General features: G+C 48.6%; 1 protein-coding gene across 3 annotated transcripts; it reads left to right on the top strand.

The window, feature by feature from the left end:
• The first annotated feature begins 40,897 nt into the window (after positions 1-40,897).
• Positions 40,898-65,670, top strand: LOC103630794 (TATA-binding protein-associated factor BTAF1). Of its 3 annotated transcripts, none has more exons than XM_035960257.1 (30): positions 40,905-41,177; positions 41,318-41,525; positions 41,609-41,792; positions 42,083-42,177; positions 48,277-48,497; positions 48,591-48,648; positions 49,651-49,729; positions 50,505-50,851; positions 51,253-51,361; positions 51,447-52,023; positions 52,113-52,245; positions 52,342-52,410; positions 52,848-53,059; positions 53,374-53,614; positions 53,784-53,957; positions 54,065-54,490; positions 54,571-55,008; positions 55,161-55,280; positions 55,361-55,849; positions 56,027-56,565; positions 56,795-57,284; positions 57,508-57,576; positions 63,482-63,586; positions 63,657-63,875; positions 64,100-64,354; positions 64,472-64,521; positions 64,664-64,773; positions 64,846-64,928; positions 65,002-65,214; positions 65,296-65,670. In XM_035960257.1, exons 3-30 carry the CDS (start codon positions 41,744-41,746, stop codon positions 65,434-65,436), a joined length of 6,111 nt encoding a protein of 2,036 aa, XP_035816150.1. In that variant the 5' UTR covers positions 40,905-41,177; positions 41,318-41,525; positions 41,609-41,743; the 3' UTR covers positions 65,437-65,670. The 3 variants fall into 3 exon arrangements, with proteins under 3 accessions (XP_008650082.1, XP_035816150.1, XP_020395263.1); XM_020539674.1 differs by having other exon boundaries at positions 41,014-41,177; positions 41,318-41,376; XM_008651860.3 differs by lacking the exon at positions 41,318-41,525 and having other exon boundaries at positions 40,898-41,177.
• The last annotated feature ends 5,626 nt before the right edge of the window (positions 65,671-71,296 follow it).

The raw sequence follows: 71,296 nt of genomic DNA, 5'->3' as shown, positions 1-71,296 counted from the left end.
CTTTGCTTTTACCTTTCTTGCTTTAGGTGAAGAGCAACCTTGAGGTTTGTGTCTTTTAATAAATTGAACATGCTCTCACTCTCTTGTAAATTTTCATAAATATGCTCAAGAGAGATGTCATTAGTAACACAAGCACTAGTTTCCTTTTTAGTAATCATTTTGAGTAGGAATGACAGGTAGATTAATAAAACATGGAAACTTTATAACATGAACTAGATTATCCCATAAATGATATTATGCACAGTTTTAACTCATAAAATAAGCATAGTTAATCTCTCAAATTCATGGGGACAAATCTAATTCATAATATGGATAGCGATTAATGTAGAAGAATCATATCCAATTGAAGCAAGAAGAAATACATCATATACTATTGGATTGATCTTCCTTTTATGTTTAGAGTACGCATTACATAGAGAAACCCATTCTCTTGATGTAAGACTACTTAAGTCACTTAGACAAAAGCATTAGTCTCACGATTCTAGTCATAAAGAGAACTTTCCTTTTATAAGTGTCCTAAGGATTTGAATTCCTTATATGACACTTTATTCTTTTAAGAACTTGGAATATCTCTCTCTATGTCTAGAACATGGCAACAATAGGATAATTAATGTAGATCATGCCATAAGGTAGTTATACCAATTTAAAGCATGTAGATTGCCATAATATAGAAGTGATGAAAATACAATCAACCATATGAGAGGAATTTTCTCCAAAGAATGGTGACATAATTTAAAAACATTTTTAAGTGCTTCAATTTTCAATGTGACTACACAAGGCACAAGAGAAATGATAATTGAAGAAACTTGCACTTAAAGACATAAGTGTTACCATCCTTCGACTTTCCTCCATGTTGTAGGTTTTCTTGATTTTACACATAGGATAATCCTACAACATCAATATCTTGCTCAAGATGATATGAGTTTTAGATATAATAACTCAAAATAACTTTGGGTCAATCTTAGATATATATAACATTGTAAGATTGATAGCTTGAGTTAATAAGAATTGAATTAAACCGCTCAAGCACGTCTAAAGCTTCATATCATCTCCTTTCCCCTGCAAAGCTTGTCAAGCATATTTTGGTCCCCATCTCTTGATGGGTCCATCAAGGTTAGTCAATAAAGATCTAGGAACCCACATGTCCTTTGTGCTAGCGCTTGGTAAACTCATTACTTTTCTAGCACAAGTTGCAATTATGGGTTGTATAGTTACATATGAATCAATTGACAAGCTAGGTGCAGGATAGTTACCAATGGGACAATCCTCGCATAGATGTCCCTTCTTTCGGCATATGTAGCAGAGGCGATCTTCATGTTTTGAAGATTTCTTCTTTCCTTGTTTCTTGCTTGCTACATGGTTAGTAAATATTTTCTTTTCTAAAACTATGCCTTTTTGTTTTACATAGGGACATGACTTAACTAAATGTCCCATCTCAGCGCATCTAAAACATTGTTTATCATCCTTGTTAATAATCAAGCCATTTTCTTTAATATAGGGACATGACCTAATCAAGTGTCCCTTTTCAAAGCATTCACTACACTTCTTACTTTTCTTAGTGTGAAGTGTGGCTTGATCATTACCTTGGATGTTACCTTGCATGGAGGCATGGTTGAAGCTTTTGGTAGAGGTATTGATTTTCTTCTTTTGTTCCTTCCTCTTGACATTCCTCAAGTCCTTGACTTTTTCCTCGAGGGATCTTGTGCATGCCACGGTTGTTCCCATCTCAAGCTTCTTCACCATGTCATCATGGTTATCTTGAGAAGGTTGAGCAATGCACTTCCCTTTTAGGTGTGTCAAGTTCGTTCTTAGCCTCTCATTTTCTTCCTTGAGATCTTGATATGTACTATCATTTATTCCTAGAAATTCTAGCTCAAAGGAGGATTTGCTTGCTGGCGAGCAACAATCATTAGCACATGGCAATATAGTTTCAATTTGAACACATGTGCATGAGTGAGGTTGTTGAGATTTTAAGTTTTCTATCACAACCTCATGAGCAATGTTTAACATGATATGATCATCCATAAGATTTTCATGAGAACACAGAAGCATATCATGTTTATCTTGAAAAGCTAGATTTTCAATTTTTAGCCTTTCTACTTGGTCCTTAAGTAAGGTATTCCTATTTACTAATTGAGCGACACATAATAAAGAGTTATCTTGCTCAATTGAAATAGTTTCATACCTATAGACCAAATTAACATGAGAGCACTTTAGCTCCTCATGTTCTTTAGTTAACTCTTCCAAGCTTTGGATTTTTGTGATGAGGACATCTTCTAGCTTGTGAAGAGCTTCACTTTTCTCTCTCTCGCTCTCTTTAGTAGTTTGAGCATGACCGCCTTATCTTCTAGGCTTAGATGAGCGTAGAGTTGCATGAAGCTTCTTTCATCCTCCTCATCCTCATTTGTGCTTTCACTATCATTTTCATTAGCCACACAACATATGTGGGAATTGAAATGGGAAGACAAACCTTTTGGAGAGGTGGATTCATCGTTTGGTCTCCAACGTTCATTTTCTTATTCTTCCTTTAAAGGGTTAGATTCACAAAGACTAAATGAAGTAGAAGCATCATATGAACTAACATGTTTGGACTCATCAAATCTATTTTTAATTCTAGTCCAAATATCATGCGCATCATGAATAGGTTCATCATATCTAATTATGAAGGCATGATAATCTTCTTTGCTAAGAAAATTACCTAAGATGTCAAAAGCAAGATAATTTAAGCGTAAACATCTTCGGTCTTCCTCAGAAGCATTTTTCTTATCATAATCAAAAGGTATAATACTCTTGTCTAAGATTTGTTCTAATTATAGGTCTATGGTCCTAAAAGCATCTATCACAGTAGTAGACCAAGAAGCATAATTAGAACAATCGGAAAGCAATATCTCAAGAGTTACCTCATTGTTCTCCTTCGGTGGTGTCTTCTTGTTCTTTTGGGATATTCGTCGAGCCATCACTTCGAGTTGTTAGACTCAATATGAAGTGCCTAGCTTTGATACCAATTGAAAGTCGCCTAGAGGGAGGGTGAATAGGCGAAACCTAAAAATTATAACTTTAAACTCGGACTTGATCCCTCGATTAGCGGTTAGAACAAGATGAACAATTATCGGAGTATAAAACTAAGTCCTTTGCTTGCAAAGAGTATTGCTTTTCAAAGAATGCGGAATTAATAGTAAGCAATACAATTGAAATGTTTATGGAGAATAATGCAAGAGGACTTAGATAAGAAGAGTAAGAACATAAGTTCTTTCTTGCAAGGCGTTGCTTCTATATATGAGAATTTGACTTAAAGCAACACAAAGTAATATTAACAAAGAATGGTGCAAGAGAACTTAGAGAGCGAGAAGACAAACAAAACACAAGCAATAAACACAAGTGACATGGGTGATTTGTTTTACTGAGGTTCGGTTCACCAAGAACCTAATCCCCGTTGAGGACTCCACTAAGGACGGGTCTTTTTCAGCCCTTTCCCTCTCTCCAACGGTCACCAAGACCGGCGAGTTTTCCTTCTTCTTTGTCAACAAAAGACCGAAGTCTCCGCAAGGCCAACCACAAAGATAAGTGGCTCTTGCTAGCTTTACAATGAATGGGAGTCAAAACTCCACACTCAAATGATCACAAGAGGTAGCACACACTCTCTCAATGATTCTCACAAGGCACTATCACTAAACGCGCACGAGTAGCTCTTTCTTGCTTGATCTCTCTTTTGTGGCACTTGTGAGGCTTTGATGTGTATAGAAGTGTTGCTCTAGTAGATAGGAGTGAATACCCAACTCTTGTGTATGAAATGGATCAATGAATGCTAGTGAATGGGCTGGTTGGGGTGGCTTTTATAGCCCTCAACCACCCATATAGCCGGACGGTCCGCACTATATAGCCGGACAGTTCGTGGTTTAGTCGGACTATCCACGATTTTTAGTTCCTTGCCGAAGTTGAAACGGTGTCGCGGACAGTCCGTCAGAAGGGGCTGGACGGTCCGCGCTAGGCAATTTCAGAGTTTGAGTTTCTGACTTCCCATTGATCTTTGAACAATCTTCTCCAAGTTGCTTTGGCTAAACTTGAGAGAGATCCTATGACTTAGAAAAAATATCTCAAGTGGTTTTCCATCTAGTCTAAGTCATGGATCATGAACATTTTGATTCTTTTAATCATATTTCTTCTTTTGCTCAAACTAGCTCCAAAATAGCGATATGTTGATTTTGACCTTTCCAACCTTTCTAGAAGTGTTGAATACGTTCCTCAGGGTATTTTGAACTTATCCATAGAGTAGAACTATTGGTAGTTCATCTATCTCATGTTTTACCTCTATTTGGTTGAATTTGAGCTGATTCTGACTTAGAAACTGAACTGTTGAATCTTATGAACCTGTGAATCAAAGACTAGGCAAACTAGTTACTCCGAATGGTTGTGATGGTCATCAAGTACCAAAAAAATAAGAAATGGTTTAAGGCCATTTCCCTTTCACTCTCGATACAGTGAAACGAAAGAGGCCAAAGGCGCAATCCTGTATCTTGTGTACCTCTATGTGTGCGTGGGATGCTGGGAAGGGAACGAACTTCTACGACTCCTCGCGGCTCTACTGCTGACTCCTCGACTCTACTGTTGACGGCTAGACCTGATGGCGCATCACCTGCGCGCATAGAAAAGGGGCACATGGCCCCTCTCATAGCAGAAGAAAGGCCAGAGGGTTGCTGAGTAGAGTTGGCTACGTGGCACCCTCGTCGTGTCCTCTATGGAGTGCCACGGACCGCCGCATGAGGGAGTGTGCATGCAATGCAGGAAAATCGGATAACCGGTTCTACCATTAACGTGGGGTCGCTCTCTAGGTTGCACGAGCCGCATGCCCGGTTTCCACGACAGCATCTCCAGTGGTTATGTAAACAAGTTCTTAAATCTTGAATACTTATTAAAACAGCAATGGTAACCCACACCATTCACATTCCCATTCTCCCGCACACAGGCCACACCTAGCTACCTTTCCCATTCCCTTCTCCCCCGCACAACACACACCCATTCTTATCCCCCCACACAGCCCACGTCTAGCTAAAATAAAAAACGTATGGTAGCAAGGGGATTCGACCCTGCACCCCAAGGCCAATGTGAGCAGTAGCTACCGCTACACCACATGTGTGTTTTTGCCTACATCTACTACATAAAAAATATCTACTACATCTCTCCCAATCCCACCTACTACCCTTGCACAATGCGCAGAGCGACGTCTTTCATAGGAAACCGCAAGCCTTCCTCTTCGCGGTGGCAACCTCCGTCTCCACAATTTCTCTTCCTGCAACCGCTCAACTTCACTCCACAAGCTCCCTCCCCACGACCACGACCTCCACTTCTCTCGATTCAGCATACAGGATGAAGATAAATTGATGTGTGTCTCGGTTCCTCTCCCGCACTTTGCCGACGCCAGAGTTGTCCACAAACTCCCCTCCCCTTCCTCCTTCCTTCATCGAGAGACAAAAGACCTCGTAGTCCACAACCTCCCCTCCACCCTTCCTCCATCGGCACGGCGTTGACAACTTTGCATATGGACTATCTCGGTCAAGCATCAACCGAGAAGGAGCAGTTGAGCGGGCAGTAGCCGAGCGGAGCGAGCAGGAGCCTAAGGACCTCGCCGTCCACAACTTCCCCTCCCCCTTCCTCCATCGGCGCGCCACCACAAGCAGCAACGGGGGGAGAATCGTCCCTCTTCGGTGGCTCTGCGACATCATATCCTTCTTCGACGGCCACCACAAGCATCATGTACGACACCTGCACGCGTAAGAGGAGCGGTCCCTACAGCCCTGCGACATCATCTTCGGCTTCGACATGCTCTATGGCACCGGAGGCGAGGAGCTTGCAATCCTTACGTCCTTGAGACATCAGCTCTGGCTCCGACGCGCTCTATGGCATTAGAGGCGAGGAACTCGTGGTCTGCCATGCCTGTGCAATGCCGTTGGACACTTCCAGGATCCTCATCACCAACATTAGGGAGCGATTGGTAGCTAGAGACGAGGACGGTGAGAAGAGGAAGGTCAAGATCCTGGTCGTCGCGGTCGGCGTGGGTGGCTGCAGTGGCGTTCTACGTCTCACACAATAAGACGACGGTGACGCTATGTCTCAGGGAGTTGTCGTGGTGGCTGTGTCACGATGTGGAGGCCATGTCCATCCCGACGCCGTAAACCTCATGTCTGAGTTCCTTGCTCGGATCTCCATGATCTGCCATTCGGAGTGAGTTCGCACTTACATCCCCAGTGAACACGAATCTATTGTCCTCCATTTCTCAAAACCACGACAAATATATAGGAGAAGTGAAAGTCGCCTAGAGGGGGTGGATAGGCGGAAACTGAAATTTACAACTTTAAACACACTACAAGCCGGGGTTAGCGTTAGAATAAAATTCGAGTCCGCAAGAGAGGGGAAAATAAATCAACCAAGAAAGTAAAGCGGATGACACGATGATTTGTTTTACCGAGGTTTGGTTCCAATGAACCTAGTCCCCATTGAGGTGGTCACAAAGACCGGGTCTCTTTCAACCCTGTCCCTCTTTCAAACGGTCACCTAGACTGAGTGAGGCTTCTTCTTAATCAAACGGGTCACTTAGACCCTACAAGGACCACCACACACTTGGTGTCTCTTGCTTTGATTACAAGGCTTTTGAGAGTAAGAATGAGAGAAAGAAGAAAGCCAACCAAGCAACAAGAGCAACAAAGGAACACAAGTCGATCTTCTCACAAGTCCTAAAATACTAGAGTTGAATTGTGGACTTTGATTAGATCGGAGGCTTTGATTTGTGTCTTGGAGTGTTGTGTATTGCTCCTGTATTAAATGAGGAGTAGCGAATGCTTGGATGGTTGGAGTGGAGGTGGTTGTGGGGTATTTATAGCCCACAACCACCAATTCAACCGTTGAGGCAGGTGGTTGTCGATGGGCGCACCGGACAGTCCGGTGCGCCACCGGACAGTGTCCGGTGCGCCAGCCATGTCACCCAACTGTTAGGGTTCTGGCGGTTTCGACCGTTGGAGCTTTGTCTTCTTGTGGCACCGGACAGTCCGGTGCGCCTTCTGGCGGCTGCTCTGACTCTGCGTTAACTGTTCGCGCACTATTCACGTTGCAGGCGACCGTTGGAGTCGACCGTTGCACTGGCTAGTCGTTGCTTCGCTGGTGCACCGGACAGTCCGGTTAATTATAGCGGAGCGACTCTTCTGAAACCCAAAGGTGGCAAGTTTAGACTTGTACGGCCCTGGGCACCGGACACTGTCCGGTGGCACACCAGACAGTCCGGTGCGCCAGACCAGGGTTCCCTTCGGTTTCTTTTGCTCCTTTCTTTTTGAACCCTAACTTGATCTTTTTATTGGTTTATGTTGAACCTTTAGCACCTTTAGAATATATAATCTAGAGCAAACTAGTTAGTCCAATTATCTTTGTTGGGCATTCAACCACCAAAATTATATTTAGGAAAATGTTAAACCCTATTTCCCTTTCAATCTCCCCCTTTTTGGTGATTGATGCCAACACAAACCAAAGTAAATATATGAGTGCAGAATTGAACTAGTTTGCATAAGGTAAGTGCAAAGGTTGCTTGGAATTAAACCAATTGTTACTTCTAATAGATATGCATGGTTGGTTTCTTTTACTTAATATTTTGGACCACGCTTGCACCACATGTTTTATTTTTGCTAGGGGTGGACACATTTTTACCATAAACCGAAAACCGAACCGAACCGAAATTTCGGTTTTTTTGGTAGTTCGGTTCGGTTTCGGTTTTTGTATATAAGAAGTTCGGTTTTCGGTATCGTAATCGGTTTTCACCGTATACCGAACCGAAAAAACCGAATACCAAACTTTATCAATTCTCAAATTTGACTATTCGATTATGTGAACTAATTGTGTGATACAATTAAATTGTTATTCACTTATTTTTATGTGATGTATGATGTATATCTAAATATTTGTACCTATATAATTTTTACTTTTTAAAATTATGTGTAATCTATCATGTAAACTTGTTGTATGTATTGTCTTGATTATAAGTTTGGTATTCGGTTTTTACCGAAAAACCGAAGTAAAAAACCGAAACCGAACTTCTCGGTTTTTCATTTTTTAGAAAACCGATCAGTTTCTAATGTTTGAAAAACTGAAGTTTTTTTAAACCGAAAAACCGAACCGAAGTTTAGAAAAAAACCGAATGCCCAGCCCTAATTTTTGCAAATTCTTTTGGAAAATCTTTTCAAAGTATTTTTGCAAATAGTCAAAGGTATATGACTAAGATTTCGAGAAGCATTTTCAAGATTTGAAATTTTCTCCCCCTGTTTCAAATGTTTTTTCTTTGACTTTAAACAAAACTCCCCCTGGATCAAATTTTCCTCTTAGTGTTAAGGAGGGTTTTACCAATTTTTGTGAATACCAATTGACAAAGATCAAATACATTTTGTTACCAATTTGAAAAAAATACTAATCAATTGAAATCATACCAAATTTTGAAATATGTCAATTAAAAATTTTCGAAGGGTGGTGGTGCGGTCCTTTTGCTTTGGGCTTATTATTTCTCCCCCTTTGGCATTAATTTCCAAAAATGGAGTCTTTTGAGAGCTCTTTTTACTTTCTCCCCCATTGGTACAAGTAAATATGAGTGAAAGATTATACCAAAGTGAGAATGATGTGGAGTGATGGCGAAGGGTAAATGATACCGATAGAGTGGAGTGGAAGCCTTGTCTTCGCCGAAGACTCCATTTCCCTTTCAATCTATGACTTAGTATAGAAATATACTTAAAAACATGTTAGTCATAGTCATGAAAGAGATATGATCAAAGGTGTATAAATGAGCTATGTGTGCAATGTTTCAATCAAAATTTTGAGAATCAAGAATACTGAGCTCATTCCTAAGTTTGGTAAAAGTTTTCTCATCTAGTGGTTTGGTAAAGATATAGGCTAATTGTTCTTTGGTGCTAACATAAGCTATCTCGATATCCCCCCTTTGTTGGTGATCCCTCAAAAAATGATACTGAATGTCTATGTGCTTAGTGCGGCTGTGTTCAATGGAACTATCCGCCATGCGGATTGCACTCTCATTGTCACATAGGAGAGGGACTTTGCTCAATTTGTAGCCATAGTCCCTGAGGGTTTGCCTCATCTAAAGCAATTGCACACAACAATGGCCTGCGACAATATACTCGTCTTCGGTGGTAGAAAGAGCTACTGAGTTTTGTTTCTTTGAAGCCCAAGACACCAGAGATCTTCCTAGAAACTGACAAGTCCCTACTGTGCTCTTTCTATCAATTTTACACCCTGCCCAATCGACATCTGAATAACCTATTAAATCAAAGGTGGATCCCTTGGGGTACCAAAGTCCAAACTTAGGAGTGTAAACTAAGTACCTTATGATTCTTTTCACGGCCCTAAGGTGAACTTCCTTAGGATCGGCTTGGAACCTTGCACACATACATACGGAAAGCATAATATCCGGTCGAGATACACATAAATAGAGTAAAGATCCTATCATCGACCGGTATACCTTTTGATCTACGGATTTACCTCCCGTGTCGAGGTCGAGATTCCCATTGGTTCCCATGGGTGTCTTGATGGGCTTAGCATTTTTCATTCCAAACTTGTTGAGTATGTCTTGAATATACTTTGTTTGGCTGATGAAGGTGCCCTCTTGGAGTTGCTTGACTTGAAATCATAGGAAATACTTCAACTCCCCCATCATAGACATCTCGAATTTTTGTATCATGGTCCTACTAAACTCTTCACAAGTAGATTTGTTAGTAGACCCAAATATGATATTGTAACACCCGGTTTTAAAGAACAAAGCCGGGTGCATCTCATACATGCGCCAAGAAGACAACATATATAATAACAGAGTGTATAGAGATAAATGTCATAAAACATCAGAGTATTTATTACATAGCGGAAGTCTTATTACAAAATAAAATAAATATAAAACGAACTAAGGATCGATGGCGCCAATGTCGACTGAGAAACGCCACCTAGATCAGATCGAACTCCTCGGTGTTAGGCAGCTCCTCTTCAACAACCTGTTCTTCTCCTGTGGGGGGGGGGTGTGAGACAGCAAGAGTGAGCTCACATACGATCATAGCTCAACAAGTCGTGGGGAATAATGTGGCATGAACTCACCAAAGGTGGGAGTTCATGAAGTGTAAGGCTGATCAATGAAATAGAGGCTAAGGCTGAGCATTGCTTTTATAAGTTGGTCAAAATTTTATTAGCAATTACTAAGTGTAAGTAAATACCAAACCTTAATAATAATAAAGAAAAGTAGTAGTAAAATAATCCCAAATGCGATGCAAATGTCAAATTTAATTTAAGTTCCATAATTAATCATGTGAGGGTCCGAGCCGCTCTTGACCGTGAGCACGGCTAGTATACTAGTTTTACACTCTGCAGAGTTTGCGCATCTTTACCCACAAGCCGTGTATCCCATGTCGCCTGGGTTTGCAAGGCCCTTAGACACTACCGAGGTGAATGGCTAGGGATCCACTACGAGGCCTTTACAAAGTTCCACTAGCTTCCGAAAACCCGCTACAGTTTATAGGAAGATCCAGTACAGGGTTCCTGGCTGACAGCCATCGCAGCAAAATCAACCAGGGACCTCCCCGCACTGACCTCTCCCCTACTGCCCTTGCCCCTTTCGGGTAAGGTAGTCTTCCACTAGCTTTCCTAATTAGTCAGCCAAGGGCGTCCCATTATACCCTTGTGGTAGCACTGTTTTCCCGGGTGGTCGCTCCATGTTCCCATTAATTTAATGATCTTAACATGAACAATAATAATAACAAGTTAATAACAGAATAATCATGAATAGTGTATCTCCATACCCAATCCACATAAAGCAATAGCAAGTACTACCCAAAAATATTTCAGGGGTGAACAAGGTATAGAGGTAATCAAAACTGGGGTAACATAAAGGCTCCCATCAAAATTATCCTATGCAGATCATTAAAATTAATAAGAACATGGCTGGGAAAGTAAGTGATCAAGGGCACAACTTGCCTGTAATGAGCTCCTGCTCAGCTATCTCTACTTGCTGAACCTCAGTTTCCACAGTAGCTTGCTCGTCTACTCGCATCAACACAATACATACATAGTATAGCCAAAATCAACATCACACCAAACAGATGAATGAAATATACAGTAAAAATCTACACATTAAAATGAAACCATAGAAACTGGAATCACTGAATTTGGAGTTTTAGAATTTAAGTTATGAATTTCCTAAGATTTAAGGTGATTATAATAGGATTAGATGATAAATAAATTTTCTGACAGAGTTCTTGTCAAAACAGAGACACTAAATGATGAAGAATATTATTACAAAATTTTAGAAATTGGAATGACTCAATTTGGAGCTAAAATGAATTTTCTATGAATTAACTAAGTTTCTAGATTTGTTTTTGTATTAAAAACAAATTTTTATAATAAATTCTCTGTTTTAATTGTCTCTGGACTGGGCCTCGATTTCTAGAAAAGTCAGGGGCTACGGGGTAAAACTCCTAAGACTCAGGAAACAGTGGGGAGGACGGCGGGTTGAATACTTAAAACTATAGGGTCTCTTTAGAAAACTTGCCACGGCGAAGGGTTACGGGCGATTCTCGGCCGATGGATCGCAAACGAACGGCCCCGATTAGATCCACACCCGGCCGAAACGGTACATAATCTACACCGTCAGATCTGAGTTCAACGGTCGCGATTTAATTATGCTAGATCTAACCCCATCCATTAGATCTGAGATCGACGGTACCCGAGCAACGAGACGAAGGGGTACACCTGCTTCTAATCTGAGCCGTTCACTGGGAGATCGACGGCCACCGCGTGTTCCCCCAACCCCCAGCTCGGGACGGCGGCGCCGCCCAAGCCACACGGCGGACCATCGCCGGAGGAAACCCAATCCGACGACCAGGCGCATTATTCTAGAAATTAAACGGTGCGCCACGCAGCCGAGGGTATGGCGAACAAGGTAGAAGGGTTATTACCGACAATCTCGGCGCGCAGAGGATCCGGCGACGACGAAGGCGGATCCGCGGCGGATGACGAAGTGCGACGAGCAATTCGACGCTCCCGGGACGAAGACGAGCCCAGGCAAACTCCGCACCGGCTTCAAGGGGTCCCGGAGATGGATCCCGCACACCAAATCGAGGATGAGTCGACGGCGAGCGAGTCTTGGCGCGCGGCGGATTTGAGCTCTAACCTGGCGGCGGCGCTCTCGGGTTCTAAGGGGTGGATAGGCGGTCGAGGTGGCACGGACGGGTCCCAGGGACGCTGATATGGGCACGAGTGCGGCCGAGGAGTCCGGGAGGTGGGCGTTAGCTGGTCAATCCCGGAGGATTCGCGGCGGCCGTTGCGGTCGGGTTGGTTGAAGACGACGCCTGACTTCCCGGGCCCACGCGTCAATGAGACACGCGAGAGCGAGCGCGATTGTGAGGCTGTGTCGTGGGGCCAGGGTGTCGGCACCCGATCACTGGGCTGTGTGCACGCGAGAGGGAAACAAGGGAGTGGGCCGAATTGGGTTCCTGCGGCCCAGCTAGGATTTTTATCTTTTTCTTTTTATTTTTCCTTCCTTTTTCTTCATTTTCAAACTCAATTTGAATTACTTCAAACTTTTGTGGATCTTTATTTATAAACTCTAGTTTTGCACTTAAACATACTAAGGCTGAAGATAATTATTTATACATTTTATTTATATTTTCCTATCTCTTCTCTTCTCCTTATTTTCAAAACCCTAATTTCAAATTTTGGGTTAAATCAAGTTTCAAATAATTAATACCTCATTATTTTATTTAATGCACAACACATAAAACTCCAACAAATGCACTTTTTCTTTATTTTAGAATAATTGTTTTATTTAGTCACTCTCCATTACATAGGTGCTCTTTTTATGATGCAAATAAGACACACAAAATGAGGAGCTCTCTTTATTATTCTTGGTATACAACTTGAGTATTACAAATCCTACCCCCCTTAAAAATAATCTCGTCCTCGAGATTTAAGAAGAACTAGAGAAAAGGTGGGGAAAATCTATACGAAGCTCTTCTTCTCTTTCCCAAGTTGCTTCATCTTCACCGTGGTGGCTCCATTGCACTTTGCACATCTTTATAACCTTATTCCTCGTAACTCGAGTCAAAGTATCCAAAATCTTGATGGGGTACTCAGCATAACTCAAATCCTCTTGAACACTAAGGTCTTCCATTGGTAACTGTTCTTCAGGCACCCTGAGACATTTCTTCAGCTGAGATACATGGAATACATCATGAACATCCGCGAGATGATCTGGTAACTCCAATTGATATGCAACCTCTCCCACTCGCTTTAAGATTAAGAAGGGTCCAATAAAGCGAGGGGACAACTTTCCTTTGACTCTGAACCTTCTCATGCCCCGGAGTGGTGACACCTTCAAATAGACATAATCTCCCTCCTTAAACTCAAGTATTCTTCTCCGGGTATCAGCATAACTTTTCTGCCTGGATTGTGCAGTTCTCAAATTCTCCCTTATTTGCTGAACTTGTTCCTCTGCTTCTTGTATAATTTCAGGTCCAAACAACTGCCTTTCACCAGTTTGATTCCAATACAAGGGAGTCCTGCACTCTCTGCCATACAAAGCCTCAAACGGTGACATCTTCAAGCTGGCCTGATAGCTATTATTGTATGAGAACTCCGCATACGGTAGACTCTTATCCCAACTTCCACCATGTTTAAGAGCACAAGCTCTTAACATATCTTCCAGTACTTGGTTAGTCCTCTCAGTCTGCCCATCAGTCTGTGGATGGTAAGCCGAACTAAAATTCAATCTCGTATCCAATGACTCGTGCAACTGCTTCCAATATCGAGAAGTAAACTGTGATCCTCGATCTGACACAATCTTTTTTTTGGCACACCATGTAAGCATACAATCCGTGCCATGTACAACTCTGCCAACTTGGCACCTGAATACGTGGTCTTCACTGGAATAAAGTGGGCTACCTTGGTTAGCCTGTCCACAATCACCCATATAGAATCATATCCAGCAGACGTGCGGGGTAATCCAACAATGAAGTCCATGCCAATCTCTTCCCACTTCCACTCAGGTATCTTCAGTGGGTGCAATAGTCCGGCTGGCCTCTGGTGTTCAGCTTTAACTCTTTGGCAAACATCGCACATAGCCACATGTGCAGCCACATCTCTCTTTAAACCGTACCACCAATACTTTTGCTTTAGATCCTGATACATCTTGGTGCTCCCAGGGTGGATAGAATAAACTGAGTCATGTGCTTCCTTCAATATGGTTTCCCGAAGACTATCAATATCGGGAACACAGATCCGATTCTTGAACCATATCGTGCCTTGCTCATCCTCTGTGAACTCTGGGCCTCTACCTTTAGTAATAAGATTCTTAATCGCTTATCTTTTAGCATCACTAATTTGTCCTTTGCGGATTTCTTGCTCCAAAGTAGGTTCCACATCAATAGTAACTCCTTCAGTGTGAGCAACTATCCCCAGGTTAAGTCTCATGAAATCCTCAACAATCTCATCGGGTAGCTGGCAACAACAACTGAATGAACATGCTCCTTTCGACTCAAGGCATCTGTAACCAAATTTGCCTTGCCCGGGTGATAGTGAATTTCCAAATCGTAATCCTTAATAAGCTCCAACCAATGGCGTTGCCTAAGGTTGAGATTCTTCTGAGTGAGTTTATACTTCAAACTCTTATGATCCGTATATACGTGGCACTTAGTTCCCATAATGTAGTGTCTCCAAATCTTAAGTGCATGCACAACTGCTGCCAATTCCAAGTCATGAGTGGGGTAGTTTAGTTCATGCTTCCGCAACTGACGAGATGCATAGGCAATCACATGACCTTCTTGCATAAGCACACATCCAAGTCCTTGGCCACATGTATCACAATAAATGTCAAATCCCTTCTGTAGATCTGGCATAATCAATACTGGTGGTGACATCAATCTCTCCTTCAATTGATCAAAGCTCTCTTGGCATTTCTCATCCCTCTTGAATTCTTTCCCTTTCTCCAAAAGCGAGGTCATAGGCTTGGCAATCTTAGAGAATCCTTCAATAAATCTCCGATAATATCCTGCGAGTCCCAAGAAACTCCGAATCTCAGTAACTGTATTGGGCACTCTCCACTCCATTATCTCCTTAACCTTAGCAGGATCCACTGATATTCCTCCATTAGAATTGATATGTCCAAGGAATGACATCTCGTCAATCCAAAACTCGCATTTGCTGTACTTGGCATAGAGTTGATTATCTTGTAACTTCTGTAGCTCCAATCTCAGATGTTCCTCATGATCGCTTCACTCTTAGAATAGATAAGAATATCGTCGATGAATACCACGACGAATCTGTCCAAATACTCCATAAACACCTTATTCATCAAATTCACGAAATAAGCCGGTGCATTGGTTAATCCAAATGACATAACAGTAAACTCATATAATCCATATCGGGTCGGGAAATCCGTCTTGAGAATATCCGATGGCCAAATCTTCATTTGATGGTAACCCGATCGGAGATCAGTCTTCGAGAATACCCTTGCACCTCTCATCTGATCAATTAAATCTTCAATACGGGGCAACGGATACTTGTTCTTCACCGTAACATCATTAAGAGATCTATAATCCACACACATCCGCTGCGATCCATCCTTCTTCTGTACAAACAGAACCGATGCTCCCCAAGGTGAGGAACTCGGACGAATGTACCTAGCCTCTTGTAACTCAGTTAACTGCTTCTTAAGTTCCTTCAGCACTTCTACGAACATCATGTATGGCCGTTTAGAAATAGGAGCAGTCCTAGATAATTCTTCTGGGAAGACATCCGGAAAATCTCTAACCACACGGATGTTGTCACCAACAAACTTCCCATCTACTAAGAATATCGCTAGTCTAGTAGCGGTAGTTACTGCAATTCCAACTTCAAATCTTTCTCCTTTGGAACTGGTGAGTTCTATGGTTCCTTTAGCACAGTGTATAAACTGCCTTTGCCTTTCTTAACCATACATACCAAGGATCACATCTATAGTGCTCTCTTCTAACACTATAGGGGTAGCCCATCTGGGTTAGAAACACAGGGTGAGAAAGAAAGGATTATAGACAAGGCAGTGATTACGAAGCATGTTACTTTGGGGGATTTATTAGCTAAGAGTGTCACCTACTAAAGCTAATTCATTATCTTATGGTGGTACATGCTAAGATGTCCGTCTATACTATTTCAATCAATCAAAGAAGCAAATCAGGCATTGATCATCAGAACAATCAACCAACATTTTTAATAGAGAAAATAATTTTATTTTTTTGTCTTAGGTCTCCTATCTCTTAAAAAGGTCATAAAGGTAGGATTCCAAAGTGTGAAATCCATCTTGTCTCAGAGTAGAAAAGGTAAGAATCATCAGAGTAGAACAGTAGAAGGTGAGACAGGATCAAGATAAGTATAGACAGAATAAGAGTAAGGTAAGCATAGAATGATTCAGAGTAGGATAAATAGGTAAGGGTTTGTCCATTTCTATCTTGGTTTCGTCCTACAGTCAACATTTCCTCTGATACCACTTCTGTAACACCCGGTTTTAAAGAACAAAGCCGGGTGCATCTCATACATGCGCCAAGAAGACAACATATATAATAACAGAGTGTATAGAGATAAATGTCATAAAACATCAGAGTATTTATTACATAGCGGAAGTCTTATTACAAAATAAAATAAATATAAAACGAACTAAGGATCGATGGCGCCAATGTCGACTGAGAAACGCCACCTAGATCAGATCGAACTCCTCGGTGTTAGGCAGCTCCTCTTCAACAACCTGTTCTTCTCCTGTGGGGGGGTGTGAGACAGCAAGAGTGAGCTCACATACGATCATAGCTCAACAAGTCGTGGGGAATAATGTGGCATGAACTCACCAAAGGTGGGAGTTCATGAAGTGTAAGGCTGATCAATGAAATAGAGGCTAAGGCTGAGCATTGCTTTTATAAGTTGGTCAAAATTTTATTAGCAATTACTAAGTGTAAGTAAATACCAAACCTTAATAATAATAAAGAAAAGTAGTAGTAAAATAATCCCAAATGCGATGCAAATGTCAAATTTAATTTAAGTTCCATAATTAATCATGTGAGGGTCCGAGCCGCTCTTGACCGTGAGCACGGCTAGTATACTAGTTTTACACTCTGCAGAGTTTGCGCATCTTTACCCACAAGCCGTGTATCCCATGTCGCCTGGGTTTGCAAGGCCCTTAGACACTACCGAGGTGAATGGCTAGGGATCCACTACGAGGCCTTTACAAAGTTCCACTAGCTTCCGAAAACCCGCTACAGTTTATAGGAAGATCCAGTACAGGGTTCCTGGCTGACAGCCATCGCAGCAAAATCAACCAGGGACCTCCCCGCACTGACCTCTCCCCTACTGCCCTTGCCCCTTTCGGGTAAGGTAGTCTTCCACTAGCTTTCCTAATTAGTCAGCCAAGGGCGTCCCATTATACCCTTGTGGTAGCACTGTTTTCCTGGGTGGTCGCTCCATGTTCCCATTAATTTAATGATCTTAACATGAACAATAATAATAACAAGTTAATAACAGAATAATCATGAATAGTGTATCTCCATACCCAATCCACATAAAGCAATAGCAAGTACTACCCAAAAATATTTCAGGGGTGAACAAGGTATAGAGGTAATCAAAACTGGGGTAACATAAAGGCTCCCATCAAAATTATCCTATGCAGATCATTAAAATTAATAAGAACATGGCTGGGAAAGTAAGTGATCAAGGGCACAACTTGCCTGTAATGAGCTCCTGCTCAGCTATCTCTACTTGCTGAACCTCAGTTTCCACAGTAGCTTGCTCGTCTACTCGCATCAACACAATACATACATAGTATAGCCAAAATCAACATCACACCAAACAGATGAATGAAATATACAGTAAAAATCTACACATTAAAATGAAACCATAGAAACTGGAATCACTGAATTTGGAGTTTTAGAATTTAAGTTATGAATTTCCTAAGATTTAAGGTGATTATAATAGGATTAGATGATAAATAAATTTTCTGACAGAGTTCTTGTCAAAACAGAGACACTAAATGATGAAGAATATTATTACAAAATTTTAGAAATTGGAATGACTCAATTTGGAGCTAAAATGAATTTTCTATGAATTAACTAAGTTTCTAGATTTGTTTTTGTATTAAAAACAAATTTTTATAATAAATTCTCTGTTTTAATTGTCTCTGGACTGGGCCTCGATTTCTAGAAAAGTCAGGGGCTACGGGGTAAAACTCCTAAGACTCAGGAAACAGTGGGGAGGACGGCGGGTTGAATACTTAAAACTATAGGGTCTCTTTAGAAAACTTGCCACGGCGAAGGGTTACGGGCGATTCTCGGCCGATGGATCGCAAACGAACGGCCCCGATTAGATCCACACCCGGCCGAAACGGTACATAATCTACACCGTCAGATCTGAGTTCAACGGTCGCGATTTAATTATGCTAGATCTAACCCCATCCATTAGATCTGAGATCGACGGTACCCGAGCAACGAGACGAAGGGGTACACCTGCTTCTAATCTGAGCCGTTCACTGGGAGATCGACGGCCACCGCGTGTTCCCCCAACCCCCAGCTCGGGACGGCGGCGCCGCCCAAGCCACACGGCGGACCATCGCCGGAGGAAACCCAATCCGACGACCAGGCGCGTTATTCTAGAAATTAAACGGTGCGCCACGCAGCCGAGGGTATGGCGAACAAGGTAGAAGGGTTATTACCGACAATCTCGGCGCGCAGAGGATCCGGCGACGACGAAGGCGGATCCGCGGCGGATGACGAAGTGCGACGAGCAATTCGACGCTCCCGGGACGAAGACGAGCCCAGGCAAACTCCGCACCGGCTTCAAGGGGTCCCGGAGATGGATCCCGCACACCAAATCGAGGATGAGTCGACGGCGAGCGAGTCTTGGCGCGCGGCGGATTTGAGCTCTAACCTGGCGGCGGCGCTCTCGGGTTCTAAGGGGTGGATAGGCGGTCGAGGTGGCACGGACGGGTCCCAGGGACGCTGATATGGGCACGAGTGCGGCCGAGGAGTCCGGGAGGTGGGCGTTAGCTGGTCAATCCCGGAGGATTCGCGGCGGCCGTTGCGGTCGGGTTGGTTGAAGACGACGCCTGACTTCCCGGGCCCACGCGTCAATGAGACACGCGAGAGCGAGCGCGATTGTGAGGCTGTGTCGTGGGGCCAGGGTGTCGGCACCCGATCGCTGGGCTGTGTGCACGCGAGAGGGAAACAAGGGAGTGGGCCGAATTGGGTTCCTGCGGCCCAGCTAGGATTTTTATCTTTTTCTTTTTATTTTTCCTTCCTTTTTCTTCATTTTCAAACTCAATTTGAATTACTTCAAACTTTTGTGGATCTTTATTTATAAACTCTAGTTTTGCACTTAAACATACTAAGGCTGAAGATAATTATTTATACATTTTATTTATATTTTCCTATCTCTTCTCTTCTCCTTATTTTCAAAACCCTAATTTCAAATTTTGGGTTAAATCAAGTTTCAAATAATTAATACCTCATTATTTTATTTAATGCACAACACATAAAACTCCAACAAATGCACTTTTTCTTTATTTTAGAATAATTGTTTTATTTAGTCACTCTCCATTACATAGGTGCTCTTTTTATGATGCAAATAAGACACACAAAATGAGGAGCTCTCTTTATTATTCTTGGTATACAACTTGAGTATTACAGATATCATCAACATAAATTTGACATACAAACAAATCCTTTGCAATTGTTTTTGTAGGATCGGCTTTACCGACTTTGAAACCATTTGTGATAAGAAAATCTCGAGGCATTCATACCATGCTCTTGGGGCTTGCTTGAGCCCATAAAACGCATTTGAGAGTTTATACACATGGTTAGGGTACTCACTATCTTCAAAGTCGGGAGGTTGCTCAACATAGACCTCTTCCTTGATTGGTCCATTGAGGAAGGCACTCTTCACGTCCATTTGGTAGAACTTAAAGCCATGGTAAGTAGCATAGGCAAGTAATATGTGAATTGACTCAAGCCTAGCTACGGGTGCATAGGTTTCACCGAAATCCAAACCTTCGACTTGTGAATAACCTTTGGCCACAAGTCGGGCTTTATTCCTTGTCACCACACCATGCTCATCTTGCTTGTTGCGAAAAACCCACTTGGTTCCTACAACATTTTGGTTAGGACGTGGAACTAAATGCCATACCTCATTCCTCGTGAAGTTGTTGAGTTCCTCTTGCATTGCCAACACCCAATCTGAATCTCTTAGTGCATCCTCCACCCTGTATGGCTCAATAGAGGACACAAAAGAGTAATGTTCACAAAAATGAGCGACTCGAGATCGAGTTGTTACCCCCTTATGAATATCGCCAAGAATGGAGTTCATAGGGTGATCTCTTTGAATTGCTTGGTGGACTCTTGGGTGTGGTGGTCTTTGACCCTGTATCTCTTAATCGTCTTCCTTGTCTTGATCAACTCCATCTCCCCCTTGATTATTGTCCCCCTCTTGAGGTGGCTCGTCCTCTTGATCTTCATCTTCATTGTCTTGAGCCTGATCCTCATCTTGAGTTGGTGGAAATGCTTGCATGGAAGATGACGGTTGATCTTGAACTTGTGTGGGCTCTTCGGATTCCATAGGACACACATCCCCAATGGACATGTTCCTTAGCTCGACGCACGAAGCCTCTTCATCATCTAGCTCGTCAAGATCAACTTGCTCCACTTTGGAGCCATTAGTTTCATCAAACACAATGTCATAAGAAACCTCAACTAATCTAGTGGATTTGTTGAAGACTCTATATGCCCTTATGTTTGAATCATATCCTAGTAAAAAGCCTTCTACAACCTTAGAAGCAAATTTAGATTTTCTACCTCTTTTAACAAGAATAAAACATTTGCTACCAAAGACTCTAAAATATGAAACATTGAGCTTTTTACCAGTGAGGAGTTCATACGATGTTTTCTTGAGGATTCGGTGAAGGTAGAGCTGGTTGATGGAGTAGCAGGCGATGTTAATCGCCTCAGCCCAAAACCGGTCCGGGGTCTTGTACTCATCAAGCATGGTTCTCGCCATGTCAAATAGAGTTCTATTCTTCCTCTCTACTATACCATTTTGTTGAGGTGTGTAGGGAGAAGAGAACTCATGCTTGATGCCCTCCTCCTCAAGAAAGCCTTCTATTTGTGAGTTCTTGAACTCCATCCTGTTGTCGCTTCTTATCTTTTTGATTCTCAATCCGAACTCATTTTGAGCCCGTCTCAAGAATCCCTTTAAAGTCTCTTGGGTTTGTGATTTTTCCTGCAAAAAGAACACCCAAGTGAAGCGAGAATAGTCATCCACAATTACAAGATAGTACTTACTCCCGCCGATGCTTATGTAAGCTATCGGGCCGAATAAATCTATGTGGAGTAACTCCAGTGGCCTATCTGTTGTCATTATGTTCTTGTGTGGATGGTGGGTACCAACTTGCTTCCCTGCTTGACATGCGCTACAAACCCTGTCTTTCTCAAAATGAACATTGGTTAGTCCCAAAATGTGCTCTCCCTTTAGAAGCTTGTGAAAAATCTTCATCCCAACCTGGGCTAGTCGGCGATGCCAGAGCCAACCCATATTAGTCTTAGCAATTAAGCAAGTGTCAAGTTTGGCTCTATTGAAATCAACTAAGTATAGCTGACCCTCTAATACTCCCTTAAATGCTACTTAATCATCACTTCTTCTAAAGACAATAACACCTAAATCCGTAAAAAGACAGTTGTAGCCCATTTTGCATAATTGAGATACAGAAAACAAATTGTAATCTAAAGAATCTACAAGAAAAACATTGGAAATGGAATGGTCAGGTGATATAGCATTTTTACCAAGTCCTTTGACCAAACCTTGATTTACATCCCCGAATGTGATAGCGTGTTGGGGATCTTCGTTTTTCTCATAGGAGGAGAACATTCTTTTCTCCCCTGTCATGTGGTTTGTGCATCCGCTATCAATAATCCAACTTGAGCCCCCGGATGCATAAACCTGTAAAACAGTTTTAGGCCTTGTTCTTAGGTACCCAAACAGTCTTGGGTCCTTTCACGTTAGAAACAAGCACCTTGGGTACCCAAACACAAGTCTTGGAGCCCTTGTGTTTGCCCCCAACATATTTGGCAACTACTTTGCCTGATTTGTTAGTTAGCACATAAGAAGCATCAAAAGTTTTAAATGAAACATTAGGTTCATTTGATGCAGTAGGAGTTTTCTTTTTAGGCATTTTAACATGGGTAGAATGCCTAGAGCTAGATGTCTCATTTTTATACATAAATGCATGGTGAGAAACAGAATGAGACTTCTTAGCATGAACTCTCCTAATTTTGTCATGTGAGCCTTTCCCTTTACAAAGTTAGACAATTTTTTAGGGGCATTAATCTCGACATTGCTTCCCTATTGGAAACCAATGTCATCCTTAATGTCAGGGCGTCTCCCACTATAGAGCATGCTTCTAGCAAATTTAAAATTTTCATTTTCTATCTCATGCTCATTAATTTTAGCAGTTAGTTGAGCTATGTGATTATTTTGTTGTTTAATTAAGGCAAGGTGATCATGGATAGCATCAACATTGATATCTCTACATCTAGTACAAATAGTAACATGATCAATACTAGATGTAGAAGGTTTGCAAACATTTAATTCATCTGTCTTAGATTTTAGCATGGCATTTTCATCTCTAAGATAGGAAATAGATTCATAGCAAACATTTAAGTCTCTAGCCTTTGAAATTAAACTAGTATTCTCAGTCTTAAGGCTAGAAATTGATGCATTCAATTTATCAATCTTCGCAATTAAACTAGCATTTTCATTTCTAAGATTGATAAGTGAATCATTACAAGCATTTAATTTCTCAACCTTAGCATTTAAACTAGCATTCTCAGTTCTAAGGTTGGAGATAGTGTCATGGCAAATGCTAAGTTCTTTAGTCAAGTTTTCACAATTTTCTATCACCTGAGCATAAGCATTTTTTACCTTAACATGCTTTTTATTTTCCTTAATAAGGAATTTCTCTTGGCTATCCAAGAGTTCATCCTTCTCATCAAATAGCTCCTATCAATTCATTTAATTTTTCTTTTTGTTGCATGTTAAGGTTGGCAAAAAGACTAAGCAAGTTATCTTCATCATCACTAGAACTACCCTCATCACTAGATGTAGTATACTTGGGGTGGTTCTAGCTTGTACCTTCTTTTTCTTGTCGTCCTTTGCCATGAGGCACTTGTGGCCGACGTTTGGGAAGAGGAGGCCTGTCGGCGTTTTGACCCCGGGGGGTCCCTGGACCGACGAGTAAATTGTCGCTGCGTGTCCTAGCCTAGATGGGTCGGCGCGAGATGGAACACAAGGGGGAAAACTGCGGCTTCGTGTTATCCTGCGCCCAGGGTGGATGCGCTTGCAGTAGGGGGTTACAAGCGTTCGCGAGAGAGGGAGAGAGCCTCGTTCGTCAGCCCGTCCTCCCGCGCGGCCACCTTCCCGTACGAGGGCCCTGGACCTTCCTTTTATAGACGTAAGGAGAAGGCCCAGGTGTACAATGGGGAGTGTAGCAATGTGCTGACGTGTCTAGCAGAGAGGAGCTAGAGCCCTATGTACATGCCGACGTGGCTGTTGGAGAGGTGTTGGTGCCCTGTTCATGTGATGTCGTGGCCGTCGGAGGAGCGCTTAAGCCCTGTAGAAGCACAACTGTCGGGGCTGTCGGGTCCTTGCTGACGTCTCCTTGCTTCCGTAAGGGGCTGAGAACCGCTGTCATCATGGAGCACGCGGGGTGCCATCATTACTTGTTTACCGGGGCGAGCCAGATGGGACGCCGGTCTTGTTCCCTGTAGCCTGAGCTAGCTAGGGGTAGGGTAATGATGTATCCCCTTGTAACGTGGTCGGTCCGAGCCCAAGGTCGGCCGAGGCGGTGACTCCTCCGAGGTCGAGGCTGAGTCCGAGCCCTGGGGTCGGGCGAGGCGGAGACTGTCTTCCGAGGTCGAGGTTGAGTCCGAGCCCTGGGGTCGGGCGAGGCGGAGACCGTCTTCCGGGGTTGAGGTTGAGTCCGAGCCCTGGGGTCAGGCGAGGCGGAGACCGTCTTCCGGGGTCAAGGTTGAGTCCGAGCCCTGGGGTCGGGCGAGGCGGATACCGTCTTCCGAGGCCGAGGCGGGGGCCGAGCCCTGGGGTCGGGCGAGGCGGAGCTTCCTATGGCGCCTGATGCTAGACTTGGCTGCTGTCAGCCTCACCCTGGCGGGTGGCACAACAGTCGGAGCAGGGCAGGCGGCGCTGTTTTCCTGTCAGGTCAGTCAGTGGAGGGGTGAAATGACTGTGGTCACTTCGGCCCTGTCGACTGAGGAACGTGCGTCAGGATAAGGTGTCAGACGATCCTTGCATTGAATGCTCCTTCGATACGGTCGGTTGGCGAGGCGATCTGGCCAAGGTTGCTTCTCCGCGAAGCCTGCCCGAGCTGGGCCTCGGGCGAGTCTAAGGTGCGCCCGTTGCTTGAGGAGACGCTCGGGCGAGACGTGAATCCACCTAGGTCTGCTGTTCTTGCCCGAGGCTGGGCTCGGGCGAGGCGAGATCGTGTCCCTTGAGTGGGCGGAGCTTTGACCTGTATTGCGCCCATCAGGCCTTTGCAGCTTTTGTGCTGATGGTGGTTACCGGCCGAGTTTAGGAGTCTTGGGGGTACCCCTAATTATGGTCCCCGACAGTAGCCCCCGAGCCTCAAAGGGAGTGTTGGTACTCGCTTGGAGGCTTTGTCGCACTTTTTTGCAAGGGGACCGACCTTTCTCGGTTGCATTTCATTCCGGTGGGTGCGCGCGAGCGCACCCGCCGGGTGTAGCCCCCGAGGCCTCGGAGGAGTGGTTTGACTCCCCCGAGATCTTAGTGTCTTTCGTGACGCCTAGGCTGGTCTGGTTGTTCCCTCATGCGATCTGATCGTAACCCGGGTGCATGGTCAGGTTCTGAGTTCTCGGACTGGTATGTTGACGTGTCAACGGTTTGGCCGGAGCCGGATTTGCGAGAGCAGTCCCCGAGCCTCTGCACAGAGCGAGAGGACGGTCTAGGACTGACTCGGCTTTTATCATACGCCCCTTCGTCGCCTTTCCACAAGGAGGGGGGAAGCGCCATTTTGCCCTCGGAGGGCGCCGAACATGGTGTCTCCAGTGAGTTGCTAACAGGTGATCCGAGTGGACGCCCATGCCCCGTTCGATAAGGGTCGGCTAGTGGTCCAGAGGCGCGCTCCAAAAGTACCTGCACGTGATTTGCCGGACCCGGTCCCGTTTGATAGGGTCCGAGGGTTCGATGCCTCCCTCTGATGGGATTTTGTTACAAAATCGCTCCTGGTGGTCTCGGAAATGTCCTAGGGTACCTCGGAAGCGTAGCCCGAGCCTCGGCCATGTATCGGACGTACCCAGAGTCATCCCTCGCTCTGCGTGTTCTGAGGCGGCTGTCGAACCCTTCGGGGGGCCAGCCTTCGAACCCCTGATCAGTAGTGGGCACGGAGCCCGAGTGGCCTAAGGCGGCTGTCGAACCCTTCCGAGGGGCCAGCCTTCGAACCTCTGACAAGTAGTGGGCGCGGAGCCCGAGTGCTCTGAGGCGGCTGTCGAACCCTTCCAAGGGGCCAGCCTTCGAACCTCTGATCAGTAGGAGGGCTCGAGGCCCGCTTCCTTCGCGGAGAAGGATCCCTTTCGGAGTATCCCCTTTCCCGGTCCCTGTAGCAAGAGAGAGAAAGGGGAAGAGGAAAATGATACGAAATTGAACGACGTGGCGCACCTTTTTTGACGCGCTCATCATGGCGGAGGTGAAGCGTCGCCCGCTTCGCGTGCCAAAGGTGTCGCCTGCCCTGCCGCGGAGTTAATGCAACAGGACGAGTGGTTCGTGGGGCAGCCGTTGTGCATGCGTGAGCCGTTCGAGGAACGGGCGTTTCGCCTTCGAGTTTTGAATTTCGCAGCGGGTTCGGGCGAAGTGTTGAACGGGTCTTGCCCGGGCCTTTATATATTCGGAAGAGGGACCGGTGGTGGTTCTTTACTCTGCTGCTCGCCTCCCGCTTTGGTTTCCGCAACCTGAGGGAATAGCCAGAGAAAGAAAACCGTACACCTTGTCCGCTCCGCCGCCACCCCTTTCGCTTGGTGATGGCCGACCGGGTGACCGTCGTTCCGCCGTGCGACCCGTGGCCTTTCTCCACCATCACGGCAGACGATCTAGAGGCCCTTGTTGCCGATGGCTTGCTTCGTCCCCTCTCCGGTGACCCACAGCCGGAGTGGATGGTCCCTCCGAGCGGAGCCGCCCCGTCCCCGCCGTTGGGGTATGTGCTGAGTTTCGTCTCTTTCCATGAGCGGGGGTTCGGAGTGCCAGCAAGTCGTTTTATGCGGGCGATTCTGCATTTCTACGGGGTGGAGCTGCACAATCTCAACCCCAACTCTATCACGCAAGCAGCCATCTTCGCGGCGGTTTGTGAAGGATTTTTGGGGATTGACCCCCACTGGGATCTGTGGACCCATCTCTTCTCCGCGGAGCCTTTTGCCTCGACGACGGGGGAAAAGAGAGTCCGCATGGCGGTGCGGGCCGGTGGCTGCATCCTCCAGTTGAGGCAGGCACGTGTGCAACAGTACATCCCCGCCGTCCTTGTGTCTTCGAACAAGGGGTGGCAGCGCCGGTGGTTTTACCTCCGGAACGACGATTGGAGGCTCCCGTCGTTTTCTCAACGAGTGGTGACTGCCGCCGGCAGCAACTGGCGCTATGGGGCCCCGCGCGAGAGACAGAAGAATCTCTAGCCCCTTCTAGAGGCCTTGCAGGAGCTGCGAGACGGAGGGCTTACCGCCGCGGGGGTGGTTGCCGCCATCCATCGCCGGAGGTTGCTTCCCTTGACGGAGCGGCGATTGCTGCTTTCAGAGATGACGCCGGGGGTCGACTTGGAGGGTTCACAGATGTCCTCTGTCCCCCTCCCCGCCGATGACCTCCACAGGCGGGTAGCTGGCACGGTAGGGAGGCTAGACGCTGGTGCCCTTACCCAGCTCCCGATGCATCTCGAGTGCGGGTGCATGTCCCTGGTCAGTGTTCGCTCCTTCTTCTTTCTTGTGTCAGATTGCCCTTGGTTCTCACAGTCGAGACTTTCCGTCCGTCTCCAGGAGTTTGGGTTTCACAAGCCTTCCCTGCCACCGGTCCCGGAGGACGCGGTGGACCGAGCCGCGTGGAGGGTCGCTGCGGAGAAGAAGAAGGAGAAGAAGGACACGAAAAAGGCTCGGGCCCGTGAGCGGATGCGGGCTCGGGACGCCTTGGAGAGGCGTCGTCGAAAGCAGGAGAGGGACGGGCTCCCGAGGGAGCCGTCGCCGGAGACGCCTAACGACGACGACGACGATGATGATGAAGACGACGACATGGCTGCCCGCCTTGGCCTCAGCCCGGATCTGAGGCTAGGCCAGGGGTCGTCGAGCCAGCCCCTGAGTGGGCTGGCGCCGTCGGTATCCGGGGCCGGGACATCAGGGTCCCGGTCCGAAGAATAGGGGTAGGCCGAGGGGGTACTTGACCCATTGGCCGAGGTAGTTGAGGTGACCCCGGGGAGTCAGGCCGACCCGCCTGTCCCCCAAGAGTCGTTGCCCATGCCGGCTGCACAGGAGGCTGATCCTCAAGTCGTCGTGTCTGCGCCTGGGCGGACTGTCCCTTCGACGCCCCGGGCGCCCGAGGCAGGGATGGTGCCGAAGCCGGCAGCGGGGCAAACCTTGGTAGTGCCCGTGGGGACCGAGGCTCGAGGGGCCTCCCCGCAGGCACGATTGGCCGTGGTCCGGAGTGGGTAAGTATCTGAGGATACCTCTATCCCGGCTCCTTCTTCGTGTGTCCTGATCCTGCTTTTCCTTTTCTTCCCAGCAAACGGAGGCACAATTCGACCGGCCTGGCTCTCCGGAAGTCCTTAAGACGGCGCTGGCTTCTGCAGTCGGTGCCGCACCGGGCCTCGCCGGCCGGCTGACCTCTACATAAGATGCCCCCAAGCAGGGGGCTCAGGCGGCACAAGTTGTCGTGGGGCGAGCTCCCGAGGCTGACCCCTCCGTCGAGGCGGCTGTCGTGCCGAGGGAGACTGCTGGCGCGGCCGCGGCTTTGAGCCCACCTGACGTGTTGCCGACGCCGGCACCGGCTTCTGCCGAGGCTGTTGTCGTTCTGGCTGTGGAGCCACCCGTCGCCACCGACGCTGAGATGGCCGAGGCGCCGCTACTCGAGGCCAGCAGTCGGAAACCTGCCCCCTTAGCCGAGGAGGTACCCGATGCGTCGACTGCAGGGGGTGCCGATGCCTCGGAGGAGGGGGGCGCAGAACCACGGCCCGTCCTGGGGAGCGGCGACCTTGTCCTCACACGGCGCGATCCCAATGAGCGGCATGGGCAGGCGCTCCGGTTCTGGACCCGTGGCGCTTCGAAACCCCTCTTCGTTCTTGACGATGAGCGGGAGGAGCAGTCTCGGGACGAGCTTCGTGGGTGTGCCGAGGCAACGATGGGGTCGCTTCGGTCGACCATGGAGGTCCTTTCCAGGGACATTCCCAGGATCCTCCAGGTAAGGATTTCAGGCATACCTTTCACGTGATCAAGGCATTCTTTTGTGACGCCCTGCTTCCCTTCCTCAGGATCTGACGGATCTGAGCACCGCCAAGTCATCGTTCATCCGCCGCGAGGCCGATGTCTGGGGTTCGCTGCGGTTTCTGAGGGCCGCGCTTGCCGAGGCTACCGAGCGCCTCTCCCAACGGAGCATCGAGGCGGCGGACCTTCGGATGCTTTGTGACGAGCTAGGGGCGGAGGCAGCGGCGACACGCGTAGAGGCGCAGCGGCGACAGTTAGAGCTTGGCCAGGTCATCGGTGAGCAGGACCAATCTCGGAGCCGGGCTGCCGAGGCTGAAAGCAGGGCTGAGGCCCTTGGAGGCCAGCTAGTCGAGGCGTCTGCTCGGGCCAGATCCCTTGCGGCGGACCTGGCTGTGGCCGTCGGGTCTGCTCAGTCCGCCCAAGCCGCAGCCTCGGAGCAGCGTGCCCGGGCTGAAGGTATGTCTTGGCTGTTTTGAGATTTTGATTCAGCTTCATTCTTCAACTCGTGTTTGAATAATTCTGTTTTGGCCGTTTGCAGAGTTCGAGTCTGCCCTCAACGAGTCCGCCAAGGCACTTGCCCAGGCGGCTGAGCAGAAGGAGGCCGACCATGTGGCCATGTCCGAAGCTATCTCGGCCTTCTGCCAGGTCTTTGGTCTTGACGACGTCCCCTCGGGAAGCTCCCCCCGGAGTCGCCTGCAGGCCTTGGGTGGCCACGTGCGCGGCAGACTCCGCGAGGCGCTGCATCACGGCGTTAGGCGGGCCTTCGCCGTGCTCACTTCCCACTACGATGTGGATCTGGAGCGGGTCAGCGAGGGGTACTGTCTTCCCGACAAAGATGAAGTTGCCCTGGCCAAAGTTCAGAGGCTTGACGCGGCCGCCGCGGGCCCAAGCGCAGTGCTGGCGTCCTCCTTCGAGGTGGAAATCCTTCTGCTTGCTCCGCCGTCCGAGGCCGGAGCGGATCTCGCCGAGGGTGGAAAAGGTGCTAGGGGTGGAGACGAAGCCGAGGGTGCAGATCCTCCCCCGGGCGATGCCTGATTCTGCCAGAGCAGTTTGTTCTGAACATGTATGTGTCTTTCGCGGCCACCGAGGCCTGAACACTTTGTCGTCGTGTTATAAAGTTGTGTTTCTTTTCCTCCCGTTTCGAGTATCCAGACTTGTTCGTCAGTAGCAGAATCGCTTATCCGAGTAAGAGTTATTTTTTCGCGAAAGGTGACGAGTGAGGTATCCGTATCCCGGAGGCGTAGGAGTCCCTCGGCTCGGTCGACCTTGCCGCTTACATGCGCTCTTATTCGTTTCGCGAGGTTCTGTTACTGTAATAGCCGGGATACACGAAAGTCGTTTTGGTAGGACTTTTTCCGAAGAAAATTTTGACGTAGAGGGGGTTCCCCCCTTCTAGGCCCCGAGGGAGGGTCGGGCTTTGCCGAGGCAAGGCTGACCCTTCCTTGATGGTTAGACTTTATTTGCGTATGTAAAGAGAACGAGGCATATGAACGACTTGAAAACATCTTAAGGGTAAAAGCGACGTAGTTGTCGGATGTTCCAAGCGTTGTTGTAGACCTCGCCTTGACTGTTGGCCAGCTTGTATGTTCCGGGCTTCAAAATCTTGGCGATGATGAACGGCCCTTCCCAGGGAGGCGTGAGCTTGTGGCGCCCTCGGGCGTCTTGTCGTAGCCGAAGCACCAAGTCCCCCACCTGGAGGTCTCGGGACCGAACCCCTCGGGCGTGTAGCGTCGCAGAGACTGCTGATACCTTGCCGAGTGTAGTAAGGCCATGTCCCGAGCCTCTTCCAGCTGGTCCAGTGAGTCTTCTCGGTTGGTCTGGTTGCTTCGGTCGTCGTACGCCCTTGTCCTCGGGGAACCGTATTCTAAGTCTGTGGGCAAGATAGCCTCGGCCCCATAGACTAGAAAGAACGACGTGAAGCCTGTGGCTCGGCTTGGCGTCGTCCTCAGACTCCAGACCACCGAGGGGAGTTCCTTCATCCATCGCCTGCTGAACTTGTTGAGGTCATTGTAGATCCTCGGCTTGAGTCCCTGCAAAATCATGTTGTTGGCACGCTCTACCTGCCCATTCGTCATGGGGTGAGCTACGGCGGCCCAGTCCACCCGGATGCGGTGGTCCTTGCAGAAGTCCAGGAACTTCCTGCCAGTGAACTGGGTGCCGTTGTCGGTGATGATGGAGTTCGGGACCCCAAAGCGATGGATGATGTTGGTGAAGAACGCCACCGCCTGTTAGGACCTGATGTTGTTTAGGGGTCGGACCTCAATCCACTTGGAGAATCTGTAGATAGCGACCAGCAGGTGCGCGAAGCCCCCGGGTGCCTTCTGCAAGGGACCGACGAGGTCCAGACCCCACACAGCAAACAACCAGGTGATGGGGTATTGTTTGCAAGGCCTGAGCGGGCAGGTGCGTCTGCCTTGCGTAGAATTGACACCCTTGGCAGGTGCGTACAATCCTAGTGGCATCGACCATCGCGGTTGGCCAGTAGAAACCTTGTGGGAAGGCGTTTCCAACGAGGGCTCGAGGTGCTGCGTGATGACCGCAAGCCCCCGAGTGTATTTCTTGCAATAGCTCCTGACCTTCGGTGATGAATATGCATCGCTGGAGGATGCCTGAGGGGCTGCGGTGGTAGAGCTCCTTTCCGTCACCCAGCAAGACGAACGACTTGGCGTGCTGCGCCAGTCACCGAGCCTCGGCTCTGTCAAGGGGTAGCTCTCCTCGGTGGAGATATTGCAGGTACGGGGTCTGCCAGTTTCGATTAGGCGTGACCCCATTCCGTTCTTCCTCGACGCGCAGTGCCTCACCCTCGGGGGCTAAGGGTGCCTCGGGCTCGGCGTGTCGTCGGTCTTGACGGAGGGTTGATGTAGGTCTCGGGAGAAGACATCCGGGGGAACCATTGTCCGCCCCGAGGCTATTTTAGCCAGCTCATTCGCAGTCTCGTTGTATCGTTGAGCGACGTGGTTGAGCTCGAGCCCGTAGAACTTGTCTTCCAGGCACCAAACCTCGTCGCAGCAGGCTTCCATCTTCGGGTCGCGACAATGGGAGTTCTTCATGACTTGGTCGATGACGAGCTGCGAGTCTCCACGAGCGTCGAGGCGCTGAACCCCTAGCTCGATGGCGATGCGCAACCCATTAACGAGAGCCTCGTACTCGGCCACGTTGTTGGACGCCGGGAAATGGAGGCGCAACACGTAGCGGAGGTGCTTCCCGAGGGGTGAGATGAAGAGCAGGCCCGCACCCGCTCCTGTTTTCATCAGCGACCCATCGAAAAACATGGTCCAGAGTTCCGGTTGGATCGGAGCTGCTGGAAGCTGGGTGTCGACCCATTCAGCCACAAAGTCCGCCAAGACTTGGGACTTGATGGCCTTCCGAGGAGCGAACGAGATTGTCTTGCCCATGATCTCCACCGCCCACTTTGCAATCCTACCCGAGGCCTCTCGGCACTGGATGATCTCCCCCAGGGGGAAGGATGACACCACAGGCACCGGATGAGACTCGAATTAGTGTCGCAACTTTCGTCGCGTCAGAATTACCGCGTACAGTAGCTTCTGAATTTGCGGGTAGCGGATTTTGGTCTCGGACAGTACCTCACTGATGAAGTAGACCGGCCTCTGGACGGGCAATGCATGCCCTTCTTCTCGTCTCTCGACTACGATCGCGGCGCTGACCACTTGAGTGGTTGCGGCTACGTAGATCAAGAAGGCTTCTCCGGCAACGGGGGGCACCAAGATGGGCGCGCTTGTAAGGAGCGCCTTTAAGTTCCCGAGGGCTTCCTCGGCCTCGGGGGTCCAAGTGAAGCGCTCGGTCTTCCTTAAGAGGCGGTACAGGGGTAGGCCTCTTCTGCCGAGGCGCGAGATGAAGCGGCTCAGAGCCGCAAGGCATCCCATGACCCTCTGTACTCCTTTCAAGTCCTTGATGGGCCCCATGTTGGTGATGGCCACGATTTTCTTCGGGTTGGCCTCGATGCCCCGCTCAGAGACGATGAACCCCAGGAGCATGCCTCGGGGGACTCTGAAGACACACTTCTCGGGATTGAGTTTTACGCATCTCGCCTTGAGACACTTGAATGTCGTTTCAAGGTCAGAGAGGAGGTCGGAGGCTTTCCTCGTCTTGACTACGATGTCATCGACGTAAGCCTCGACCGTTCGGCCAATGTGCTCTCCGAACACGTGGTTCATGCACCTTTGGTATGTCGCATCTGCATTCCTCAAACCAAATGGCATAGTGATGTAGCAGTACATGCCAAAAGGTGTGATGAAAGAAGCCGCGAGCTGGTCGGACTCTTTCATCCTGATTTGGTGATACCCTGAGTAGGCATCGAGGAACGACAGGGTTTCACACCTAGCAGTGGAATCCACGATTTGATCGATGCGAGGCAGAGGGTAGGGAACTTTCGGACATGCTTTGTTTAGACCAGTGTAGTCTACACACATCCTCCACTTCCCACCTTTCTTTTTCACAAGCACAGGGCTGGCTAGCCATTCGGGATGGAATACCTCTTTGATGAACCCTGCAACCATCAGCTTGTGGATCTCCTCGCCTATGGCTCTACGCTTTTCTTCGTCGAATCGGCACAGAGGCTGCTTCACGGGTCGGGCTCCAGCTCGGATATCCAGCGAGTGCTCGGCGACATCCCTTGGTATGCCAAGCATGTCCGAGGGACTCCACGCAAAAACCTCGGCGTTCGCGCGGAGAAAGTCAACGAGCACTACTTCCTATTTGGGGTCGAGCTCGGAGCCGATCTGGACTTGCTTGGAGGCATCGTTGCTGGGGTCGAGAGGGACGGACTTAACCGCCTCAGCTGACTCGAAGTTGCCGGCGTGGCGCTTCGCATCTGGCACCTCCTTGGAGAGGCTCTCCAGGTCAGCGATGAGGGTCTCGGATTCGACGAGGGCCTCAGCGTACTCCACACACTCCACGTCACATTCGTACGCATGTCGGTACGTGGATCTGACGGTGATGACCCCATTGGGGCCCGACATCTTGAGCTTGAGGTAGGTGTAGTTTGGGACGACCATGAACTTGGCGTAGCATGGTCTCCCCAGTAATGCGTGGTAGGTTCCTCGGAACCCGACCACCTCGAACGTGAGGGTTTCCTTTCGGAAGTTGGAGGGAGTCCCGAAGCAGACGGACAGATCGAGTTGCCCAAGGGGTTGGACGCACTTCCCGGGGATGATCCCGTGAAAGGGCGCCACACCGGCCCGGATCGTGGACAGATCGATCTGCAAGAGCCCGAGGGTCTCGGCGTAGATGATGTTGAGGCTACTGCCTCCGTCCATGAGGACCTTGGTAAGCCTGACGTTGCCGATGACGGGATCGACAACGAGCGGGTACTTCCCCGGGCTCGGCACGCGGTCGGGGTGGTCGCCTTGGTCGAAGGTGATGGGCTTGTCGGACCAGTCTAGGTAGACTGGCGCCGCCACCTTCACCGAGCAGACCTCCCGGCGCTCTTGCTTGCGGTGCCGAGCCGAGGCGTTCGCCACTTGCCCACCGTAGATCATGAAGCAATCGTGGACCTCGGGGAACTCCTTTGCCTTGTGGCCCTCCCTCTTGTCATTGTCGTGGGCTCTACCACCTTTCGCCGGGGGCCCGACCTTGTGGAAGTAGCGCCGAAGCATGACGCACTCCTCAAGGGTGTGCTTGACGGGACCCTGATGATAGGGGCACGACTCCTTGAGCATCTTGTCGAACAGGTTGGCGCCTCCGTGGGGCTTCCGAGGGTTCGTGTGCTCGGCGACGGCGACAAGGTCTGCGTCGGCGACGTCGTGTTTCGCTTGCGACTTCTTCTTGCCCTTCTTCTTGGTGCCGCGCTGAGCGGACGCATCGGGGACGTCTTCTGTCTGGCGCCCTTAAGGCTGCTTGTCCTTTCCGGAAGATGGCCTCGACCGCCTCCTGACCAGAGGCGAACTTGGTGGCGATGTCCATCAGCTCGCTCGCCCTGGTGGGAGTCTTGCGACCCAGCTTGCTCTCCAGGTCGCGGCAAGTGGTGCCGGCGAGGAACGCGCCGATGACATCTGAGTTGGTGATGTTGGGCAGCTCGGTGCGTTGCTTCAAAAATCGCTGGATGTAGTCCCGCAGGGATTCTCCCGGCTGCTGGCGACAGCTTCAGAGATCCCAGGAGTTCCCAGGGCGCACGTATGTGCCCTGGAAGTTGCCGTCGAAGGCTTTGACCAGGTCGTCCCAGTTGGAGATCTGCGCAGGAGGCAGATGCTCCAGCCAGGCTCGGGCGGCGCCGGAGAGGAACAGGGGGAGGTTGCGGATGATGAGGTTGTCATCGTCTGTTCCACCCAGCTGGCAGGCCAGCCGGTAGTCCGCGAGCCACAGTTCCGGCCTTGTCTCCCCCGAGTACTTGGTGATGGTAGTCGGGGTTTGGAACCGGGTCGGGAACGACGCCGTCGTATGGCCCGCTGAAAGCCTGCGGACCGGGTGGTTCGGGCGAGGGGCTCCGATCCTCCCCGCTGTCGTAGCGTCCCCCACGCCTGGGGTGGTAGCCTCGGCGCACCTTCTCGTCGAGGTGGGCTCGACGGTCGCGGCGGTGGTGCTCGTTGCCGAGGTGACCCGGGGCCGCAGGCGCTGTGTCCCGCGTGCGCCCGGTGTGGACCGAGGCTTCTCGCATGAATCGGGAAGTCATGGCGCGATGCTCCGGGGGGTACCCCTGCCTTCGGGAGGCAGAGCTTTTGGCTCGTCGGACTGCGGCATCCTCCAGGAGATTCTTGAGCTCTCCCTAGATACGCCGCCCCTCGGTGGTGGATGGCTCCGGCATTGCTCGGAGTAGTATTGCTGCTGCTGCCAGGTTCTGGCCGACCCCACTGGAAGCTGGGGGCAGCCTTGCCCTGGCATCGTCGGCGATGCGGTGCTGGACGTCCTGGGCCAGATGACGTGCTTCTCCGGCCGGTGCTCGGCCTGCCCACTCCTGCCTGATATTTTGTCGGAGTTGCACAAGTTGTCCTGCTTCCTCGTCGAGCCTGGCCTGCATCTCGCGGATTTGCTCGAGCTGTGCGTCCTGACCCCCACAGGGACTGGGACCACAGCTAGCTCCCGAAGGATGTCAACGCGAGGCGCAGGCCTAGGGGGATCGCCGTCCTCCGGCATACCAAGGTGGTTGCCTTCGTCGAGACCCCCTAGATTGACGTGGAAACATTCGCGACTTGGGCCACAGTCCTCGTCGTCAAGGCTGTGGCCATCATCGGAGTAATCGGAGAGGTAGTAGTCACATGCGGCCATGAAGTCTCGTATGGCACTGGGGTTACCAAGCCCAGAGAAATCCCAACCAGAGTTGGGCTCGTCATCTTCCTCGAAACCCGGGGGCCCGTAGGTCGAGACGGCCGTCAGTCGGTCCCAGGTTGACCACATATGGTACCCCAGAAGGTTAGGATATGCCTTTATGAAAGCGTCCACCGAAGCGAGATCGCTTGGTGGGTCGAAGCTGAATCTAAAAGGCACAGGATGGAAAACGGACGGTACCTCTTGATCGACGGATGGTGACGAAGTCGCGTCGGGGACGGACTGCACCGTTATCTCAGGTACGAGGCTAACGCCCAGCAAGTCCTTTGCGAGCGTGCTGGCGTCGTCCATCTGCTTGGGGTTGGCGTGTTGCGGGGAAACGACGCTCGTCTTCGTCTCAGACGCGAGGTCAACGCCCGACTTGTCCCCCGCTGGGGCGCCGACGTCGTCGACTCGCTCGACAGCCGACGAGGTACCGCCTCCTTCTTGGCCATGGTTGCCCCGCCTCCTCCTTCGTCGACGGGGAAGGTGACGGGACAGACCCGGATGCTGCTCTTCCGCCACGCGGGGAAGACGTCGTCGATTCCGCCGGCGGCGGGCGGGCTGACGCCGTCGTTGTCGTTGTCGCGCGGCAGAGGAAGGAGTACCATGTCGTAGCTGCCGTCGAGGGACATGAACTCGAGACTCCCGAAACGGAGCAGCGTCCCGGGCTGGAGAGGTTGCTGGAGACTACCCATCTGGAGCTTGACGGGAAGCTGTTCGTCAACACGCAGTAGGCCCCTACCTGGCGCGCCAACTGTCGGCGTTTCGACCCGGGGGGTCCCTGGACCGACGAGTAAATTGTCGCTGCGTGTCCCAGCCCAGATGGGCCGGCGCGAGATGGAACACAAGGGGGAAACCGCGGCTTCGTGTTATCCTGCGCCTAGGGCGGATGCACTTACAGTAGGGGGTTACAAGCGTTCGCGAGAGAGGGAGAGAGCCTCGTTCGTCAGCCCGTCCTCCCGCGCGGCCACCTTCCCGTACGAGGGCCCTGGACCTTCCTTTTATAGACGTAAGGAGAAGGCCCAGGTGTACAATGGGGAGTGTATCAATGTGCTAACGTGTCTAGCAGAGAGGAGCCAGAGCCCTATGTACATGCCGACGTGGCTGTTGGAGAGGTGTTGGTGCCCTGTTCATGTGATGTCGTGGCCGTCGGAGGAGCGCTTGAGCCCTGTAGAAGCACAGCTGTCGGGGCTATCAGGTCCTTGCTGACGTCTCCTTGCTTCCGTAAGGGGCTGAGAACCGCCGTCGTCATGGAGCACGCGGGGTGCCATCATTACTTGTTTACCGGGGCGAGCCAGATGGGACGACAGTCTTGTTCCCCGTAGCCTGAGCTAGCTAGGGGTAGGGTAATGATGTATCCCTTTGTAATGTGGTCGGTCCGAGCCCAAGGTCGGGCGAGGCGGTGACTCCTCCGAGGTCGAGGCTGAGTCCGAGTCCTAGGGTCGGGCGAGGCGGAGACCGTCTTCCGGGGTTGAGGTTGAGTCCGAGCCCTGGGGTCGGGCGAGGCGGAGACCGTCTTCCGGGGTCGAGGTTGAGTCCGAGCCCTGGGGTCGGGCGAGGCGGATACCGTCTTCCGAGGCCGAGGCGGGGACCGAGCCCTAGGGTCGGGCGAGGCGGAGCTTCCTTTGGCGCCTGAGGCTAGACTTGGCTGTTGTCAGCCTCACCCTGGCGGGTGGCACAACAGTCGGAGCAGGGCAGGCGACGCTGCTTTCCTATCAGGTCAGTCAGTGGAGGGGTGAAATGACTGCGGTCACTTCGGCCCTATCGACTGAGGAACATGCGTCAGGATAAGGTGTCAGACGATCCTTGCATTGAATGCTCCTGCGATACGGTCGGTTGGCGAGGCGATCTAGCCAAGGTTGCTTCTCCGCGAAGCCTACCCGAGCTGGGCCTTGGGCGAGTCGAAGGTGTGCCCGTTGCTTGAGGAGACCCTCGGGCGAGATGTGAATCCACCTGGGTCTGCTGTTCTTGCCCGAGGCTGGGCTCGGGTGAGGCGAGATCGTGTCCCTTGAGCGGGCGAAGCTTTGACCTGTATTGCGCCCATCAGGCCTTTGCAGCTTTGTGCTGATGGTGGTTACCAGCCGAGTTTAGGAGTCTTGGGGGTACCCCTAATTATGGTCCCCGACAAGGCCCTTGTTGACGACGATGTTGGCGGCGTCCTCGTCGTCGGAGGAGTCAGTGGTGCTCTCGTCGGAGTCCCATTCCCGACACACGTGGGCATCGCCGCCCTTCTTCTTGTAGTATCTCTTATTCTCCTTCTTCTTCCCCCTCTTGTCGTTGTCTCTTTCACTATCACTAGACATAGGGCATTTAGCGATAAAATGACCGGGCTTACCACATTTGTAGCACCTTTCTTGGAGCGGGGTTTGTAATTCTCCCCCCTCCTTTGCTTGAGGATTTGACGGAAGCTCTTGATGATGAGCGTTATTTCCTCGTTGTCGAGCTTGGAGGCGTCGATGGGGAGCCTACTTGATGTAGACTCTTCTTTCTTTTCTTCCGTCGCTTTGAATGCGACGGGTTGCACCTCGAGTGTGGAGGTGCTGCCTTGATCGATGATTTGTTTGGAGCCTTTGATCATTAATTCAAAGCTCACAAACTTTCCTATAACCTTCTCGGGAGACATTAGCTTATATCTAGGATCAACACGTATTAATTGAACTTGTGTAGGATTACAAAATACGAGTGATCTAAGAATAACCTTGACCATTTCATGGTCATCCCATTTTGTGCTCCCGAGGTTGCGCACTTGGTTTAACAAGGTCTTGAGCCGGTTGTACATGGCTTGTGGCTCCTCTCCTTGGTTGAGGACGAATCGACCGAGCTCCCCCTCGATCGTTTCCCGCTTGGTGATCTTGGTCACCTCATCCCCTTCATGCGCAGTCTTTAGTACATCCCAAATCTCTTTGGCACTTTTTAGCCCTTGCACCTTATTATACTCCTCTCGACATAGAGAGGCGAGGAGTATAGTGGTTGCTTGGAAATCAAAGTGCCGGATTTGAGCGACCTCGTCCGAATCATATCCTTCGTCCCCTACGGATGGTACCTGCGCTCCAAACTCAACAATGTCCCAAATGCTAGCATGGAGTGAGGTTAGATGATGCCTCATTTTATCAGTCCATATACAATAATCTTCACCGTAAAGAAACCGGTGGTTTGCCTAATGGAACGGAAAGTAAAGGAGTGTGTTTAGAAATGTGGGGATAACGTAGGGGGATCTTACTAAACTTCTTGCGCTCATGGCGCTTAGAAGTGACGGACGACGCGTCGGAGCCGGAGGTGGATGGCGACAAAGAATCGGTCTCGTAGTAGACCACTTTCTTCATTTTCTTATTCTTGTCGCCACTCCGGTGCGACTTGACGCGGGGAGGTGATTCCTCCCTTCGTTTGTCGCCGGACTCCCTTGATGGAGCCTTCCCGTGGCTTGTGGCCGTTTCCATTTCCCTCTTGGCGGATCCTCCCGACATCACTTCGAGTGGTTAGACTCTAAATGAAGTACCGGGTTCTGATACCAATTGAAAGTCGCCTAGAGGGGGGTGGATAGGCGGAAACTGAAATTTACAACTTTAAACACACTACAAGCCGGGGTTAGCGTTAGAATAAAATCCGAGTCCGCGAGAGAGGGGAAAACAAATCAACCAAGAAAGTAAAGCGCATGACACAGTGATTTGTTTTACCGAGGTTCAGTTCCAATGAACCTAGTCCCCGTTGAGGTGGTCACAAAGACCGGGTCTCTTTCAACCCTTTCCCTCTCTCAAACGGTCACCTAGACCGAGTGAGGCTTCTTCTTAATCAAACGGGTCACTTAGACCCTACAAGGACCACCACACACTTGGTGTCTCTTGCTTTGATTACAAGGCTTTTGAGAGTAAGAATGAGAGAAAGAAGAAAGCTAACCAAGAAACAAGAGCAACAAAGAAACACAAGCCGATCTTCTCACAAGTCCTAAAACACTAGAGTTGAATTGTTGACTTTGATTGGATCAGAGGCTTTGATTTGTGTCTTGGAGTGTTGTGTATTGCTCCTGTATTGAATGAGGAGTACTGAATGCTTGGATGGTTGGGGTGGAGCTGTGGAGGTGGTTGTGGGGTATTTATAGCCCCCAACCACCAATTCAACCGTTGGGGCAGACTGTTGTCGATGGGCGCACCGGACAGTCCGGTGCGCCAGCCACATCACCCAGCCGTTAGGGTTCTAGCGGTTTCGACCGTCGGAGCTTTGTCTTCTTGTGGCACCGGACAGTCCGGTGCCACACCGGACATGTACTGTGCACTGTCCAGTGCGCCTTCTGGCGACTGCTCTGACTCTGCACGAACTGTCCGCGCACTGTTCATGTTGCAGGCGACCGTTGGAGTCGACCGTTGCGCTGGCTAGCCGTTGCTCCGCTGGTGCACCGGACAGTCCGGTGAATTATAGCGGAGCGGCTCTTCTGAAACCCGAAGGTGACAAGTTTAGACTTGTACGGCCCTGGGCACCGGACACTGTCCGGTGGCACACCAGACAGTCTGGTGTGCCAGACCAGGGTTTCCTTCGGTTTCTTTTGCTTCTTTCTTTTTGAACCATAACTTGATCTTTTTATTGATTTATATTGAACCTTTAGCACCTGTAGAATATATAATCTATAGCAAACTAGTTAGTCCAATTATTTGTGTTGTGTATTCAACCACCAAAATTATATTTAGGAAAAGGTTAAACCTTATTTCCCTTTCTAGAAGTTTGATAGGGTGAATGGTTAGAGAAATTATGTATGTGAGTAGTTTTTAGGATGATGTAGTAAAATATAATAGAAAATACAGGCAGACGGAGAAATGTGGGAGGAATTGTTGGAGGTGGTCTTGAGTTGAATGACCTTGAATTAGAGGTCTCTCGTAGTCTCGTACATACTACCGGCGCTTTCGCAAAACCTGTTTCGATAGGGCCTCGGCCTGACAGAGTTTGTTCGTTGGGCCGTACAGAATAGCCCTTTATTTTAGAGGCCCAAATCTATACTGGGTAGCCCAGTTCCACCCACCCGATCGTTCTGGGGAGAAGAAAGCTCCAAGCGAAAAAGTCTATATAATAAGTGGAGCGGGGCACCTAGGCGGGCAGGCCACGACCACACCAGCAGCCAGGTGCCCGGTGCCGACTCGACCCGACCACCACCCAGGCCAGCCAGAAGCCCGTCCCGACCCGGCCGGGCGCGCGCGTGCGTGCGTTCGGGCGCGCGCGTTCCTGCGCGGATTGGGCTCGGCCTCCGCTCGTCGCCTTCCGGCCCCACGCGCCCCTCCCCGCGAGGGCTCGCCCCTCCGCCCCCAGTCCGCCTCCCGCGATCCCCTTCTCCCGCCGCTCGTCGCCCGCCTCTTTCCTCCCCGCTCCCCGCAGGTTCGTCTCCCGCCTGCCACCCTGTCCCCTCTCCCTCGTTCACGGCTCCCGCGGGACGCCGGCGGTTCCCCTGCGCCGCTCCGCTGGTTTGATTTGTCGCTGTAGATTTGAAATCCGATTCGAATTTTTTTGTGCCGCAGCGGACCGTTTCGATTTCGATTCCGATGCTCCGAAGACGTGCCTCGAGCCTCGTGGCGCTGTAGGATCTCATGCCCGAATTATTCAGTTACCTTCCAGCTCTATACACCTCCTCCGCCTAGCCCGCCTGCCCCGTGCATGTCGGTTCCGTCCGCTTACCACCTGTTGACGGGAGGGATTTATCCGTTTCGTTATCGCGCGCCATGCTACGTTACGTGTTCTGTTGGCCACTCCACTCTTCTGCGGTTGCAGCGAGCTTAATGTTTTGCCTCTCTTTATCTGTTCTTCTGCAGAGCTGGTGTGCACTTCTATTACATTACATGCATGTGGAGTAATTTACCTACGGCAGATTGCTGACTAAAGGCGCTGAAGTAAACCTTCCCTCAGTATACTTCCTCGGATGTCACGTCTGCCCCTCTGCGTCATTTATGGCTCAGAACTCGTCCCGTCTTCACCGCCTCCTCACATTACTAGACAGTATCCTTTCAATCTCTTGCCCTCCCTCTGTAGAGAGAATCTATTTAATAGCACATGTGTTTGTTTTTTAAATATGGTTCATAACTGTTATTACAGCTCCTGGTATGTAGTTATGTGCTGTGTCCTGTGCTTCTCTAGAGTGCAACTGGTCTGCACCTTTGCCTGGTGAAAATATACAACTAACGATGCTAAAATATGCCCACTCAAATACTCTATCTATAAGTTGCTCAGATGACCATCTTGGGGTGTTGGATTATCTATCCCTGCAAGGTTTCTTTAACATTACCCAGCTGGTTCGACACAAGCAACGAGGTTTGCGGCTGCACGCCAAATTGGAGAAATCGCCAAGTCCCACCCCCAGGAGCTGAATTCGTTGCTAAAAAAGGTAAATTGGTGGCATGAGCATGACTACTGCTAGTTTTTTTTTCAGCTCTTCAAACATGGAACCTTTGTGCTTGCTTCATATGTTTCACCTCATAAGATCCAATGTACTGGAATACCCAACTACTTTAGCAGCTTAAACTCACATCTGTAAGGTAGGACAATATGTGCCAAACAGTTTTCTTCTCCTGCACTCCTGGTAAAAAATGCAATTGTGTATATGTTGACAGATTAAATAGCAAAGAGAGCTTTGTCTTTATGATTCATCTATTTTCTGTTCAAGTGTCGACATCTATTGTTTAAAGAGTATTAAGCAGAACTCAATTTATACCACTGTTTTGTTTCGCCTTTGTTCCCTTCATGTTATTTATTACAAAATTATCCCAAAATGCTGAACATGCACGAACAACATTTACACAAATCACCATAAACTAGGTGAGAATACAATTGCAATAAACACACTCTTACCTGCCCCTTGCCAAACTCAGGGGACAGTGCATCTTGGTGCTGGCTTAGGTGTCGATCAAGAGATACCATGCTCTGGTGCTATTCCCCATGTAATGGAATGATATTGTCAAAGTAAATACATCTCAAAAGGGCTGAATATCCATTGTGTACTTTTGCACCAAGCACCCAGTACTGTATGAGAAGACAGTTGCATAAGCACACTTTTAACATTGTTGACACAAGGTGTTCTCTGTCAAGGACCTTGAATCCCTGGCTCGCCGGACCTCGGCTACGTAGCTCGTAGCCGTCGGCCGTCTTCTCCGGTTGGGGTTATGCCCCCCTAACCGCAGGCTTAAAGAAGCTGGAGGTAGGAGAAGAGTAAATTCTTTATTGATTTGAACTGTGCCGCATACATGCCTATATATGGCCGGCGGCCCATTACAAATGGAGCAAGTCTCCTTGATTGATAGATTGCTACTTTCCTAATCTTAGCCTGATTGCTTCTTTCCTAATCTTAGCCACTTGCTATCTGTGGCTGATTTGATTGCTTCTTTCCTATCTGTGGCTGATTTGATTGCTTCTTTCCTAATCCTAGCCACTTGCTATCTGTGGCTGATTAGCATGCGCTGCTGTGGCTGCGCGCTTGGCTGCTCGCCGGACATCACGCGCGCGCCTGTGCCTAGTGAACGTTTTACCGTACATGACATCTCTCCCGGCCTCGAAAGCCAGCTCGTCCTCGAGCTGGAACTGCGGAAAGCTGGCCGTGAAGTCGTCAAGCTCCTCCCAAGTTGCTGCCGTCGCTGGTTCACCTTGCCACTGGACCAGGACTTGTTTAATGCCGCGAGCTAGGCGGCCAGCCAAGACACGTGCAGGTGCAGACACTGCGGCGCCGTTGAGCGTGGCTGGCAGCACCGGAGGTTCGGAAGGTGGCGCCCCCACAAACTTCCTGAGGACCCCCACGTGGAAGACGTCGTGGAGTCTGGCGCCGGCCGGGAGCTGTAGGCGGACTGCCACGTCGTTGATGACTTCCTTGACACGGTAGGGTCCGACATAGCGCGGCTTGAGCTTGCCTGCGGCCGAGCGTGGCAGTGACGCGGACGGCCGCTGCCGTAAGCGAAGAAGGGCCCAGTCGCCCACCTGGTAGACGACTCTCCTGTGGTGCTGATCGTAGGCGCGGCGCTGGGACTCTTGAGCCTGGTGGAGACGGAAGCGGACGTCGTCGAGGAAGGCAGCGCGCTCCTCCATCTCTTGCGCCACCGCGGGAACGCGCGCATCGCCCGGCTCATAGGACCGGATGGTCGGCGGGTCGCGGCCGTACACCACCCGGAATGGCGTGTCGCGGAGTGAGGACTGGAAGGCAGTGTTGTAGGTGTACTCCGCCCACGGAAGCCACCTGAGCCACTGTCGAGGGCGGTCGCCGGTGAAGCAGCGAAGGTACATGGCGATGACGCGGTTGGCTGCCTCCGACTGGCCGTCTGTCTGGGGGTGGAAGGCGGAGGACATGAAGAGCTTGGTGCCCGTGAGCTCCATCAGTTCGGTCCAGAAGGCCGAAGTGAACACGGCGTCGCGGTCCGAGACGATGGACTGCGGAACGCCGTGTAGCCGCACCACTTCGGCGAAGAACGCCTGCGCCACTGATTCCGCCGTGTATGGGTGCGCCAGCGGAATGAAATGGCAATACTTGCTGAAGCGGTCGACGACGGTGAGGATGACCGTCTTGCCTTGGGCGCTGGGCAGCGCCTCGATGAAATCGATGCCGATGTCCGTCCACACCGCCGAGGGGATTGGCAATGGCTGTAGAAGGCCGGCCGGCCGCAAGTGATCAGACTTGTATTTTTGGCACGTGCCGCACGCCTTGACGAAATCCTGCACAACACGACGCATGTTTGGAAAATGGAAGTCGCGCTTTAGCCGGTGTAGTGTGCGTAGGACGCCTTCGTGGCCATCGTCGTGGGTGGCAGCCACTATTTCCTGCAGAAGAGGGGACGACGCCGGGATGTAGAGGCGCCCATGCGTGGCAACCATCCCGCCCATGATGGACCACGGCGTCGTACGTGTACCCGCGCGAATTTCCTCACAGATGGCGACGAGGGCCGGGTCCGTAGCTTGTGCTTGGCGCAGCCGTGCGATGAAGTCGAAGCGGGGTGCGGATATGGCCATCAGCGCGCCCTCCTCGGTGTCCTTTCTGGACAGGGCGTCGGCGACGGTGTTCGTGGCGCCCGAGCGGTACTCCACCTCGAAGTCGAAGCCCAGGAGCTTCCCCACCCAATGGTGTTGAGGGATGGTGGCCAGACGCTGGTCGAGGAGGTACTTGAGACTGAAATGGTCAGTCTTGACGGTGAAGTGCCGGCCCCACAAGTATGGCCGCCAATGGCGAACGGCCTGGACCAAGCCGATGAGTTCGCGCTCATAGGCGGCGAGGGCGCGATGACGGGGGGCGATTGGCCGGCTGAAGAACGCAACCGGGTGTCCCTCCTGGACAAGTACCCCGCCGAACCCTGTGGAGGAGGCGTCGCACTCCACCACGAACGGCTTGCTGAAGTCCGGCATGGCGAGCACCGGGGCGGAGGTCACGGCTGCCTTGAGCGCCGCGAACGCTGCCATAGCCGCGTCGTCCCATACGAAACCATCCTTCTTGAGGAGGGCCGTCAACGGGGCAGCCACGGTGCCGTAGTTGTGGACGAAGCGGCGATAGTACCCGGCGAGGCCGAGGAAGCCGCGAACTGCCCGGACCGAGCGAGGTGGCGGCCAGTCGCGGATGGCAGCCACCTTGGCCGGATCCATCGCCACCCCGGCTGCCGAGATGATGTGGCCGAGGTAGGAGACGGCCGGCGCGCCGAAAGAGCACTTCGAGCGCTTGACGAAGAGCTGGTGGCGCTGCAGCTCGTCGAGAACCGCACGGAGATGGCGGAGGTGATCGGCCCAGGTCTTGCTGTATATTAGAATGTCGTCAAAAAATACCAGGACGAAACGGCGGAGGAACGGTCGGAGCACGTCGTTCATCAACGCCTGGAATGTAGCGGGGGCGTTGCAGAGCCCGAATGCCATCACGAGGAACTCGTACAATCCATCGTGCGTGCGGAAGGCGGTCTTGTGCACATCCTCCGGCCGCATCCGCACTTGGTGGTAGCCGGACCGAAGGTCGAGCTTGGTGAAGAATTTGGCGCCGTGGAGCTCGTCGAGCAGCTCCTCTACCACCGGGATTGGAAACGCGTCTTTGATGGTAAGTGCGTTCAGGGCTCTGTAGTCGACGCAGAAACGCCAGGAGCCATCGGGCTTCTTGACCAAGAGGACCGGGGACGAAAACGGGGAGTCGCTGCGGCGCACGATCCCTTGCTCGATCATCGCGGTGCACTGACGCTCCAGCTCGTCCTTGTGGGCAGCCGGGTAGCGGTACGGACGGACTGCCACCGGCGGCGCGTCGGGCTTGAGGAGGATACGATGGTCGTGGGCGCGCTTGGGAGGCAAGCCCGAAGGGGCGGCGAAGAGCCCCCCAAACGAGTCCAGGAGAGCCTCCATCAGCGCATCCCCCCCCGTCATGGTGCGCACCGCCGGTTGCGCTGCGCGTGGGGTGCCCGTCCAGGAGACCGAGCGCCCTGGGCGCTGGAACGTCATGCGGCGGGTGGCGAGGTCCCAAACGATCGGCCCCAGGGCCCCTAGCCAGCACGTGCCGAGGACGACGTCGTACCCGGCCAACGGCATGACGAAGAGATCGGCCGGGTATGGTTCGCCCGCGACGAGGAGCGGCGCGTTGCGCAGGACGCCGGCACAGGAGATCCGCTCGCCGTTGGCCACCATGGCCGTGAGGCGTGGACGGCGCTGGATGGGGAGGCCCGACTGGTGTGCTGCCGTCGCGGAGATGAAGTTGTGTGTGCTGCCCGAGTCGAGCAGCGCCACCAGGGAGGCCGGACCGAGGGTGACCGCGATCTGCATGGTTTCAGCCGGCGCAACCCCGGCTACCGCTTGTAGGGAGAAGAGCGGGGCGTTGGGCTCGGCCGCGCCCGTGTCCGCGTCGTCCCCGGTGTCATCGATCTCCACCCCATCCACAAAAAAGAGACGTCTGCAAAAACGATTGTGGCCCCGAGAATACTTCTCGTTGCAGTTAAAACATAAGCCTTGCCGACGACGATCCGCCATCTCCTCGGGTGACAGGCGGCGAGGGCCCTCGCCTCGTGCTTGTGCTGCACCTATCGGCGGCGCTGGCAGGGCCAAGTGAGGTAGCGGCGCCGGCAGCGTCGGAGCGGCTGGTCGTGGAGGGGGCGCCGGCAGAAGACCGCGCGCTGCCGGCCTTGTCGCCACCTGGATGCGAGCGATCTCCAGCTGTTCCACCTCCCGCGCCAGGCTCATCGCGGCGCTGAGAGTGTCGGGGTGGAGGATCCGCACCGAGTGGCTGAGCGGCGGCAGCAACCCTCCCGTGTAGAGCTGGACGCGCTGCGCCTCCTCCATGGGCCCGGCGTGGGGTAGGAGCTCCTGGAAACGGTTGGAGTACTCTTCGACCGAGCCCGTGCGGCGGCACTCGGTGAGCTCGAAGAAAGGCGCGGACCTGCTGTTCGGCCCGAAGCGCAGGTTGAGCTGCTCCTTGAACCGGCGCCATGACGGGGTGCCGTCATCTTCTTGCAGCTGAATGTACCAGTGTTGCGCGATGCCCTCGAGATGGTATGAAGCCATCCACACTTGCTCCTCCGGCGAAGAACGATGTTGGCGAAAGTAAGACTCACACTTGTTGATGAAGAGGAGAGGATCGGTCTTGCCATCAAACCGAGGGAAGTCCCATTTCTGGAACTTAGGCGGGCAGTCGGTGTCGCGAGGGCGGTCATGCAGGGCGCCGCCGGAGGACGACGACGCGGACTTCTCCTTCAGGCCGGAGATGTCGGCCTGCATCTCCTGCATCATCTTCACGACGTCGGCGAGTGTGTACTCAGACATGGCGCTGGAGGCAGGGGGACGGGTGGGTGATGGTGGTGGTGTGTGGCCGGTGGTGGTTTCGGTGGACTGTGACGTGCTGGACGAAGATCGCCGGACTCGTGATACCAAGCTGTCAAGGACCTTGAATCCCTGGCTCGCCGGACCTCGGCTACGTAGCTCGTAGCCGTCGGCCGTCTTCTCCGGTTGGGGTTATGCCCCCCTAACCGCAGGCTTAAAGAAGCTGGAGGTAGGAGAAGAGTAAATTCTTTATTGATTTGAACTGTGCCGCATACATGCCTATATATGGCCGGCGGCCCATTACAAATGGAGCAAGTCTCCTTGATTGATAGATTGCTACTTTCCTAATCTTAGCCTGATTGCTTCTTTCCTAATCTTAGCCACTTGCTATCTGTGGCTGATTTGATTGCTTCTTTCCTATCTGTGGCTGATTTGATTGCTTCTTTCCTAATCCTAGCCACTTGCTATCTGTGGCTGATTAGCATGCGCTGCTGTGGCTGCGCGCTCGGCTGCTCGCCGGACATCACGCGCGCGCCTGTGCCTAGTGAACGTTTTACCGTACATGACATTCTCATCCTAGGATAAGTTAATATTGCTTGCTCTTATATATCTAGCTATAACTATCCTGCCAAGTGGTATCTTTTGTAAATACTCTGCCAGATGATCCGCGACCGTTTTTTTATGTGTTACACACATTAGTTGGCTGAATTTCATGTTATTATCTTAATTGTAGGTTTCTCAATATATTCGTAGTAAAAATTGGGACACGAGGGTTGCGGCAGCCCATGCGATTGGTGCCATAGCAGAGAATGTCAAACACACATCATTGAAGGACTTGTATGCTTCCGTGCAAGCAGAAAAACATGCTTCCGGTTTCTCTGATGGAAGTGATGATGCTGGCTCAGCATTGCCACGGACTGATAGTGCAGCAACATCTGATCTTGCTTTTGGAAGGTTTGGCTGGATTTAACTTAAAATGTTTACCATTTACCAGTTTCCACCCCCCTCATGCCCTGTAACGCTGTTTTGTTTCTATCTTACTTACAGCTTTGACATAGGCAGGGTATTGGAATTTGGATCTCCTCTATTGGCATCAGGTGGACAGGTGTATTGTTTGTGCCAACATTTTTCAGCTTCAATATTTAATGAGCACATTGAGCAGTTTTGATTTTCTTTTGGGACCATACTGTTTTTAAGATCTATGATTCAAGATTTCATTATGGGTGGCAAATGTACCCCTTAATTCATTCTTACCTGTGTACCAACACTTTCCTTTATTCATGCTCACCCCATCCCAATTAAATGTGAATTCAAGTTTAATAAAGGAAAAAATACAGACCCAGTGCTAGCGGCTCCCACATGAGTGAGGTTTGGGGAAGGAATAACCGATGCCAGCCTTACCCCTTCATTTTACAGAGAGGTTGCGTCGAACCCAAGACCTTTTGGCTCAGTGGAAAGGCTTTTCACTATTGCGTCAGGCCCATCCTTCTGAAACCAAATTTAAATGATGAAATATATTTAATCTCTTTCCCAGCTTCCTCATTGGTTTGTACAGTTATTTACTGTTATTTTTAGCGTGAAAAAATGTTTGGGTGATGGATAAATGTGGCAACATGACCTGCAACTCATCATAATAAGAAAGAATCATTTCTAATATTTCGCGAAAGGGCCTCTAGCTGAGTTGGTTAGGTGGTTTGAATAGCACTCCTCACGTCCTGGGTTCGACTCCCCGTGGGAGCGAATTTTCAGGCTGTGGTAAAAAAAAATCCCCTCGTCTGTCCAACGCCAAAGCACAGATCTAAGGCCCGACCCTAGTCGCGGGGCAGGGGTTCCGGGGGTTTTCTCGACCTGTATGAGAAGGTCTTCTTAATATAATACCGTGGGGGCGGTCTTACCCTCGAAGGTCGAGTTTTTTTCCTAATATTTCGAGTGGAGTTACACACATGAGCAGCTCTAATATCCTCACTTGGTCTGTATCTACATGCATTTATTAAGGTTTCCTGTAAGGGTAAAACTGGTTGGTCCGTTTTAAATCTCATCTGTTTCAGTTTTTTCTGTTACTGCAATATATGATATTGGTAACATTTTGGTTGTGTTTGACTGCTAGGAATACGACATTGCTGATAGTGGCAAGAATCCAGCAGAGCGTCTAGCTCGCCAAAAGAAAAATCTCCGGCGTCGTTTAGGTTAGTTTTTCTTTATATTAGCGAGGGAAAGGTCAATTTCAATATTTTGAGCATGTTTCATATTTAAGTTTTTTCAGAATCTCAGACTTTACTTACATGTTGTTTTAAAAATTGGCTAGTTTTTTTGTCAATTAATAGTGGTCTGTATTAATAGTCTCTTCTCTTCTCTACTCTAGCCAACAGAACACACATATCTTTATGTTTTATATTCTATACTTAAGCATAATTGGAAACCATTCTTACCCCAGTACCGCTGTTAAAGAGAAGGCTGGCGTAGCTATAAGCCTATAACACCTTCAGAAGGGGTATAAAGTGGCAAAACGTATTTAACTGTACCTAGGTTTTATTGGTTCTATTGAAAAGAAAAATCTAGAGGAGCTCCTATTCTATGATGTGCAGGGAGTACATTGCATTCATGTCTGAATGTACATATTAGGTGTTGCTAAAAGTCCAGCAGCTGAAGTTCAATTCAGCACCTTCACCACGGCTCAGATATATTTGATTTTCTCTGAGACTGGAGGTATGCCTGGGGTTTAAAAAGATTGAAATACTGTTTAAGAAGTGGTAGTAGATGCCTACTTTCCTAGTTTCCCTTTAAATCTTGTAGTAGCAATACTATAGTCGAATGAAGTACCCCCATGGCTCCACCCTCATTGGATTGTTGATGTGATGTTTCCATCTCGTCTTGATGATGTGAATACAAGGACTGACATCTTTGCACATATACATTATTAGTGTTCTGGAATGTTTACACTTTTTTTTTGTTCTAGTGCAGGACTGGATTTATGTGAGCAGTTTATGGATGTTAATGACGTTATCAAAGACGAGGATCTTCTTGCCCAAAAAAATTATTGGGGTTCACATGTACAGAATAATGGATTCCATTCATTTAATTCAGGTCATAATATTCAGCAGTTGGTTTCTACCATGGTCCCCAGGTATCCCAAGCATTCTAATTTTCGCTCTAGACGATTAAGTGCCAGGGAGTTAAATATGCTGAAGCGTAAAGCAAAGAGTAATGCAAAAGATCATACAAAGGCTGTATCTGAGGATGATGAGGTTACACTGAAAGGATCTGTGCCCTCCAATGGAGCTTCTTCTGAACAAGCTGGTGCACAAAATGTATGATTGGCTAGTCATGTCATTTTGTTTCTTTATATCTTGCAAATCTGCTCACGTGTTTGTTTGAATAGGATCTACAATCATGAAATAAGACAATTTAATGTTGCAAAAGATTCCTGATTATTCTTAAGGCTCGCTGCAGATATTATCTGCTCAACTCTTGAAAGTTTCTGTGTAGCTATATATTTAGAAAAATTAAACCCTCTACTTTTTATTTTCTCTTTATACAATTGCTAGCACGACTGGTATATGGCAATGTGCTACTGCATGTGTGGATGGGTGTGCTGACACTCACGCCAGTATGTTGACTTGTGGCTGCTGTTTTGTTTGAGAATTCATATTACCCCCACCAAAGCATTGTTTGATCGTTTATTTAGTCATTTCCATTACCATTTTTTCAGGGTGTATTTGATACAGCTGTCGAAGAAGACAATCTGGAGTACAATGAGAACGGAAGATGGCCTTTTCAACAATTTGTGGATCAGCTTATTCATGATATGTTTGATCCTAGTAAGCTCACCTAATCCCTGAATATGCCTTGCATCTTACTGTCTTTTGCTGTCTTGCTCACAATTGTTTTACTTATGCATTTTAGTTTGGGAAGTTCGCCATGGCACCATTATGGCTTTAAGGGAAATTTTGACACATCATGGTGCTTGTGCTGGAGTATATTTTCCTGATCTGAGCTTGCCTTCCTCTGACTTGGATGGTAAAACCAACTTTGACTCCCTTAAAAGGGAACATGGTATCGATCTAAACGAAGATGTCCATTTGGAACACCTTGAACCAGCATTAAAGAAGCATAAGAAAGAGCCAAAATGTGCTGAAAGTATGATGGATTGTGATAAGGAGTTGGTTGACAGTGATTATCTAAAAACGGAAGGAGATCTGAGCAATGTGCCTGATGTATTAACTGCCGAACCAAATTCTACTCATGTAAAAGTTGAGCCTGAGTTCTGTGTTGATGATTCAGCTGACCCCTCTAAAGGCGTTTCGACATGTAAATCACAGAAAAAACTCAACTCCATATCACATCTGAGTTCTCATATTCTTGCTCCAGAAAGTTCAAAATTCATGAAACTGATGAAACTAGCCAAATACTCATATATGAAGAATTGGGAATTTCTTCAGGATTGTGCAATCCGCTTCCTTTGTGTGCTTTCACTGGACCGGTATGCTTGTATGGGCTTTCAGATATATGATTAATACATTATCATCTTTGTTATTAGTCTTATATATTCCTATATTATTCTGTTTTTAGCTTTGGTGATTATGTATCCGATCAAGTTGTCGCCCCAGTTCGTGAAACTTGTGCTCAAGCTCTTGGTGCTGTGCTGAAGTACATGCACCCTTCTTTAGTATGTCATACATTCAAAATCTTGCTGCAGATGCAGGTGTGTTTTTGCAGTCATTTATCTCGTTGTCTCAGACTTTTAAACACCACATTCAAATTCATCATTACCATCTCTCTCTTTTCTTTGTTCTTGCAGCACAGACAAGAGTGGGAAGTTCGTCATGGGAGCCTTCTTGGCATTAAATACTTAGTTGCTGTTCGCCAGGTAATTGCTAATCAAGATTCAATGAATGTGTGATCTAATTTAATGACCTAAGTCTGTTAACCATGTTACATAATTTCAGAGTGGCATTTGTAGTTGGGCTTATTGCCAGCTAAAATATTTCACGAAGTCATAACCTTTTGTCTACTCCCTCTGTTTTTTACATGTTGTATTAAGTTTATCCTAAGTAAACATTTCTATCTTTGTCCATCAACCTTTTTTTTAAATGTATAGGTTAACAACATTAGAGTATTAGATTTATTTTTTTAGATTGACTATATGAGAAATACTTGCATAATGTATAATTCACATTGTTGTGAAACTTGATGGTCAGAGTTAGGAATGTCTGACTTAGGACAAACCTAATATAAAAAACAGAGGGAGTGCTGCTGAACAAAATTGACCTTTGGCTGATGCAACAGTATTTCTTTCATGAACAGGAAATGCTTAAAGATTTGCTTGACTATATCATTCATGCTTGTAAAGCTGGTCTGGAGGACCCTGATGATGATGTCCGAGCAGTGGCTGCAGAAGCCCTGATTCCAGCTGCCGACTCTTTAGTTAGGCTAAATGACCAAATTTTGCATCCAATTGTGGTGTTGCTTTGGGATATACTGCTTGACCTTGACGATTTAAGCCCATCTACAAGCAGGTATACTTAAATCCTATTTCTTTTATCTGGCAAATCTATATGTTTGAATAATGTGGGCAGGTTCAGCCACTTGGCCCTTTTTATTTTCAGTTTTTTTCCTCTTCCATGGGATGGGATTGTTCTGTACTTGTTTGTTGTCATTTTCTTACTTTGAAGTGGACCCTATTCATGTCGCTGATTACCATTAGTATTGTTGCAGCTATGGCACTCTTGTGCACCTGTTTGTTGGCATTTTTTCCTTCTTAAGTGGACTCTATTCATGTTACTGGAAAAACTTTTGTTATCTCATCTCCTAGTTTCTTTTTCATTTTCAGTGTAATGAACTTGTTAGCAGAAATATATTCTCAACCAGAGATGGTCCCAAAGATGCTTGGCACAGCAGCTTCAGGGGAAAAGGGAGAATTTGATCTAAACGAAGCAACTCAGATTGCTGAGCAAGAAGACGAACTAACATCTATTGAAAACCCTTACGGTCTAGCTACACTGACACCCCGGCTGTGGCCCTTTATGAGACATAGTATTACTTCTGTTCGGCGTTCCGCCATACGAACACTGGTATGCAGTATCAGACATTTTGTAACCTTATAAATTAACCAAATTATCACCAAGCAATAAAAGGTTGCAGTTGTGCTGTTGTCATGAGTATTGTGCTCACTACAGTCTTTTTGTATCTCTTATTAGGCTTACCTAATTAACTCTGGAATTTCTTTGTTTTTCCTTTTAGGAGAAGCTTCTTGAGGTTGGCAACACTAGGAGTTCTGCTGGAACAACCCCATCTAAACTCTGGCCAACATCAATATTAGGTGATGCACTGCAGGTTGTATTTCAGAACCTACTTTTGGAGTCAAATGATGATATTCTTCAGTCTTCTGAAAGGGCTTGGAAACTTCTACTTCAGGTTATTGATGTTCTGGACATGCTTGTATTTATTAAATGCATATGAGCTTAACAATCTAGTCTAGCATACAGTGACATTAACAAACAAAAATGTCTCAACTATTGCAGTGCCCTGAGAAGGACCTTGAATATGCTGCAAGGTTATATTTTAGTAATTGGGTACAACTTGCTACCACTCCATTTGGCTCAGCATTGGATTCTACAAAAATGTTTTTACCAGTTGCCCTTCCACGAGGAAATCGTTCGAGAGCTGCTGCAAAGATTAGATCTGCTAGGCTAGAACATGAGTACACAACAATGATCTCGTTTGGTTCTACAGGGGAAAGTATTTCACATGAAAAGCATTCGGACGTTCCCTCTATTTTTTCGAATATAATTGTTGGCTCTGATCCTGACAAATCTGTTACTCATACACGGGTTCTTACGTCAATGGCCCTTGGGCTTTTTGCCTCTAAGTTGCCCGTAAGCTCATGGCAAGTGGTTTTAAGTCCACTAGCAAATCACCTCATGTCTCTCTCAGGAGTCCAGAGACAAGTATGAGATGGCTCAATCATGTATAGTATATTTATGCGTTCAATTATGTGTGATATAAACTTATGTTTTCATTGTTCCAGGTGGCTTCAATGATCATCGTTTCTTGGTTCAAAGATCTGAGAGGCAGAGATCCTGTATCAGTGGGTACATTGCTAGCTTTTCTATCTTCCTTGAAAGAGTGGCTGGTGGACTTATTGACTTGCTCTGATCCAGCATTACCCACAAAAGGTTCTGTGCTTCCATATTCTGAACTTTCAAGGACATACACGAAGATGCGCAATGAAGCCAATAATTTGCTCCACTTAATCGATTCATGTGCTGCTTTCAAAGATTATAGTAGCAGCTTAAACCTTAACACTGACGTGCTGACTGTTGATGATGCTATCAACTTTGCATCAAAGCTTTTGTTACCATCTGAATCTGATATTCCTTCAGAAACTGAGAACATTTTCTTGAATAACATAGAATCAGCAAAACAAGGCCTATTGTCTACATCAGGTTACTTGAAATGTGTTCAGGTATGTGGGACATTCAAATTATTGTGTTTTCAGATTTGTATCTTTTGAAAAATGCTAGTGTTGCATATTACTTTACTTACCATGATGTTTATAATTTCTTTACCAACTTGTTAGCAATGCATTAATCTTTGTTATTTGATGTTATTATGCAGAATAATTTGCATGTGACAGTCTGTTCTTTGGTGGCTTCTGCTGTAGTTTGGATGTCATGTTTGCCCAGCAAGTTGAACCCTGTTATTTTACCTTTAATGGCTGCCATTAAAAGAGAACAGGTAAATATTTTTGTTTTTCTTGTGATCATATTATATTTTATTCATTAACCTTTATTCTCACATGATTCTGTATCATCCAGGAGGAAGTACTTCAAGATAAAGCTGCTGATGCACTTGCTGAGCTTATATTTAGCTGCATTGGCCGCAAGCCTGGCCCCAATGACAAGCTAACCAAGAATCTCTGCACTCTAACATGCACTGATGCTAGTGAGACACCTCAAGCTGCAATAATCAACTCAATGCAGGTTATTGAGGACCAGAATTTGCTATCGATTGGAAAGCGTTTTAGCAGTCATAGATCCAGGGGCCATACAACGTCTGGTGGCGATGAAAGGTCAAAAATGGAGGGTTTTATAAGCCGGCGTGGATCAGAGTTGGCTTTCAAGCATCTCTGTGTGAAATTTGGACCTTCATTGTTTGAAAACCTTCCCAAGTTATGGGATTGCCTTACTGAGTTTCTTAGACCTGTAAAAACAGAAGATGGTATTCCGGAAGATGATGCAAGTATTGCACAGCTGGGCAGATCGTATGAGGATAAGGACCCACAGTCACTCATTAATAATATCCAGGTTTGTTCCATTTGTAGCTTGGGTGCTTTGTATAAAGCTTCTATTTTGTCTAGGCTTGTATCACTTGTTAATGTCAATCCAACATGCTACATCAGTTTGTATCTTTACCATCCCTTTACTGCTAGTGCTGGTAAGCTTAGTTTCTTACATTTTCAATGCCTTCGCTGGTTTTTGCAGGTCGTTCGTTCCATTTCACCTCACTTGGCTGAGCCCTTAAGGCCTCAACTGCTAAATCTCCTTCCCTCTATTCTTGGGTGTGTTCGTCATCCTCATGTGGCTGTTAGACTAGCTGCTGCAAGATGCATCACATCTATGGCAAAGTCATTGACCGATGATGTGATGGTACTGGTGATAGAAAATGTCATCCCAATGTTGTCCGATTTATCTTCTGTCTGTGCAAGACAAGGAGCTGGGATTCTGTTAAGCCTTCTTGTTCAGGGTTTGGCTGTGGAGTTGGTTCCTTATGCTCCTTTCCTTGTCGTTCCTCTTCTGAAGTGTATGAGTGACCCAGATGGTTCTGTTAGGCAGACTGTGACTCACAGTTTTGCTGCTCTTGTTCCTTTGCTGCCATTATCAAGGGGTGCTTCTTTACCATGTGGACTAAGTGAACGCTTATCTAGCAGTGCTGAAGATGTGCAATTTCTGGAACAGCTCCTTGACAATACCCAAATTGATGATTTCAAGCTTAATATTGATCTTAATGTTGAACTACGAAGGTCCATCTCTTGCATAAAAGTTTTTTTTTTTTACCATAGCATGGATTTATGATACTATTTTTCGATCTTGGAATAGTAGTGTGTCAATACCATAATTCATGTAAAGAGCACCATTATGATGATTTAAGTAGTTAGTTTGTTTCATATGTTGTAATATACTGTGATGCATATTGCGATTCCATAATCTCTCTATCAATGCTTATTTAATATTGATTTTGTGTTATTGCAGGTATCAGCAAGAAGGGATCAACTGGCTTGCATTCCTCCGTCGGTTTAAGTTACATGGAATTTTATGTGATGACATGGGGCTCGGTAAGACGCTCCAAGCATCTGCTATTGTAGCAAGTGACATTGCAGAAGCACGTGCACGGAATGATGAAAAAATTCTGACATCTTTGATTATCTGCCCTTCTACATTAGTGGCCCACTGGGAATATGAAATAGAGAAGTACATAGACAGCTCTATCTTGAAACCTCTTCAGTACGTTGGTTCTTCTCAGGACAGAGTGACACTCCGTAGTCAGTTTGATAAGGTTAATGTTATCATAACATCATATGATATTATACGGAAGGATATTGATTTTCTTGGAAATATCACTTGGAACTATTGTGTTCTGGATGAAGGGCATATAATAAAAAACTCAAGGTCTAAAATAACGTTTGCTGTGAAACAGCTGAAAGCGCAACACCGTCTTATCTTGAGTGGCACACCTATTCAGGTAAACTTCAGCTTCAACTGAAACTCTTGTTGATATGTGCTCCCACCATTTCATTCCTCTTTACATTATTGACTTTACATAAACTATCCCTATCTTAATTGAAAGGCAGATCTCCTGCCATTGCGCTTCAAAAAAAAATTATTGACTTTGTTCTTTATGTATATGACCTTCTATTATTACTCTGTCTTGACTTTGACACATTACATTGGAATTGGAATTGCAGAATAATGTGTTGGAGTTATGGTCTTTATTTGACTTCCTTATGCCTGGGTTTCTTGGAACAGAAAAACAAGTAAGTTGTTTTTGAAAGTTGCTCTATATTGTTAGACTGTGTGTGTGTGTTTTATGGGGCCTAGAGCCCAACCCATTAGGCCTAGTTTGCTTACTTTTGGATTTGGGTGGTTTGAAGGGATTGGAGAGTGTTTAAATCCACAATAGATCAAAATCGCCCTCAATACACCTCAATCCACTTTAATCCCCCTCATTCCAAGAGTATCCAAACTAAACCTTAGGGGTAACATATGTAATACTAATGCTGCAGCCCATGAATGTTAGAGTTTCATTCCTAACATATATGAAACTCAAAAAGGTACACAATTCTTACCGTTCGCTAGTACCTTACAAAAACTTAGTTTTAGGCATCATTTTTGTTGGATAGAATGAAACCCTAATCCTAATTGGGTATGAGGTTTATTGATATATAGTGGTAGTATATAGGTTGGGTCAAGCCTATTACAATAGAGATAAGCACACAATCATCTAACATCCCTTCGCAGTCACAACTCTATCCTGTACACATGTTGAGACTAGATCGAAACTCCGAAAACACCGTGGATGGGAGGCCCTTGGTGAAGATGTCGGCGAACTACAAAGTGGCAGAGACACGGAGGACACAAACATCGCCACCGCCGACACGCTCACGAATAAAGTTAAGGTCGATCTCCTTGTGCTTACACACGGTATTGTTGGAGAGGTAGACCGCACTGATGTTGTCGCAGTAGACGAGTGTGGCACGCGCGAGGGGGCTATGAAGCTCCTGGAGCAACCGACGAAGCCAGGACGCCTTGGCCACACCGTTGGTCACAGCGCGATACTCGTCCTCAGCGTTAGAGCAGGAGATGACGAAATGTCGATTTGAGGACCAGGAGACGGGGTTAGTCCCTAAGAACACAACGTAGCCAGACATGGACTGACGCGTGAGTTCAATCAACATCGGTGTAGACAACCAACTCAGAAGTTAGAGAGGGCAGAAGGAGGAAGCCGTAGTCGAGGGTGCTGCGTAGGTAGCAAAGAACCCGCTTGGCAGTGGTAAGGTGCCTCCCCCTGGGTGTGCATGTAAAGGCACACTTGCTGGACGACGTAGGCGATGTCAAGTCGGGTGAAGGTAAGGTACCAGAGAGCCCTAGCAAGGCTCCGGTAGGTCGTCACGTCGCCGACCAGGGCGCTGCCGTCATCAGAGACCTTCGCCTGTCTGTCAACAACCGTGTAGCAGGGATTGCAGTCGGACATGTCAGCCCACGCTAGAATGTTGATGGCGTACTGGAGCTGGTGAAGGAAGAGGCCTTGGGGGCGACGCTCCACAATGACCTTGAGGAAGGTGGAGAGGGTCGAGGTCCTTCATTGTGAACTTGCGCTGCAGGGTGGTGATTGTGCGCTGGAGGAGGGCGACACTGGACGCCATGAGCACAATTTCGTCGACGCAGCGGAGGTTGATGCTGTTGTCGCTGTGCCAAAGGATGAACAAGGAGGTCTTCGACTTGGCCTCAACGAAGCTGAGGGAGACCAAATAGGAGGTGAAGCGACTGTACCAGGCCCATGACGCCTGTTTGAGGCCATACAAAGAGCGGTTAAGCTTACACCATACTCAGGCGAGTGGAGTCGATGAAGCCATGAGGTTGGCTGTAGCACACCGTCTTGATCAAAGTGTCGTGAAGGCATTCTTGACGTGGACTGCCTAGTCCCGGGAGAGGGCAAGGGAGAGGATGGCCCAAACGGTGGCGGACTTGACGATAAAAGCTGAAGGTCTTGACGTAGTCCACTTCGGGCGTTGAGTGAATCTTTGAAGGACCTAATGAGCCTTGTATCGATCCAGGGAGTCGTTGGCCTTGAGCTTATGACGGAAGATCCACTTGCTGGTGACCACGTTGTTGGCTGGGGGACATGACAACAAATCCCATGTGTGGTTGGCCAACAGGGCCGCATAATCCATAGCGCGGTGCCAGTCGGCATCGGCGAGCACGATCTGAACGGAGGGGACAAGTGAAGGAGCCGGAGTAGCAGCGGTTGTGAGCACCAGCCGATCAACTAGTCGGAGAACACCGACCGATCGATGGGTGACCATCAGGTGAACGTGGCGTGGTTCGCGGTGGATATCGATCGATGGTGCACAGGTGGCTTGGTACCGGAGTGGGTCGGGGACGGGCGGCTCGACGGAGGAGATCGGTGGATCAGGCCGCACACGCCGCTGGTAGATGTGGGCGAGATTGGTGAAGTGAGCCGGTGGGGTTGCGCATGGCGCGGTTCGAGGCAACAGGGCCACGATGGGCGGGTCGAAGGTGACGGGGTCGTGCAGGGCGTGGTGGTCGCTGGGACCGGTGGTAAAGAGGTGGGACGTCGACATGATCGACCTCAAGGAGAGAGTCAAGGTCGGGAGGATCCAACAAGGGGCATAGTGATGCGGTGGGTGCGAAGATCGAGATACCACTGGTACCCCTTGTGATAAAAGGAGTCCTCGAGGAAAAGGCAGCGAGTGGATCGAAGCGCAAGTTTGTGGGGAGCGTTGGCGAAGGTGTTAGGATAGCAAGCACAACCAAAGACACGAAAGTGTGTATAGGAAGGGGAGGTGCCGAAGAGGGCGAAGAAGGGAGTGGGATGACTGACCACCTTGGAGGGGAGGCAGTTTAGGAGGTAGGTGGCAGCGTGGAGTCCCTTAGCCCAATAACGAGCATGAAGGGAGGCCTAAAATAGGAGGGCGCGAATGAGGTTGGTGATGATGCGAATCATGCGTTCGGTCTTGTCGTTCTGAAGGGAGGTGTAAGGACACGACAACCACAGCTGTCCGCCACGCGGGAGAAAGAAGGCACGAGACATGGAGTTATCAATCTCTCGCACGTTGTCACATTGCACACCTGGATGGTGCAACCGAACTGAGTCAACACTCATGCGAAGAAGTGTTATAGGGTGGTGAAGGTGTCAGACGACGGAGGGGAAAAGTCCACAAGTAGTGAGAGAAGTCATCCAGGATGATCAGATAGTACTGGTAATAGAAAATGTTCGGTATTGGCGATGTCCAAAGGTTATAGCGAACGAGGGCAAAGGGGTGAGCGGTGCGAGACATGGAAGAGGGGAAGGGTAAGCGAGTGTGGCGCCCAAGCTGGCAAGCGAGGCAGCGTTTGCCACTAGGGCAGGGGATGGCGGAGGTGCTCGAGAGTGAAGAGGACTTCGTGACTGGGGTGCCAAGTGGAGGCAGAGGCAACGACAATGAAGGAGTAGGGTGGGGCAACATGAGAGGAGGTAGGAGGGGTGGGAAAGCGAATAAAATATAAGGGGCCAGAGCTATCGCATCAGGCGACCACGACATCAGTGGTAAGATGTCTTATGGTGAGCCCTCAGGGATCGAACTCCATAGAATAGTGGTTGTCAGTGGTGAAGCGATGAATGGAGAGAAGATTCTGTATGATGTTGGGGGCAACAAGGATGTTGTTGAGGTACAAAGGATCAGGGAAAACCGTGTCGCTTACTGAGGTGACAGGCAGACTCGACCCATTACCGACAATGATGGAAGAAGGGAAGGTGGGGCTACGAGGATGGGGTAAAGAAACAGTACTGGGTCAGGAGTGGTGTGGTACGAGACGCCGGAGTCAGCAACCCATACTACATGCGAGGAGTGGGCTTGTGATGACATGGGGAACAAGAGAGCCAGGGGAGGCACCCCCATAGAGCTATCGAGAGGGGCACTAGGGTCTCCAGTGGCGAGCATGTTGACGACAAGCATGGGTGGTGGAGACCGCAGGGCCTCGAACGTCATGGAGTCAATCTCGGCACTGCGGAACACAAACGACCCAGTAGCACGGAGGCCCTCTCGAGGATGGATGGATGTCGGGAGGGTGGTAGAGCTCAACGCAGTCACGGAGAATAGAGTTCATGACCTGATCAAAGGCCACGAACGTGCCCCAAAGAAGTTGGCTGTCGTGAAGGGAGGCGCGTGCACGGTAGGGAGGCACGTGAACTATGGCATGGCGAAGGGCGAGTGTCAAGGGAGCAAACACGAGAGCAGACAAGTCGCTGTCAGGGAGGTGCCCTGCGCGCTTGTCGGGGGTGGGGTCGCCGGTACGAGGGTGGGAAGAGGCCATCACCGGGGAGTGGAGCCGCGCTAGGGGAACGATGCCGAGAGCGGGGAGGGCCGAGTCGGCGTGGAGAGGATGCGAGCAGGGAGGGGCGCCAGAGGAGACACATCAATGGAGGTTGTGTCGGCGCGCTGCTGGGGTAGGGGGGGACGTTGGAGAGGCTAGCTGCGTTGACGGACGGGGCGTCTGCGCTATGGATGGAGGGGAGGAGCGCGCCACCTGGAATGCTGTCCATGCTGGTGGGGCCCGACAGGGGCTACAGTGGAGCCCATGGCAACAGGGGTAGGAGCAGTGGTGCCCATGGAGGCACAGGGGAAGAGGGAGGCGCGCGCGGCCATGACGGTCGCAGGAAGTGCGCAACGCGCGCACGGGTAGGCCAACAATGTGGGGGTGAAGGATGGGCTGCGCCTCCGCACCGGGGCTGGGGAGGAGAGGGTGCGTGTGTAGCGCCGCAACGACGGTGGTGTTCCTCTCGGCGACCTTCTTGGTTGCGGCCATGGAAGGGACAACCGACAACGTGGAAGATGTTCCCGGCGGCTGGGGCTACACGAGGCCGTGTTAGGCGCCGTTGGGGAGGAAGGCACCGAGGGCCCGAGGCTGAGGCGGTCGCCGACGTTGGGGGCTGCAGCTCCCGCCGATGGGTAGGAGAGAGCATCCATCGGGGAGAGGAGAATGTCGGGCGCAGTGGCAGCGCCGACGACAGTAGATTCAGCCACAACAGCGCTGACGTCAGTAGATTGAAGCGTAGCAGCGCTGATGGGGGCGCACGGCTAGAGCGTCACCGGGGAGGGGGTGGTCGCATGTCGTGGGCGGCGGTATGGAGGCTGGCGGGGAGGAAGAAGTCGGCGTCGACGACAAGGGGGGCATGTGTCCGCGTCGAGGACAATGAAGGAAGTCGGCGACTGGGGTTGGCACGTCGGTGGAGGGAAGCGTCGGGGAGGGCCGCGTCGTTGGGAGGGAGGCCGACGTGGAGGAAGAAGTCGGCAACAAGGGGGCATGCGTCCGCGTCGGTGGCAGTGAAGGAAGCCGACGACTGGGGTTGGGCGTGCGTGCCCTCCTGGGGGAGGGCCGCGCCGCTGGGAGGGAGGCCTGCAGTGGGGGGGAGAATCTAGGGGTAAGGGAGGAGGGAGAAAGATTGGCTTGATACCAATGTTGGATAGAACGAAACCCTAATCCTAATTGGGTAGGGGTTGTATTGATATATAGTGGCAGTACATATGTTAGGCCAAGCTCATTACAGTAGAGATAAGCACATAGTCATCTAACAATTTTACTAGTATAGCTTCTTAGTTAGCCGTTTTGTCTGGGAATGCTAATTTGTTCTCTAATCTGGATTTTTGCACTAGAGATCAATCCAGTTTTTTTTTTATAACAGATGTTTGTTATGTTAATCTACGTTTACATAAGACTATTTAAATGAAGTGTAAATAAACAAACTGAATTGTGTTTACTCCGCGAAAGATTTCATAGCCTAGTGGTTATGACTCTTGAGTAGACTCCCCGTGGAAATTAATTTCAAGGCTGTTTAAAAACATCCCTCACTAGCAACCCATAAAACTATGGTAATGGTGGCAGTCGGCGTGTGTGAGCGGTGGTCTATGTGAGTGGTGCGGTCTTATCTAGGGGTATTGACGGGACTCTATCTGGTGGCTGTAGCCGGCAGTCTAGGTTATGGTGTAAGATCTGCAACTGTCAGGGTTTGGGGTGTCTCGGTCCTTTTGAAAACGGATGTTTCTTTTAAACTATACCGTTGGGGCAGTCTTTGTCCTGCTGAGTACATGTTCTCTTTGAATCTACCTGAGTCTGTTCTTGTATGAAATATACTGTACTGAAGCCCGTTGTCCTTTACAGTTCCAAGCTGCATATGGAAAACCCTTGCTAGCTGCCAAAGATTCTAAATGTTCAGCAAAGGATGCTGAAGCTGGTATTCTTGCAATGGAGGCACTGCATAAGCAGGTATTTATTATTTATAATTGTATTACAAATGACCTTTTGTAGATAAATAAATTTGAACATGCTGTACCAGGTCATGCCGTTTCTACTGAGAAGAACAAAGGATGAAGTTTTATCTGATCTTCCAGAGAAGATAATCCAGGATAGATATTGTGATCTCAGTCTATTGCAGCTCAAACTTTATGACAAATTTTCCAGCTCCAATGCAAAAGACGAGATTTCAACTATAGTAAAAGCAAATGAACTGGAGGAATCTGCACCTCAACCAAAGGCAACTCGGCATGTGTTTCAGGTGCTGCAGTTGAATCTCATCCTTGTTATTCATTTAGGCCTTGTTCATTTATTTCAATTCCATGTGGATTGAGTGGGATTGGGGTGCATTTTGACTTGTTATGGATTTAAAACGACTCAATCCCACCCAATTCACATGGTTTAACATCAAAACGAACAAGCCCTTACATTTTTTTTTTGTTTTAATGGGATTGCTTTCTAACTAAATTTGCATTTTTAATGCAGGCATTGCAGTACCTATTAAAACTATGCAGCCATCCCTTGCTTGTAACTGGGGAGAACCCCCCAAATCATCTTGTGGATCTTCTGAATGAAATAGGTCTGGGATCTGGCAGTGAGCTTCATGAGCTTCACCACTCACCTAAGCTTGTTGCTCTTCAAGAAATACTTCAAGAATGTGGTATAGGGTCAGAAATATCTAGTCCTGATGCTTCTACAGCTGTTGGGCAACACAGAGTTTTGATTTTTGCTCAGCATAAGGTATGAAAACCTATCGAAATTTGAGATGGTTATTTTGTCATTCCAAGGCCTTTCGTTCTGTCATCCTTTCAAGTGGGGAAAAAATCTTGTCTCACGGTCCAACTTTCTTTCCTTCAGGCTTTTCTTGACATCATAGAGAAGGACCTGTTTCAATCTCATATGAGAAGGTGAGTTATATGACATTTTATTTCTTGTGCTGGGTCCATGTGTTGATCTTGCTGTATGGTATGGGCTTCTGCTGCATTCCTTTGGTTGTAGTGATTATTCTTTGAGCAAATCATCTAATTAAGAAAACTTGATGTTTTGCAGTGTCACATATTTGCGGCTGGATGGCTCTGTTGATCCAGAGAAGAGATTTGAAATCGTTAAAGCATTCAATTCAGACCCAACCATTGATGTACTTCTGCTAACAACCCATGGTATGTTTAGGAAGCTGTGGAATTGTTCATTGATATGTTGGGAAAGCTTGGTCTGATTCTTTCTTTTTGCAGTCGGTGGGCTTGGCTTGAACTTGACATCTGCCGACACATTGGTGTTCGTGGAACATGATTGGAACCCAATGAAGGACCTTCAGGTAAGTTTTGTGTTTCTTTGTATTTTTCATGAGGATTTTTCGTTTAGTCATCATAGCCTTGTCTGTCTTGTAGGCTATGGACAGAGCACATCGATTGGGTCAAAGGAAAGTGGTGAATGTTCACCGTCTCATCATGCGTGGCACCCTTGAGGAGAAGGTGATGTCTCTCCAGAGGTTCAAGGTGTCAGTCGCCAATGCTGTCATCAATGCTGAGAACTCGAGCTTGAAGACCATGAACACTGACCAGCTGCTTGATCTGTTCACATCAACCCCTGCTTCAAGAAAAGTAAGGCAGTTCGTTTGTTTGTTCTTTGCTTTCGTGGGAAATGTTTTGTTTTTCTGATCCATTCTCTGGCCCGTGTATCAGGCAAGCGACGAGCAGAGTAAGAGGAAATCTGGTGGCAAAGGCTTGAAGTCCATTCTTAATGGTCTGGATGAGCTTTGGGATCAGTCGCAGTATGCCGATGAGTATGATCTGAACCAGTTCCTGGCGAAGCTGAACGGCTGAGCCACCACCGGCTGGCTCGTGTACAGTGTATAAAGCAATTTGGGGCAGGTTAATTTTGTTGTTGCTGTTGTTTGATAGAGGAAGGAAAAGATTAGATGCTAACAGATATAGGTGGTGGTTGGGGTTACGATCTCAATTTTTTTGGTTTCCATCTTCCTCAATTTTTGTTTTGAGGAGTTGTATATACTCTGCTCACCTATAATCAAAGCTGCAGCTCTTATCAGAATTTCCCTTGATTGGTCATGGTGACTGTTCCATGTACTTTGTTCTGCCGCGGCCGTAGCTATATGGACTGCTGCAGCTGCAATTCATAGAAACAAAATACTTCATAGAAACAAAATATTGTAGAAGCCGCATTTGGATTAAAGACGCGGCAAGTCGCAGCGAACCTGGAAAGGTGAATGCTGATATGCTTGCACACTTTCTAGACCTATCGCTTGTTCAAACCATCTCAACCGATGTTGAATAAGTTTTTCTTCAATTAGTGTTCTAGTTGATGTTTCTTACTCGATCCAATCTTGTGTGCCCACATATCCAACGCAATATATGCATCTCTGCGACAGTTGTTGGATACACTGTCTCTTAGTAGACCAACATTCAACCCCATATAACATAGCAGGCCTAATCGTCGTCCTATAGAACTTGCCTTTCAACTTCTGTGACACTCTCTTGTCACATAGTACTCTCGGTGCTTGACGCCATTTCATCCATCCCTCCTTGGATCCTATAGCTAACATCTTCATCAATATCACAATATCTCTGTAGCATTAATCCCAAATAACGGAAGGTGTCCTTTGGTACTACCAGCCTACCAAACTTACAACTCAATCCTCACTAATTGTAGTACCAGTCATATTTCATATACTCGGTTTTGGTCTTGCTAATTCTAAATCCTTTTGACTCTAGGGTTCGATGATATAACTCTAGCTTTCTATTTACTCTTTCCCGGCTTTTATCTACTAGAACTACATCGTCAGCGAAAAACATGAATCCTTACACCGCTCCATGACCTGTCTCATTAAGAAAATTGCTTCCATGGTTGACCTTCCAGGCATGAATCCAAATTGATTCATGGTGGTATGCGTCATTCCTCTCAGGCGATACTCAATAACTCTCTCCCATAGCTTCATAGAGTGGCTCGTGAGCTTAATCCCTCGATAGTTGGTACAACTTTGAATATCTCTAACACCCCGTTTGGATCACTGGAATTGAATTCCATTCTAATAATAGTAATTTAGGCATATATCAATTAAGCTAATTCACTTTTATACAAAATATATTTGCATACTATTATTAGCAAGATGTCCTAGATATTTATGTGCTACATTTTTATTATAGAGGAGTAGAACGAAGAGTGTCATGTAAGTTACAGATTAGAAACAAATTCTAATCATGCATAAAATCATTTCCTATCCTCCACCCTATGAATTTGAGATAACCTTATATCTGAACTTTGGAAAGTGGTGGAATGCCAAATTCCAAACTAAATAAGTTACTTTATTGAGTGAATTCCAATTCCTTTAAAATGAAGGGATCCAAACGCCCCGTAAGACATTTTCACACCATCAATTGTTCTTGAAGATTGGTACTAATGTACTCCACTCATCAGGCATCTTGTTTAATCGAAAAATATGGTTGAACAACTTGGTGAGCCAAACGATAGCAATATCCCTAAGGCATTTTCACACCTCTATTGGGATACCATCCGGTCCCATCGCCTTGCCCCCTTTCATCCTCTTTAAAGCTTCTTTGACCTCTGGCTCTTGGATCCTGCGTACAAAGCATCTATTTAAATCAACAAAGGAGTCATCCAATTGGGTGTCCATAGTCTCATTCTCACCATTGAAAATATTGTCAAAATACCTCTGCCACCTCTGTTTGATGTCTTGTCCTTTCACTAAGAGTTGATCCATCTCATCCTTAATGCATTTAACTTGGTTGAGGTCACTCGTCTTCCTTTCCCGAATCCTAGCCAGTTTATAGACATCCTTCTGCCCTTCCTTTGTACTTAGTCTTCGGTAAAGATCATCATAGGCTGGACCCTTTGCCTGACTCACAGCTCGCTTTGCAGTTTTCTTTGCCACCTTATACCTCTATATGTTGACCACGCTCTTGTCATGGAACAAGCTCCTGTAACATTATTTCTTCTCTTTTATTGCCTTTTGAATGTCCTCGGTCCACCACCAAGTATCTTTAGGTTCACCTATGCTCCCTTTGGTCACTCCAAACACCTCTGACACCACCTTCCTAATACAAGCTGCCATCTTCACCCACATGTTGTTTGCATCTTATTCTTCAGACCAAGCGCCCTCCACAAGATTATGTTGGGGCACCACACTCTCTCCAGGTATCACCTTACAATCCAAACATGGTTGTTTATCTTCTCTCCTTGTGAGAACGAAGTTTATCTGGCTTGAACGATGGCCACTGCTAAAAGTCACCAAATGAGAATCTCTTTCTAAAGAAAGTGTTGGATATCACAAGGTTGTAGGCTACAACAAAGTCCAAAATATCCTCTCCTTGATTCCTACTACCATACCCGAAATCTCCATGAGCCAGCTCATAGCATGCATTTGTTGAACCTACATGACCACTGAGATCTCCTACGAAAAGCTTCTCATTGGTGGGTACTACTATGACCATGCCATCTAAGTCTTCCCAAAACTTCCTCTTCTCGATCTCACTAAGACTAACCTGAGGGGCATATGCACATATAATGTTCAAGACTACATCTCCCAAAACTAGTTTGACTAGGATAATCCTATCTCCCTGCCTTTTGACATCCACCACTCCATCCTTGAGGCTCTTATCAATCATGATACCTACTCATTTTTGTTTGCCATTGTTCCTGAGTACCAAAGCTTGAAACCACTGTTTTCTACCTCCTTCGCTTTTTGCCCCTTCCATTTTGTCTCCTGGACACATAAGATATTAACATGCCTCCTGCTCGCTGCATCGACTAACTCTCTTAGCTTACTTGTAAGGGACCCTACATTCCAACTACCTACACAGATCTTAGTCGGTTCAACTAGCTTCCTTACCCCTCACACCAGTTGAGACAGATGTGAACACCCTTGCACGTTTGTCACTACACCCGGGCGTCGATGTAGCGTGCCACTAAGAAAGCGATGACCCGATCCTTGCTCACTTGACACCGCATCCAGATCACGACACGGCACGCCACCAAAGGGGTGGCGGCCTGGCCCTTGCCCATTTAACGCCATACTCGGGTTTCGATATGGTGCATCACTAAGAGTGTTGTTGGGGGCCTTCGTCTTTCGAAGGTCCTCAAAAATATGATTAACAATGTTTCCCAAGCATAATATACGTACAAGAACCTTCGGACTCGGGATAAAGCTGTACACAAAATGGAAAGCAGGGTCGGAACGAAGGTTGAACCAGCGTCGAAGCTGCGTGCAAGGAAGCTTTAGCTCAGTAGCAGAAAAAAGGAACCGACTTAAGGAGGAAAAGGCTATCTAGTCCTCGACAGATTGTTCTTAAGTCAATAGTGAACATGAAGGGCATGAATGTAATTTCACACAGGCTGCGCCCTGTGCCTATAAATAGATGAACCGTACCCCCGTACTGTTCACGCTGACTTGGCATGACAGCAGATAAGGGGAACCGACTTAAAGATGAAAAGACAAATTAGACCTCGAAGAATTACTATAGAGTTATTGATAAATGTAAAGGGCATGAATGTAATTCTACATGGGCTGCGCCCCTTGCCTATAAATAGATGAACAGTACTCCCGTACTGTTCACGCTGACTTGGCATTCGCTTTTTGCATCACGCCTGTACCTTTACTTCCAGTCAAACCGAAGGTACATTTATAATTTGTTATTCTAGAAATGGTAATGCAAATAAAAATAAGTTGATGATAATGGCTATGTTATTTTTCGTATTTCGTATATGAATTCTTCCTTATCATTTATTGTGCTTACGAAGGTTTTTTTCCTTCACAACCTTCGTCTGAAATTCATTATATCCGAAGGGACATAATGTCTTGAAGGACGAAGGACTTTAATATTTAACACTTTTTATGTTGCCTTGTTCTTAAACCGAAGCATTTGAGAACAAGTCCCCAACATTTGCGCCCACCTCCGGTGAACTCACTTCCATTTTTTAAGTTTTGAACACCTTCGGCAAGCATCAACCTTCGTCATGCCGCTGAAGAAAGCTTCAGCAACAAGGGCTGCCGCTCTGCAACCACTGGATCCCAATCAGGATGCTCTTTCTCTTAGGGAGGCCCGAAACCAGAAGAGGAAGGCCACCAGTCCAACGCCTCAGGAGGATGACTTGGATCAAGAAATCCAAAACTTGGAGATGCTCCATCAGCAGGTCCAACGGAAGAAGGAAAAGATGGCTCGTCTAGCTGACTTGCAAAGGCAAATAGACGAAGCCTCTGAAGAAGTTCGTCATCTTGCTCAAGATGAGCAGAACCGAAGGCCTCCGCACAGAGAGCTTCATCAGGAGGGCTTCTACAACGAGGACGACTGGTATGAAGATTTTCATCATGGAAATTTTGCTTTTGATGATACCTCTCCTCTGTCAACAGAACTGTAGGCTACACCTTGGCCCCAATCTTACAAGCCACCCCAGCTCCCCATGTACGATGGACATTCAGACCTGAAGCAATTCTTGATGAGTTATGAAGCAACCATATCTTCGTATGGTGGCAATACTGCAGTCATGGCAAAGTCTTTCGTCATGGCTGTCAAGAGTGTTGCACAAACCTGGTACTCCTCTCTTCAGCCAGGGACAATCACCTCATGGCAGAAGCTGAAGGACATGCTGATAACCAGTTTCCAAGGATTTCAAACGAAGTCGGTCACTGCTCAAGCTTTGTTCCAGTGCACCCAGGACCACGAAGAATACCTTTAGGCGTATGTCCGAAGGTTCTTGCGTCTGAGGGCACAAGCACCAACGGTGCCCAATGAAATTGTCATTGAGGCCATGATTAAGTGGCTTCGGCCGAGACCTTCAGCTCAATATTTTGCCAGGAAACCCCCTCAAAGTTTGGAGAAGCTGCTCCAGAAGATGGATGAGTATATTCGAGCTTACAATGACTTCCGCCAAAGAAGGGAAGAAGCATACAGGTTCTCTGAAATGACCAAGGGCTTCGGAGGAAGAATCCACCCGAGGCACGTCAGGTCAATTCACAACTCTACTCAGAGTGATGATAGAGGAAGCCAACAACAGAGGCCACAGTATTCCTCGCAAGCTTCGGGGCAGCAGCAAAGCTCTTTCCGGCTGCCAGCTCCAAGGGGCAGAGGTGCCAGGGGCTTCAGAGGAAGGTTTGGGGATCAGCCCAGGAAAATTTATTGTCTATTCTGTGGTGAGGACAAGGGCCACACCACCAGGATGTGCCATGTTACCATCCAGAAGCAAAAGGAGATAGCAGAAGCTGCAGCACAACAGAGTCAGCCGAAGCAAGTCATGCATACTGCTTCGTACCATTCGCCCTACATTCCAGAGTATGTAGGCAACCACCCTGCAGCTTCTGTTGCTTCGGCAAGCCAACCTCAGGCATCTTGGCAACAGCCTCCACCTCCACCACCAATGCAACGAGGCCAACAGCCAGAAGGGAGTCAGCACACTCACCTCCAACAGGACTTCAGAGAAGAGTCCGAAGCTCGCACAGTCAATAGTACCGTGCCAGAGTCGAAGCATATTTACTGACAAATATCCTACCCCGACAGCAGCTTTTCGCATTCAGTATTATTTTCTTTTTAATAAGGAACAATTATGGGAAGCTTAAGTGCTTTTTGTCGTTTTCAATCTCTTGTAACAGTTTCACTTTTTACCATAATGAAAATATATCTTCTCCATAGGCTTAAGTTGCCGAAGCATAAGAAT

The sequence above is a fragment of the Zea mays genome, chromosome 6, assembly GCF_902167145.1.
Source record: "Zea mays cultivar B73 chromosome 6, Zm-B73-REFERENCE-NAM-5.0, whole genome shotgun sequence".
NCBI lineage: Eukaryota > Viridiplantae > Streptophyta > Magnoliopsida > Poales > Poaceae > Zea > Zea mays.
Note: the sequence above shows the minus strand (reverse complement) of the source record. Positions and strands in the feature narration are given on the sequence as shown.

What these genes read in the sequence shown, in the direction of transcription:
- LOC103630794 (XM_008651860.3), top strand. Translation starts at nt 41,744, where the DNA reads ATGGCTCAGAACTCGTCCCGTCTTCACCGCCTCCTCACATTACTAGAC. An exon ending in TCATGATATGTTTGATCCTA is followed by an intron (nt 51,362 to 51,446) that starts GTAAGCTCACCT and finishes TATGCATTTTAG; the next exon opens with TTTGGGAAGTTCGCCATGGC. An exon ending in ACTTAGTTGCTGTTCGCCAG is followed by an intron (nt 52,411 to 52,847) that starts GTAATTGCTAAT and finishes TTTCATGAACAG; the next exon opens with GAAATGCTTAAAGATTTGCT.